The sequence below is a fragment of the Typopeltis vanoorti genome, chromosome 3 (assembly GCF_054136105.1).
Source record: "Typopeltis vanoorti isolate ZY-2024b chromosome 3, IOZ_Tvanoo_1.0, whole genome shotgun sequence".
NCBI classification, from domain to species: domain Eukaryota; kingdom Metazoa; phylum Arthropoda; class Arachnida; order Uropygi; family Thelyphonidae; genus Typopeltis; species Typopeltis vanoorti.
The window spans coordinates 47,491,738-47,563,826 of record NC_143551.1 but is presented as its reverse complement, the minus strand read 5'-3'; the positions used below and the strand labels follow the sequence as shown (position 1 = coordinate 47,563,826).

At 34.7% G+C, this 72,089-nt stretch overlaps 1 protein-coding gene across 1 annotated transcript; it reads right to left on the bottom strand.

The window, feature by feature from the left end:
• Positions 1-26,615: 26,615 nt before the first annotated feature.
• LOC150108104 (3'-5' RNA nuclease TATDN2-like) lies at positions 26,616-63,979 on the bottom strand. Its single transcript, XM_090416240.1, has 4 exons — positions 63,915-63,979; positions 63,661-63,790; positions 63,208-63,513; positions 26,616-26,630 (listed from the first exon to the last, which is right to left on the bottom strand). Exons 1-4 carry the CDS (start codon positions 63,977-63,979, stop codon positions 26,616-26,618), a joined length of 516 nt encoding a protein of 171 aa, XP_090272366.1.
• Positions 63,980-72,089: the final 8,110 nt, after the last annotated feature.

Here is a 72,089-nt window from a genome sequence, read left to right as displayed (position 1 = left end):
CTACCCTCTAGTTCAGTGCTTCCCAAATTCTGGATGTCAGGGCCCCTTTTGGAAAAATTAAAATATTTCACGGTCCCCACCGAAAACAAAATTGTAATACAGACATATATTATTATAACTTTTCTTGTATTTATATTCAATACAAACATACACAACGAATATTGCAAAAATCAAATGCAAATATTGCATTTTTAGCATCTTACATACACATTTGACATGGCACATTATCTCATATTTTTATACAGATAGATATGTTGTTATGGTACATTTGCAGTACAAGCACGTGAAACGTAAAACGATTAGTAATAAAGAAAGAATTGAAAACATAAAAGAAGTTTAATAACGATTTAATGTGATGGATGTGTTTCAATACTGCTACACAAAAAGTTAATATCAGATGAAATATTTGAAACTACAATTCTTAGATTTCTGCTTTGAAATGAAACTTATATGAATAAGCATACTTTTACTAATATTCATTAAGCGCCGAAATACGCAGGAAGCAAAATTTGTGAACCCGCACCAATGTGTCATATTTTTCCATTAAAATATAAAAACTAACCAAAATCAAATAATACAAATTAAATAAGTTCCTTTTAAGATAAAAAAAAAATCTACTTAGTCTTAAAACATTTTAAATTTGTTTGCATTATTTCACGGTCCCCCTCAACAAAACCTACTGCCCCCAAGGGGGTCGCGGCCCACAGTTTGGGAAGCGCTGTTCTAGTTAACAGGTCATGAGTTCCGATCTTACTGAGGGAAAGGATGGTTGTGATTATTTGCGAAAGTCTTTAAGTGGCAGCAGATTTTCATTGTCAAGGGTCAGATCATAACTATGCTAATTGGAGACTTGGAGTGGATATTAAAAAAGTACCATATCTGATCTCTAGAGCAATACTTCAGAATTACTTAACTCTCACTAGCATATTTGTAATCCGCGTTATGAATGCTCAATACTTTACAAATCTTTCATAGGCGGAAATTATATTAAAAGTGAGTTTTGAATCTGAATTTGGAATTAAATTTTGTGCGGAGATTTTGTAGGTTAATTATGTGCTGACCAAAATCCGATTTGTTTTGCTCATTTGTGCAAAATGTTGGGAGAGTATGCACCATAAACTTATGATCATGAATATATTTTCAAAATTAACCAAGTGCTAAAATTACGATTATAACTGACTGCTTAATGCATGTTACAAAGAAGTAATTAATTTGATATAAATGATTTTTTTTTCTTTTCAGCAATGTAATAGATGGGAAACATGCAGTCATTTGAATTAAGTTACCTAATATTTAATAAACCCTCTTGAAGAATTGAAATTCTTTGGACTTGTCATCGTAATCTCAAAGAAATATTAAAATAGCAAACAAAAGAAGTAAAACTGTGCACATTTTACAATGAACTTTGTTAAAGTTAAAATTTGTCATTAAAATAATCAGAGAAAAGAGACGATATTTGTCTGGTACACTAATAAGCGTCACTTGCATCCTTATTCTTAATGTCTGCGTACATGCTAAGTAAGTATTTATTCCCTAGCATAATTCAGATAAATTATGATGACTTGCATTATTCACAAACGTAATTTCCGTTGCTGAGAAATTAGCGAAAGCATTACTGAGGCAAATTATAAAACACACACACTCGGACGACGGAATGAAAGCATTCATTTGGAGTACAACGAAATTAGTACGGGATTAAAATATTAGTGAACATCATTTTCAATAACCAATAAGTTGTAGACAACTGCCAAACACACACACACACACACACACACACACACAAAGGCAAGTTATTAAAGAATTTACCTTTTTGGTTGAAAGCATCTAGGTTCCGAAACCCATCTAACACCTGGGAAGATTTATAATGGCTTTTCAACTGAAACTGAGTTTGATAATCTCATACAAAGCTCATGATGAATCTATGATGAAAAGTAGGAAATAAGAAACATTAGGCTCTCTGGTACGCTACACATATCATAAATGGACAACTTCGTTCCTTGTATGCAGAGGAAAACTAAATGAAACACAAATAAACGGATCTGCCACAAATATATGCAAATCCAAACCCAAAGTTTTTATTTATTTCCGACTTCTACAAACTTCTCATGATACTTCTTATATGGTTCAATGATCAGGATATATATATTAAATAACATAAAATTTCCGAAGCCACCCATATTATCTTGAAAGACTTGAGAAATCTAAAGATTTCCGAAGAAAATACTTTAGTTCCTAGAAATAATTTTTCTACGAACGTAGAAATATGAGATTTTCGAACTGTGTTTAAAACCATTTTTCAATTTTTAGATATTTTACTGTGTAGTAAGGTATACAAAATTTTTATCTAAAAAAATCAGTTTTTTTAAAGAAAATCTGTCTGCTTTATGACATTAGATCATTCTCGATATTATCTCATCAGAAAATATCAAATGTTTCCAAATTCCTGCTCTGCCGTTCTCAAAACATAGTTATTTCTTTTACACCCCGATGTGGTCTAGCGTATTATTAAATCTACTGATAAATTAATATCTACCGATAAATACTGCGCATTTTATTAAATGAAAATTAGAACAGCACGCTTATCTGTGTGAGAGAGTATTATTATTATTATTATTATTATTATTATTATTTCACGCATCATATATTTCATCTATATTTTATTTCTTGCATTTGTTTGTCGTATAAGTGTGAACATCTATAAATACGTTAAGTAATGTGAGTCTTACTGTCGTTTATCTAAATTTACACCAGATGGCGTCTTCTAGAATAACTTTCACGAGATTTTTTTTTTTTTTTATCCAGAAATTTTACAAAGTTGAATCAATAATCGTTCATTTTACTTTAAGCTGAGAAGAGTAAATTAACTCTCTGAATGTTTTATTGGGAGTATAAATTTCTGTCCTCCGAAGCTGTCAAAATACTTTTTCTTTTCCAGCCATTCCCTGTCACTTGTACAGTTGAAGACATTATTGAATTTCAGTGTTGTAATTTTTGCTAGCCAAGTGAACCGATGCGAAAGGTACGAAATAGCAGCCATTTTTCATAGAGTTATTTCGTTTTTAAGGAAGACCGATGTCTGGCAAAACTACGGCATACAATACTAAAAATAGATCACGGAATGGCTGTCTGTCCTAGAAAGAAAGAAAAAAAAAATCAGGAGGAAATGGTAAACTGCCATATTTTCTGGAACCCTACTTCAGTTAGCGTGTTGTGACAAACGATCCTCGATAGCTTAATGACAAATGCTGTTTGTAGTTTGAAATGATAGCAAAATTCAATTAAATTATGTCCGACGTAGCTTATGTTATATTTACAGAATAACAAAATGTTCCTAATGTCAGTTTTTTAAAGAATGTACCGGAAGTTTTCTTTTGGAATATTTTTTATTAGTCTGTTTAAAAAGTTTTCTAAGTTATGGAGAGAGAGAGGAAAGAATATGGAAAAAATAGTGTACTACTTCTTTCGAATAAATAATTCAGGGAAACAAATAAAAAATGACATCGAGTGATACCCGAAATATGGCAAACGCCGCGTATAATAAAACATTCTAAAGGGGTGGAAAGGAGTAAGAAAACAATGAAATATGAGAACTAAACTAAGATATCCTAGTAAAACAAATTAGCTAAGACATGTAATTACGCAAATGGCTTCGTTTAAGTAATTAATTTTCATGCATTGCGGTAAAATACTAATGAAAAGCAAATTCAAATGATACTTATAAAGGCACAGCTGAATGGTAAAAAACTACTTATTTTTTAATTCCAAGCGAAAATTCTAAACAAATAAAAAAAATTAAAGGCAAATTTAAGTAGTTTGTTTCACGTATTCACAAATATATTGACAACTACTGTTGTCAATATATTTTGCAGAAGATTTAAAACTATGTTCTTTTGAAACAATCATAGAAATATTTCCGAAAATACCTAATACTGTGTATGTATCTTGGACGAAATTTTATCACTTCGCGTTGTGGACAACTATAAGTTTAGAACAGTACAAGAACTGAAAATACTGTAAAATTAGAATTCGAATATTTGCATTAGTTGTTTACTTTGCGCATGCAGCGCCACCTCGAGCAAATGACTTCTAGCGAGTTGCTGATTAATAATTGAGCCGCGTGCAATAACCCAAAAGATATTTCTGTTACCATAGGAACTGGACTGCAAGTTGACAAGGGAAAGTAATTCAACTAAAAGAGTGAATTTTAAAAATGAATGAAAAACTTGGTTAGGAATTATAAATTAACTAATTAAAAGAGCAAAATGATGCATTTAATGAAACATGAATTTTTTTACAGTTTTTAAAATATTTATTGTATTAAATTCAATATTTTCTCATTTATACATTCTGTTACGGTATTTTATTATTTCATCTTCTGTTTTTATTTCGATGTAATTAAACTTAAACATAAATAATAGGATTCTCTCCTCTTTTTATTGAGCATTTTATATAAAATATTGCTTTCTTAAATGTATATCATATTGAAAATAAAAAAAAAATTAACATATTGTAACATTACATTTTATTTGTTTTGTGTCACACAAATTATGACTACAGTATATTCTTGTTTATATTCGCAGTATCATCATCATATTACCATTATTATCAACAAATAATAATAAATAAACATAAGAAATCACTAATTAAAAGTTCTACTACTTAAGATATTGGTTTGTCCTGAAATTATAGCAGTAATATTAATTAAGAATTGAATATGACTCCTTTTTAATTATATATATTTTATATAATTAAAAATAAATAAAAATAAATATTATAAATGATTATAAATAAAAATTATATAAATATTATAAATAAATGCTATATACAGTATACTATATATTTTTAAGCACTTTTTCAGCTGGTTTGCAACTTAGTCGATCTTTGGTAAGCAATTAGGTTTTTCTCTCTCGGAAGCTCAGATTTTAATATAGTGCGATTTTGAAACTTTCAAATGACATAGTAATGTGACTAAACAGTTCTTCTTCTTCTTATTATTATTATTTGTAACTCTGAAAACTCGATCATGAACCTCACCTCTGTTTCAAAGAATATTTCCAGTTAGGGTGAATCGTTGGTAGAGGATCACACACACACACACACACACACACACACACACACACACACACACACACACACACACACACACACACACACACACACACACTACTACTACTACTACTACTACTACTAATAATAATAATCTTGATATTGAATTTTACAACTTGATTTTTGAATAGGGAAGATTAATATCGGAAAAAAAAAAAAATGCTCTTAGGATATTGCACTCTTTCCTCTTGGATGAGTGAATTTAGATTATTTTCATGCGACGATGTTTATAACTAACACAGTACTTTGGTAGTTATTTATTGCGATTGTAAAACTTTCAAATGACATCGCGGTTTTTCTAGACAGTTTTGAATTATTATTATTACAGTGTGAAGTGCGCAGGCGCAGTCCGTTTCATAGAAAATCCAAAGCACTTGATTACAGTTATGGAGTGTCCTTTGGCACGCATCTTCAGCATTCGTGACACCAAACTAGTCAGTTTTTCTTCTGTTTATACGCTGAATAAGAAAATATCACGATGATCGCCAAATCCCTGTGATCTACACCATAGAAGATATTTCTTAAAAATGTATCTCAGATTCAGTATGTAGCTTTAGTGGTCCCATTTATACGTAGTCAGTAAGAATATAAAGTTTCCACTTCGGAAGACAGACCAACGTATATATATGTGTGTGTGTGTGTGTGTGTGTACACACACACACACACACATATATAGCAATTTGTAGTATTAACTCGGTACTGGGATATGTTCATATTTATATACATACATTTTGTGTGTGTGTGTGTGTGTGTATATATATATATATATATATACAGGGTGTTCGGGATAAATTTGACAGTTTCGTAAGGAAACAGAAAATCTTCTTTGTATCTATTAAATTTAATGAATTGACAAAAAAACATTACAGGCAGAGTTAATTACAATACTATCAACAAGATTTACTCAAAATAACCACCATTAGCATCGATCACAGCTTCAATTCTGCTTCGGAACCTCGAACAAGCTGATGCTACAGTCTCCCTGGGAAGGGCCGCAAAAACTGTTTTAATTTTATCCATTAACTGGGCTTTTGTATTACTGGAAGTGCGATTGGTGTCTTTTTCAACTGAGCCCCATACAAAATAATCCATGGGGTTAAGGTCTGGGGAGTTTGGAGGCCAAACATTTGGACTGGTGAAGTCGTAGAAATTTTCAGACAACCATTTTTGACTTTTCCCAGAGGTGTGGCAAGGGGCCGAATCCTGCTGCCATACATACGGCCTACCATTGCCTACCCTTGTTATCCAGGGCTTGACTACAGTTAGCAACTCCACGAACAAAGCCCGAATTCCAATGCCAGGGTTCTTCAACACCTGTTCCTGCAGATTTGCGAGGAATTCTGCTGTACGAACGCAATCAGATCGTCTGCTAGGGATCTTTCTTCTTGCTACATCCTCGTAGTCACCATTGCAAGTCTCTAGTTCATGCCTGATTGTTTTACTGTATTCAGGGAGCATTGGGCAGCAGTCGTAATATCCTTATTTTGATGGCGGGCACGAATCATCATGATACAAGTTATTCTCTTCCATGATTCAGGTGGGTTCCAGCTATCCATCCTTTCTGACATCTTGTATATGAATGAAGAAGGGTCCAAACTTTTAAATGAAGAGAAGTGTGTGTTAATATATGTAACTTACGGAAAAATATAATTAATTATAAATATGTCAAATTTATCCCGAACACCCTGTATATGAAAAAAATAGATTTAATGACTCCAAGACCGAGATAACATATAAAGATTTTAATGATAAATACTAATACTAATACTAATACTACTAGTTTCGGCATATAGCAGCCTTCTTCAGGTATTTATAAACATTGAATTATTTAAACAAACTGGAAATTACAGGTACATTATTACAGGTAATTAATAGTCTCTGTTGTGCACTGCTTAGGAGGGTTCAGAAGATATTTCTTAATTGTTTTTTCAGAGTATCCATTTTGTTTAAAAATAAGAGTGAGGTGATTCATTTCTTTTTGTAGTTCATCTTGTTCATTTAAGAGAGAACGTGCTCTGTGTCCTAAGGTAGATATAATTCCAAGTTTTTGTGGTGGAAAATGATGAGAAAGATTATGCAGATATCTATTGGTATGCGTAGGTTTTCTGTACATAGAGATTTTTTAATCTTTCAGAGCATCGTGTAAGCATAACATCCAAAAAAGGTAAAGAGTTATTATTTTCTATATCAGCAGTAAATTTTATATCAGGATGTTAGATGTTTAGATGACGAAGAAAATCTGTGAGAGCTGTGTGCCCGTGATTCCAAATAATGAATATATCATCAACATATCTTTTCCAAACTTTTGGTTTAAATGAGAAGGAAGATATGGCTTTCTTTTCAAAGTCTTCAAGGAAGATGTTAGCTAGCACTGGGGACAAAGGGTTGCCCATTGCCAGGCCTTGTTTTTGTTGGTAAATGGAGTCCTTATAAAAAACAATTAAGAAATTTCTTCTGAACTCTCCTAAGCAGCGCACAACAGAGACTATTAATTTTAAAGGTAGCATCTCCATTCCATACATTAGCACAGTCTCTAAGAAAATAGCTAAAGTCCTTAAAAAATATAATATCAGGACCTTCTTCACCACACTTCCAAAAATCCGCTCTCTAATCAGCCATCCAAAACCTACTCATCACAACCTTAAGTACCCTGGAGTATATAAATTGTGGTGTGATTGCAATATCCCATACTTTGGTCAAACTAACAAATCTATTGAACAACGCATAGAAGAGCATAAGAGAGACATCTCATACAAAAGATCTCATGCAACTGCGTTATCCAGTCATGTTCTTTTTTCAAATAATCCTAATGATGACCAACAAAGCCACTCTGTATGCTGGGATAGATCAGAAAATATTTTTCGCTGTGAAGATGAGTTTGAAAGGAAAATCGTAGAATCAAGGGAAATCCTACTGAACCCGGTCCACTTAAATAATAATTTAAGTTATAACATCCCCGATAGCCATGCTGCAGCTATTCAATATTGGCGTTCACGTGAACTTGCACGCACAATTGCAACAAACAATGGCACGCCAGTTGGAACAACTTGAAAAATACAACGTTTTTATGTATCGATTATGTGAGGCAATTTGTACCTGTAATTTCCAGTTTGTTTAAATAATTCAATGTTTATTAGTATTCCTTTCCTTTATAAATACCTGAAGAAGGCTGCTATATGCCGAAACTAGTAGTATTTATCATTAAAATCTTTATATGTTATCTCGGTCTTGGAGTCATTAAATCTATTTTTTTCAAATGTATAACAACCGAGTAAAAGCTGATCGCCACATATATATATATATATATATATATATATATATATATATATATATATATATAGTCCATACATGAGATTCGTTTTTATTATTATTATTATATGATATAGAAACTAAGAATAGATTGTATATAAGTTGGGTGATCTCAAAATCACGCTTGGACAAAAAAACTTAAAGAAATGATGGCAAATGTAAGAAACAATAAAAGTATAAGATATAATATTAACAAAAAATAGAAAAAAATCTTTAACCAACCCGTGGTACTAACGTACTTATTATTTTACAACTTTTTGCAGTTGAAGTCACCTAAAAATAATTTAGGTGATCATAGACGTTGCTATATCTACACATTAATATGCTAACAAGTAAAAATTATATTTAATAATATAAATGTAAACTATAATTCCTGAGAAACAACATATTTCAGAAAGTACAATCGAAAGTCTTCCAATAGAAGTTTCGGTAATATTCTCCTTCTTGTGTGATCCTATACCCACTGATGCACAATTGGTAATCATTCCTAGTTCGTTATTATTATTATTATTATTATTATTATTATTATTATTATTATTATTATTATTATTATTATTATTCATTATATGAAAGGCTTCAATTCGGCGACGTGAAATTATTTAAGTTAAGGGATATTGCATCCCATATTGTTTCTTAGCCGAATAAGAAACTCAAAGAGTTTCATGCCGAATATAGAAACTATATAAAGTTGCGAGTCCAAGCGTAAGCAAATACCTGGATAGTGCAACACATAACCCATTTGGTAGTGCAACACTGAGGCAACTCACAGCAAGGGTGGAGCAAGATCCGATCACTGTTCTTGGTATTTACCCACAATGTAAAACCCAGCTCCTAGGAGCTGTATTACTGTTCTACATTATGAGAGAAGGTCACTACCCAGAACGGTATTCGGCATGAAACTTTTTGAGTTTCTTATTCGGCTATGAAACAATATGGGATGTAATATCCCTTAACTTAAATTATTATTATTATTATTATTATTTTATGAATTCATCAATTTACAAGTTGGCGTCTTAAATATCTCACGTATACTTTCCGCTAGTCAGTTCGTTTTACACTTGCACGTTGACTCAAACCATACAGTGCAGGCTTTCGAAATTGGATCTAACTTGGTGGTCACTGTGTGTGTGTGTGTGTGTGTGTGTGTGTGTGTGTGTGTGTGTGTGTGTGTGTGTGTGTGTGTGTGTGTGTGTGTGTGTGTGTGTGTGTGTGTGTGTGTGTGTGCGCGCGTGTGCGTGCGTGCGTGCGTGTGTGTGTGTGTGTGTGTGTGTGTGTGTGTGTGTGTGTGTGTGTGTGTGTGTGTGTGTGTGTGTGTGTGTGTGTGTGTGTGTGTGTGTGCGCGCGCGTGCGTGCGTGCGTGCGTGTATTCCTCTGGCCAGTGCGGTGTTTTTCTGGGTTAAAATCCCCACCACTTCCATATAGACCGGCTAACTCACCTTCAGATGAAAAGCCATGACAAAGGTTTTTCTTCCTCTAGACAGAATTCGAACTCATTTATTTCCAGCCCAAAAAAGCATCATCGAAATTATAAGCTTTGAAATAAATGTAAATATAAACTGAAATCTAAAGACTAATTATACAGGGTGTCCCAAAATTCACGCAAGAAGTAATTTTGATAGAAAACACAGGTTTTTAATTAAAAATTGTAATTTCTTATTGATTCATAAAGTAAACAGTATAGGGTTATGCATGGAATAGCATATCGGGTAAATGGCCTCCACGGCTTTGCTGGCACATACGCACTCTTTTGTCGAAATTTTCCATGACCGTTTTGCATAAATGTGGCTGAATTTCGTTGATACAGTGCTCAATTTCCTCCTTCAAGGCGTGGGTGGTCGTGGGCTTGTTGGCATAAACCTTAGACTTTAAAAAACCCAAAAGAAAAGAGTCCAACGGCGTTAAGTCACATGATCTGGGCGGCCAATTCTGATCACCAAAACGGGAAATTACACGACCAGGAAATGACTCATGCAGTAATTGAATTGTTTCTCGGAATGTATGGCATGTGGCACCGTCTTGTTGAAACCACATGTCGTCCACATCCATATCTTTCAATTTAGGCACAAAAAACTGGATTATCATGTCGCGATAGCGGGCACCATTAACTGTTATTGCCTTACCAGCCGCATTTTCGAAGAAGAATGGACCGATGATGTTTCCAGCCCAAAATCCGCACCAAACAGTGACACGTTGTAAATGCATTTGTTTCTCAACAATCACTCGTGGATTTTCTGAACCCCAAATGCGACAATTTTGTCGATTAACGAAGCCATCAAGATGAAAATGAGCCTCATCGCTGAAGATGATTTTGTTCGAAAAATAAGCATCCACTTGTTGTTGTTGTTCCATAATCCATTCAACGAACTCTCTTCGCTCTGTGTGGTCAGTAGGCTTCAACTCTTGAGTCAATTGAACTCTGTAACCATAAAAATGCAAATCTTTCGTGAGAATACGCTGTAGAGAGCTTCTCGAAATGCCCAATTCAAGACCACGGTGCCGAATTGATGTTCCTGGACTCTCAGCAACACTCTCACGAACTGCTTCGATGTTTTCTGTTGAACGACTTGTTGAAGGACGGCCAGAGTGTATAAGGTCACTAATTGATCCAGTTTCCTTGAATTTTTCAATTAATCTTTTCACAGTTGATGAAGTTAAATCACTATTCTGACCATATTTTGTACGAAAATTGTACTTGTAGCGCTCCATTTTTAATAACTCTGAACTGTCGGCTGTCACGCTGTCTTTTTTTTTTCTCGTTGGCAACACTTTACTGAACAAATGGCTCTAAATTTAAATCTTGCGTGAATTTTGAGACACCCTTTAGTAATTACACTGGCCAACAAAAAAAAAAACATTTTCTGCTGATTATGATCTGACACTTGTTTTTTACTAATTTGGGAGCGCTGCTTTCAAATATCAAACCCATTTTTCTCTATCACGTCAGATTTTTCCTTTATGGCATTTTCTTTTTGCTAATTTGTAAGTTTTTGATAGTTTTTAGGAGGCAGTACTATTTAGAGGATCAAAAAAATCGATTTTTTAATATTATTTTCTAAAAGTGTGTACTTTTAAAAATCTGTTCCTAAGTTTTTATCAAGAAATTCAAAAAATTCCCGAAGATATAGCCTATTATTCAAAGCGGTGCGCAGATCAGAATCGGAGCGCTCACCGCTCTCGCTTGTTAGTAAACGAATAAATGCGTAAGAACCTGCAACGGCACGTACTGGCGCTTTGAATGCGAGAGAGGCCGATAACCGACCTAATACATTTAGGTGATGAAAAGTAGGCGATGACAACTGCCTAAAACAAATGAATGCGGACAAAGAACAATCGAAATCAGTCAATCGTTAATCGATTGTGAAAATATGATGAGCGCTTATAACGTTTCAATAAAGTCTCTGGTTTTTTTTGTCTTGTTAATTGCATGTTAGTCGGCAGTGAAGAAAATACATCATGTCTACAAGCGAGAGCGGCGAGCGCTCCGATTCTGATCTGCGCACCGCTTTGAATAATAGGCTATATCTTCGGGAATTTTTCGAATTTCTTGATAAAAAGTTAGGATTTTTAAAAGTACATACTTTCTGAAAATAATATTAAAAAATCGATTTTTTTGAACCTCTAAATAGTACTGATTCCTTAAAAATATCAAAACTTACAAATTAGCAAAAAGAAAATGCCATAGAGGAAAAACCTGACGTGATAGAGAAAAATGGGTTTGATATTTGAAATCAGCGCACCCAAATCAGTAAAAAACAAGTCTCATATAAAAGTCAACAAAAATTGTGTTGGACTGTGTTATCAATGTATGCAACTTCTTAAATAAATTTAAAGTTATAAATTAATTATTTACTGGAATTTAAAAACTTTATTTACTACAGACGTTCATTATGTATCGTGCAGTTTAATAATTATTTTTTAAAACCATATTATTTATGAAATATAATTGAAATATAAATATAATAATATAAGAGCCTGTGTAGCTCAGTGGATGTGGCGTTTGCACACCACCGTGCTTGGCCGCACGAAGGAAGGCTTGGTTTCGAGTCTAGTCGGCGACTAGAGGAAATTTTTCTAAGCCTTTTTTCGACCGGTTCCCGAGTTAGTCAATCTCTGGCACGAGCGAGCAGGTTTTTCCTCCCGGAAACTCGGGTTTTTCGTCCTGTAAACTCAAGAAAATCGACCGTAGAACCCACATTATTTCAGACATTAAATATATTGTGTTAGGGTTAGGGACCACGAGATGGCGGCACATTTGAGCCGTCTCTCTTCACTGCATACCGCTTAATTAGTGATAGCGTTGGGCCATCTGTCTCTGATTGGGTACCAGTGGAGATTGAACTGCCTACTCAGTCTCCAAAAGTTAGATAGGGCTAAATGGCCTCGCCTACTCCCGTATACGGGAATAAAAAGGCGTTAGCTGATTTTTTATTTTTTTTATTTTTTTATATAATTGTAGAGATGAAATAAAAAAAAGAAAGACGTAATTATTCAACATAAAGTTACTCGATGAATAATATTTGAACACTACCTATATACTACTTTATCTGTTTATCAAATTTTTTATCTTTTTACCACTAACAGGTATCGTAATGCTGCAATATGTTGATTTTTGTGACACACACACACACACACACACACACACACACACACACACACACACACACACACACACACACACACACACACACACACACACACACACACACACACACACACACACACACACACACACACACACACACACACACACACACACACACACACACACACACACACACACACACACACACACAGAGAGAGAGAGAGAGAGAGAGAGAGAGAGAGAGAGAGAGAGAGAGAGAGGGTAGAGAGAGAGAGAGAGAGAGAGAGAAAGAGAATTAAAGAGTAGTGTATCCATCTGCCGACCTGGCTGGCCGAGTAGATAACTTTCCTACTCTCCACACTATTGGTTTAGAGCCAGTTGGAACCAATGTCAATGATATGAAATCGTTAGGTTTGAGACCACCACCACGTCTATTGCAGACCTCAAGAGGCTTAAAAATAATCATGTTTGGTCTTGTCATTAGTAAAAATTCTGGATTAGGTAATCCTCTAACCCTGAACAGTATCAATGTACACTTTTATAACCTTTCGTGGAAAAAGAGCTTTCTAAAATCTGGAAGACAACATCATCATCAAATTCCTGACATGTACCCTCACGGGGTGTACAGGATGTGATAATACTACATGAAAAACTTACATCATTACTAAACTTCCTATCTACAATTTTTCACTAAATCAATTTGTTACCTGTCAAGACTCCAACATTACCAGACCTTATATTTCTATCATCTAAGGCACTTTATACCGTGTCAATCCACCTATATCTTGGTCTTCCTCTAGGTCTTTTTCCTGCCAACCTGGCAAAGAACACTTGTTTTGCTAATCTTTCCTCGCCCATTCTGTTTAAGTGGCCATTACCACCTGAGATTAGCTCTGCTAACGCATTCCTGGATGCTGACAATGTCAAGTTGTTTCATAAGTTTCTCGTTTTTAATATGATATTGCCATTGATGCCATCTGTTCACGCCTATAATCTTTCTCAGGACTCTCATATCTGCAGTCTCTAGTCTTTGGGCTAGTGTTTTACTTCTGACCCAGCTCTCAGATCGATTTATACAAGACAGTATACAGCTAATTTAATATTCCAACTAATTTCTCTCTTATTCCATATGAATTTATTCAATTGACTTCCTACCATACCAGCTTTGTTGATTCTGTTGTCTATTTCTATATTGAATTTGCCATCTTCAGTAAAAATCGTGCCTAAGTAGCTGAAATGTTTTACTTGTTCCACAGGTTCTCCATTCACAACACAGTTGACATTTTCAATGATTCTACCTATTTTCATTGTCTTTGGCTTGTTATTGCTGACCTTCATACCATATCTATTACAATAGTTATTCAATTTAGTCAGAGAATCTTGCAGACTTGTAGCGGATTTATTTAGAAGTATAACATCGTCCGCATACAGTAAAGAGCTGAGATTAACATCTCCAATTCTGATATCATGTTTAATACCACTTTTCTTCATAACGTGATCCATATAGATAATGAATAACAGATGGGATAATGCACATCCTTGTGTGACACCAGATTTAACATTAAACCATCTTCCTGTACTTCAGTTCTAACTGCTGACTTACAATTCAAATAAAGACAGAGTATTGCTTGATATAATGCTCCATTAACACCATACAACTGTAGCGTATTGAATAGCTTCTCTCTTGGCACCTTGTCATATGCCTTTTCCAGATCGACAAAACTTAAATACAGATCTCTGTTATATTCCCATGATTTCTCAACTATCTGCCATAAAGTGAAAACAGAGAATTTACATTCTTTGTAGACAAAGTATATAAGATCAGCTATTTGGAGACAGTTAAAGTAAGTATACTGATATGTAAGGTTAATTTTCATCACTAAATGCCATGTATTTCATACAGATTTATTTCTATTATAATTAGCTACATTGCAATTATCTTCCATTAAGAAAGTTTGGTTGTTGAAATTTACATTCTCCACTGATTTTCTAAGTTCTGACCATCATGACTAATTATCTGGCTATTGAAATGTGATCACTGGCGACAACATGTCATGCATAAACAGTAAAGTTAAGTACTACTAATCCTCTCAGGAGACAATCTCTCAAATGAACACACAGTCGAGTAGTGGTGGCAACACCTGCGTCATTTTATTCCCCCCCCTCCCCCCACATCCCCATTCTCCAAAGCAGTGCCATAATTTCCAGCTCTCGGAGACTAAAATCAAATAGTGTGTACGCAATTAATTACACATAAATAGAAGTTAACCGGACAATAAATATCTGTATATAATCAAATTTATAATAATGTAAAAACCAGGTTTTTTAAAAAAATGTTAAGTTATTTATGTTTATATAATCAACATTTATTAATTTTATATGTAATATTTTATTCTTCTTTATCCTCAATTGATTAAAATTAAATAAATATATAATAATTTTTGAAATACACCTTATTTTATTTAACATAATTTTATTATAAAGTTAAAATTTTAAGGGATTATTTCACTTTTTTTTAATTTTAAGATCAGATTTTTAATGCTACGTATTGCATTTTATTCTTCTTTCGTAATATTATTACGTCACACCTCCAAGGAGTCAAAAACTAATCGTGAAAGGATGCCATACAATCCACCGTCAACGCCACATCATCTACAGTCGACTTATCCACACTATAATCCTCCATCCACTGACTAAGCGAACTTCCATCGTTAATCTGTGTTTGTAATATCAGGCCGATTTGCGCGGATTCAGAAGAAAAAAAAACCTCTATGAGATTTAATTCATCTTCGTTTGAAAAGCCATATAACAATTCTTTAATGATGATAAAACCATCAAGAGAACTGAATTCAAATATTTTCCAGTTTATTGCGATAACTTTCATGTAGGTATACAATAATGTGGTTATGAATAATACAGAATTATAGAACGGTGTCAACACAAGCCTATTTCGGTATTATATTATATTTTAACAATAGATGGCAGCACTTGTGTCTCAAAATATATACAGTCTCTTCTTTTTTTAAGACTGCTTTTTTTAGATTTTCATTTTATAAATCATGATTTGTAACATGAAATTTTTGCGTTTAAACCTAATGGTCTCTAATGATTCAAAAATATACATCGTAGTAAAATTCTAAATTAAACTTAGTACAACGTTTCTTGAATCACTTTTCAATGAAATTATTTTGATATTTTCATTTTTCCCCCCTATCTAAACTTAACGTTTAACAAAAGAAGAGACTACGCGCTATTTATTGACCTGCTTAGAGTTTGCTTGAAGAGAATGACTAGTTTATTGATGGCGTCCATAAAAATTTTGGCAAAAATCCACCCTTTACAGTGTCAACAAAGAAATCAATAGAAAGAAACAATAATAGGTTAAAAAGATAGCGCTCATATTTGAAGGGAAAAAAAATGAAAAATAAAAATTCGTCTATAAAATAAACTGACACAAAATAAGACTTTATTTTTAAAATGTGCAAATTAACTCTCTATTTCTAAAGTATATGAAATCAACAACAAAAATATTGCAGAGAGATATTGCAAATAGGTGGCGTTAGGATCGCTGACAGATATAGAGTACCAGAATCGCAAGTATTGGAATAAAATTATCCATATCTATAGTGCATTTTTAGGGGAAAAAATCGATAGGTAATTCATTTATTTTTCATGATATTGCAACACTAAAAACAAAAAAAAAAGTCATAGATAGCTTTTATTTCTGACTTGTACTTCTGCAAACCTTCAGATCACAACTACTAGTTATAATAAAAACGCGACGATGGGTAAATGAAAAAAAAAAATCAAATTGTAAGATCCAAAGTGCTAGTTTGTCGCTCTTCAATGCTGTAGAAGTTTTTATAGTTGTTAGATTGAATTTGATCTTAAGATGTGTCCAAAATTTTTAACACATTAATACAGCCATACTTGTTGAGGTTGAGAATGTTTAGTAACTCTAAAAATAGTGTTACAACTTCTATATAGCACATCGGTTTTCTTTTATCCAATCTCATGTGAAGTGACGTCCAAAACATGATCTGCCAGACCTCACTTACTATAATGATAACAGCAATGTAGTTCTTGTGTTCTTCGATGCGAATGTTAACGGATCTTCCTGTCTACCCGTAGTAGAACATGTTACAATCATACAGCACTTCCTACACTCCAGGTTGTGATAGACTAACCACAACAAATATAGCTACATTAATCTATCATAAATGGGAGTAGGTGCTAGTTTAAGATCAATTTCTCAACTCAACTGCGATATTTCTTTTATTCAACATTAGAGGGAGTCGAATTAGGAATTTAGGTCTCTTCTCCGTTACAATTGGAATTGTTTCTTTTATTCATTGTCGTGATTGTGCTATACCTAGCAGCTGTGCTCTGAAGATAATGGTATGAAACCTAGCGAAATACAAGCCAGTTAATAAATATCTTTATATGTTGTATTATAGTTTTTTTATGTTACAGTAACGTGTGATCAGGAGATGAATAATGTCCAACACATAAATCTATCTACAAAATGAATACGTTCATTTATAGTTGCCTCCAACAGAGAGCATTTATATTTTGTGTATTTTTTTATTATAATCGGAGAGAACTGCCAGGAAATTTACTCGAAAGAGATCACACATGGATTCTCGTGACATTTGAATAAGTGATTGACAGGGTCTTTAAACAGTGTAATATTACGTCTTATAATACTATTTATTCTTCTAGATATCAGCATTCCATGTCTAGCGGAGGGGGAAAAAAGCGTACAAAGAGTGCAAACCATTTTGCCCATACCAACAAGTGAATTCGAAATGTCTTCCCAACAGATGTTTGCAACGCCTCGTTACCTCTCTACGGGAGACACGAGAAAGCGGAAGTCTGGACAAACACTTTCTAAGCAGATTTTTTTTTTTCTTACTCCTAGGCAGCAGTGCACTAATAAAAAAAGGTCGCCATTAGAAACTCGTTAGTTTCTTAGAAGAACGAATTCGGGATTTTTTTCTTACTTTAGTAAGAAAAGATAAAAAAAGAGCATTCGAGAATGTGTAGCTTTGATGTTGCTTGCGTAGGCTTTAATTGATAGAATGCCACTGCAGGGCAGGCAGGTGAACACAATCGCAAACAGAGTTTTAAGGGAATGAAAAGGTCGAGAGCGAGGCCCTTACTTTAAGAGTCACCACTGATTCCTAAAGTGAGGGCGACAAAAAATTGTGGATCAATCAACATCATTTCCTTGAGCATCATTGATCTCGGAGCTTACAATTCTTCTCCCCATTAATATTCATCTTTGATCTTACTTTTTTATTCGCGTTTCTGCTTTATTCATTTTATTCTTGCTCATCGTTTACTCCTTTTATTCATTGTTGCATTAGTATTTCACACTGTCTTCCTTATCTTTTATCCTTGTCCGTTATCCTTCTGATTATCATTTATCTTGACCTGCCTTTATTTTTCTCAATCCTCTAGTTCTTTACTTATTTACGAATATCCTTAACCTTCCATCAACTCGTATTTATGTGTTTTTTATATATTCTTTCTATTCGCATCACTCATATTCTTTCTTTTGTTCCCATTTATTATTCATCGCCCATATTACTATTGTTACCTTCTATTTTAATTTTTCATTTATCTCTTTTATTGTTTATCATATTCATACATTTTCATTATTCTTTCTTCATTCATTCCTTTCATTCTGGTCCTGTTTTCTTTTAACCGTCTTCCTAATCTACAAGATAAACTTCGTTGATAAAAGTATTTGGACACCTAAAAATGTAATTAAAACGAATTTTGGTACCTACTGGGACCACCTTTGGCCTGAATGACAGCAAATGCCCTTCGGGGCATACTTTCAATCAATTTTTGATACCTCGCAACACGAATACTCTTCCATTCGTCGCGCAAAGCTTTCCCTCCACACGCACATCCCCAATGACTGATGCCATGACGGCCGCTGTGGTCTGGAGCGAATTCGGCTGCGTTCTTATTCGTCCCAAAGATGTTCGATGGGGTCGAGGTTTGGATTCTTAACTAGCCAGTCCAGCACTTCAACGTTGTTTTGTGGAAATCAGTCTCGGACACGAATGTTTCAGCATTGTCGTGCTGAAACATACAAAAGTTCCTGCAAAAGTAATTCCAGCGTCGGAAGCATAAAGTTGTTTAGGACATCCAGACGTCATGGTTTCGGGCACCTCCAGCAATGGACCAAGTCCGATCCAACTGAAACACCCCATACCATTACCGAGACTCCACCAAACTTGACAGTTAAAACGATGCAGTCCTTCTGGAACAGTTGCCATGGTAATTTCCAGATTCAAAAACGACCACGGCTTGTTAGCAACAGCTTAACCGTGGTAACCTAAGACATGCAGTTCTCTCCGGACGGTTCTAGTGCTTACAGATGTCCCTGCAGCATTTTCTAGGTTGACTGCAAGATCCGCCACTGATGACGTGCGGGATGCTCGAACATTCCGAGACACAGCTCTTCGATCTCGTTCAGCGAGATCGAGGAGCTGGCCTCTCAGGGGTGTTTTCCTGCTGTTGTAGCACCATCAACTTTCGAACCACATAAGCAACTGTAGAATTCGGTATACAGAGACGGATAACCCACCCAACTACCACCCCACGTTAGAAATCTGTTAGTTCAGCTCAACATGGCATCTTGACATCGAGTATAGTGCAGCACATCCCACCTTGAACAGATGTGATAGAATCCGAAATTTGAATGGCTCGTAAGGCATTCCAATACTTTTGTCAACATGTTGCATTTCAAGATATGAAATAGAAATGTTTTAAAATGTGGACATTTTAAACTTTCTTAAAATTACATGCGAAAACCGTTATTCGACAAAATACGTCTTTACGTTCTATGATTTTGATCAACCACTGAACAAGCAAGTTTAAACCATTTAAGGATATCAGGTTTGGTCAGTGAGAAAAAAAAGTCTGGACTTTCTCCACACTGGGGAAGCATTGCCCTTCAAAGTAAGTCTATAAATTGCTAATTGTCGCCTGGTTTGCTGTGCTAGGTGAAGGAGATGCTCCATCTCCTGTACCTTCATTTTTCTAGTTTCCAAATTGTTCTCATGTACTGTGGAAAGTACCGCTTTCGATTGAGTAGGGTTAGTTATATCGTACAGAAGAGCTGTTATTATTGTCGGAGAGAATAAAAGTTGTCATGCGCAGCTCTAAGTTTTAGAACTAAACCAAAAGTAGGATACAACACCGAAACTTCACCAACAGCATAACACTGTTCATTGCAGGTAGTAATTCGTTTGATGAAGGATGCGTCCTGAAACTCTCAAGCTTTCTTTACAACCATTGGCACAATTCTGGGTTTGTTGTGGTATCAATGCACGAAGAAAAGTTTCCACAATTTCTGTTGGCCTTCCCAAGCCAAGCTAGTGAAGATGATTGCGTACTTTGCTTTCTATCGTGCAGTACCAAATTTTAAAGACAGTAACGAGTTCTTATGTCTGACTCAATTCGGCTTCTTTTGCTTGATATAGTGCCTCAACTCTCAACAACCTCTATTGAGAACGGCCATCACGAACAAAGTTGGATTTCAAGAGTGATGCTACTGATCTTCATCTCTTCGAACCAGGCAATACATTCACTTTGCAAATGATTTCAGCTGCAGTGTAGCCATTTTCGAACTCGTAAAACTTCTCGAATTATGCTAATTTAGTCACGAAACCTCAATTGTTTTTAAAAATTCAAATCGGCAGGAATCCTTCATGCCCCACTTAGAGGCCACTTATAGCTGAGGCTGAGCTTATGACTACTTATGATTTTTGAAGGCATCAGCACGAGAGTTGGACAGACAACTGCTGCCATCTAGTGATTTTGAAGCAAATTATGAAACCGGAAACGTTTTTATTTTCATAATTTGGTGTGTATATATATATATATATATATATATATATAGAGAGAGAGAGAGAGAGAGAGAGAGAGAAAGTTTTTTGCCTTGGGTATATACTATGTTAAAGATACCAAGCAATTTTATAAGCTAGGTTTTAATTCTTTTTTCCCAAGTAAGCAAACAGGCAAGTAAGTCAAGTTTGCGCCTGCACGTAGAGCAAGTCTGAGGCAACTCTTGGTAAAGGTGGAATGAGCTCCGATCACTTTCCTTAGTATTTTCCATTAATGCAAAGCACATCCCCTTGCGGAGATGTACGTTGCTATGCATTAAAGGTAAGGATCACTACCCAGACCAGTTTCGACCTTTATTGAGGTCTCATCAGTGGGAGCCAGACCATAAAATGCCAAGGGTGAAGTAATGCAGAGCTTATAAATTTTACCTAAACAAGGTGCTTTGACCTTATTAATTAAAAATCTCAGGATGAGAGATAGATGTAGAAAGTTTTTTACTGAGACCTCAATAAAAGTCGAAACCGGTCTGGGTAGTGGCCCTTGCCTTTAATGCATAGCATCATACATCTCCGCAAGGGTATGTGCTTTACATTAACGGAAAAATACTAAGGAAAGTGATCAGATCTTAATCCACCTTTACCACGAGTTGCCTCAGATTTACACTACGTGCAGGCGCAAACTTGACTTACTTGTCTGTTTGCTTACTTGGAAAAAAAAAGGATTGAAACCTAGCTTATAAAATTGCTTGGTATCTTTAAAACACACACACACACACACACACACACACACACACACACACACACACACACACACACACACACACACACACACACACGCACACATACATATATATGTGTGTGTGTGTGTGTGTATATATATATATATAATTCCTCGCATCCTTGACGAATTGTGGATTTATATCTTTACGACCAAGAGGATGTTATTCTTCTCATGCTCAATGTCCAAGTTAGAAATAGAAAGAAGAAATATCTAAATATACAAAGAGATATTAGAATAAGATTTAGTGAGGTAAAAGATAGTTTCAAAACGCAAATCGAGTGGTTTCTATTTTCAGTGAAGGGAGTTTGGGATATATTTCCTAAACGGGTTAGAGTATTGTTGAAAAGGAATGTGGAGACCGCTGTGTAGCGGGAGGTCTGGTGATCTATTTTGTTGTGCACTTATGTTAAATGTTACTTATTTATCTAAGAGAAGAGATGCACCATCAGACTGTTCGATTGATTTACAAAAAATCATCATCAAAAACTCGTTATTTCGTAACAGGAACTCTATGAAAGATTTCTCGAAAGAAGAAGAAAAAAAAAGTAAAAGAAAAAAAACAAATAAAAATAGCATCGATTTTTAAGCCCATTTGAAAAGTCATTACCCCCGAGGCTCTCTCGCAAAATATACGAGTAAGTTGGTTAGAAGTAAATTGTTTTTTCTTCACCTTTGTCTGTTTGCACGGGAAAAGATGAAATACGCCGCCAATTTCTTAAAGGACATAGCAAGATTACAAATAAATTACATCATGAAATTAATTTTAAGTTCTACTTAAAAAAAAAAAGAACAAATTTAATGTGAGTAACAAAAATTAGATATTGTCGTTCTGAAAGAAAAAAAAACTTAAAAAAAAAAAAAGAACTATAGCAGACGACCAGATTAAGAATCACCATTGTTACCGAGTCACCATTGATACAAACATCATAAATTTTAACAGTGGGATATATTGTTACTTTGAGTGTTTACGGCTTTTTATTCGTTGATTGTTGCAGCAGTTATAATTGTTGTAGCATCTCGTTTTTCATTGGAGTTAAAAAAAAAAAATCTGTTTCCTCTTTTGCACGTGGTTTCCATAGCAACATCTTAACTTGAGTATTAGCATGTCAGAGAAGCATCATTATTGATTCGGAATCTTCAATACAGAGAAATGAGCCATGAATACATAGGAAAGAATAAGTCATTGCATGTTTCAGTGACTCCATTAACCTCCTTTGTTCCTATATGAAGTCGTTAGCTTTTTCTTCTGACACTAGAGAAGAGAAAACGTTAAGTCACTTTTGTGCTCTTTTGTGCTGTTTGCTCTACTTGAGCAAGTAGCATGGGTCAATAACGGAAACATTACCTCTGGCCCAGGTGATCCTTTCGCACCAACTCTAACAGACTCTTAGTAAGCATGTGGATCCATTTGGGGTTATCGCACATAAGAGCAAGGGCTACCTCATGTTTTCACAGAACTAACGGGAACATTACACGCTTTATTTTATATCCATCTCTTTACCTAGGAGACAGAAAACAGAACAGTAGTTTAGTTTACAACTGTCTGTTCTAAATCCCAAAAGATGAGACCGTCGCTAGCGACATCTGACGGTTAACCATTACACTACTGATATTACTCTTGTAAGAAAACAAGATATGATTCTTTCGATTCCTTTATACCTTTGGATGCGTCTTCATGACCTTTATTCGACCTTCAAGCTAATAAAAGCAGCTGAAGTCATGGAAAAATTGGTAAGAGTCTTCGCGTTAGTTCTTTCTATTGCTAAAAGCGGATAAAGACAATTTGAACTAAACTAAACACTTGGGAAAGTGTTTAAAAGCTGCGACATCCTACTGAGTGGCCCTTATGTACGTATGAACGATGGTGTACTAGTCTTCATCTTTCTTTCTCTCTCTCTCTCTCTCTCTCTCTCTCTCTCTCACACACACACATACACACTCTAGTTCTCAAGAAGTTTCTCTGTAATCTTCCCAACAGGAGAAATGAGGATGCGTCAATCTTCCCCTGTAAGAAGCGTGCTTTATTTCCTTTACGTTTACAGAGTTGCATAACTGATTAAAAGATTTTCCAGAAGTGCTGGTTAATAAGCACGCTAATAGATAATTATGTGAACTTCAATTGCTACCGACCAGAAAACTTAATTGGTAAATGCACAGATGTTCTAGACGAAGCTTCTTAGAGAATATTAAGAAGTATTTTAAGAAAACCGAAGACAAGAATGAAATATAAGTGTAATTGACAATATGGACCATCTGTGGAGGAAATAAATAATTTGACCAAGAATTAAATAATTTGATCAATTTTTCTTCAAGGGCATCGCAAGATTACAAATACATTACAATTATATCATGAAATTAATTTTATATTCTACTTAAAAAAAATAAAAAAAGCAAATTTAACGTATGTAACGAAAATTAGACATGGATTCATCTATAGTTTATAGCCAAATATCGAAAGAAACTTAAAAGGTTTCGAATTTCATTTGTATAATGTCTGCTTAAGAATTCGTTCTGCAGTAAAGTTGTTAATATGTATTTAAGTAATTGATGCAGAGAATGCATTCGTCTTTTGCTTGTGTGTATTTAATTCAATTAGCTGGTTTTGACTAAGTACACGTTCTCACAACTACGTTAATAATAAACTTAGATGAAATAACAAATTTTATACCTGACACGTGCTAGCTGTCAATTTCATGTTCACGAGCGCAACAATACAGAGCAAGAATGTAAAGCCAATCAGGCCTGAAGGAAAAGTTTCACAGAAAGAGTATATTTCGATTTAATAAAGCTGCAATAATTGATTTTCCAAGCCAAATGTTTGTAGTTTTCTTACTTGCAATTTCCAATGTTCATTTTCCTGGATTACACAGTAAACGTAGAAGGATATTGGACGAAATGAATTTGTTAATACAAAATGCTTCATCACAAATGTCTTATTGTGTTATTAACGTTTAAGGGAGAATTTTCGTAGCGCAAATACCCTCAAATTAACCTGTTGCTTGTTTGTGATTATAAGAGGCAACGAAGTGGATCAAAGATCAAGGATGGTTGAACACTGTTGCTATGTCAACATGTATCTTAATTAGCAGCTTTAATTACATTCTGCTGTATCTTTCTACGTTCATAAATCTAGTGATCTTATCGTATATTTTACATCACTCGATCTTCGAGAATGAAACATGGAAGATAAACATCTTACGCCCGATTAGGTACACAAGAGAACATGAGATGAAATTAGAGAAGTTTGTTGTTCGGTGTCGTTAATTGAAGGAGACAAATGGATGCTAAATTTAAGTACAATATCTCTTAACAGTGGTGAGAGGGGAAGGAAGCGACAACAGCGACACCTGTTGACATTCTTACGAACCACCGCGTTTCCTGTTTTGGGCTTGATTTTAATTGAGTTATGAAGCGCCTGCATTGCATTCGTAACCATGACAACCGTATCTATATAAAGAGATATAGAAAAGTCAAACACGTGCGTTTCTTTTAGCCCCTCTGGAGGTAGTTATTTGCACCAAAAAAAGCCAAGAATGGACTCCAAAAACATTTTGATAAAAGAACTGATGTGTAAAGCTAATATAAAGTTTCTGAATTACTTCAATAAGTTTCTTCGAACCAGTTATTTGAAAGCAAGAAGCAGTAAACGGATTTCGAAATTATCTGCGAGTTCCCCGGGGTACTTACGGAGTGTTTTTTTTTTATAGTTTTCTTTAAAGTTCAACCTGTTCCTATTTCTTTTCATCAAATATATATTGCTTCTGGAAGCATATGGTAGTGTACTGATGATTACGTATAGATCTGCAGGGCACTGAGAAACCCCATGAGGATAGAAACGTGATTACTTTCTCATCTTCAACTGTGGTGGGAACTGAAGTAAAGAAAATAAAAGTGTTTGCTAAGTAAGAGAGCTATTCAAAAATGAATGAAAAGGAAAAAGTTGGTTGCCAACAGTTCATGAAATGTTGCTGTAGAAGTACATGTATTTAATAATAATTTGAAAGATGGAGATGGCACGATTGATTTTATTACCACACTATTTGAATTTCACCGTTACCATTAAAGATTGAACTTCATTTGGGAAGAGGAATGAATAAAAGGTCTTAAAGCAGCCAATTCAACTGAAGAGCTCATCGGACGTTAAGTATTATCTTCAATCCTGTTACGTAGATAAAAAGTCCATGCTAGTAATGATATTCAGTTAAGAGCAAAATCTATATTATTTTGCCTTAAATATTAAATAAATGCATAGTCCTTATACTTATAAGGACTGGCTTAAAGGGGCGAAGCAAGAATGCTTTTCATCTTCCCCGTTATCTGTAGAGGACAGTGTATGGATAAGGTGTTATTGAGCTATTAAAGCTTTGATCATGGCAGGAGGGTAACAGCAATAGCCGAGCCTCAGTTAGAACTTCATTGGCTACAGCATTGCAATCCATTACCTTCCAAGGGTGTTGGATTGAATGAATCTGTCATTAATCATAAATGCATAGGTATAGGTATGACAAATCATGTAATATTATGATATAAATTTCTTAAAGGCGTATGAGATTATTTCAATAATTTTAGAAAGAAATTTAAATTATTGAAATAATAAAATTAATTTCTGAAGTAAAATATAACTCACCTTATAATTTTTAAGAAAAATAAAGTATTTTAAAGATAAATTATTTAATACAGCTGAGAAGCCATGTTTTTAAAAACATGGCGACTCAGCGATAGCTTAATATTCAAATGAACTACTCATATTAACAATGCTTTTTTATATATTTAAACCCATACACGAAACGTTTCAAGACCTATAACATATTAGTGCCGTGTGATTAGCAAATCTGTGTGTTTATCTATTTATTTCTTTAGTTTTTTTTTTTTTTCTTACGTTAGAACGCAATTATAAACACCTTACAAATTTCATGATTTTGGTTCGTTACTTGGTTGTGAACTTTTCTATGTATAATTTCCCAAATGTTCTTTAAAATTTTAATACCTAAAAAAAAATTGAAAAAAATTAGTCAGAAAAGTTATTCACATGCATGCAATGCACGCAGTACTGCACTGTAAACTGTGATTCGTTATTTCGACATCATTGCTCACCCCTCTAGTGATCTTGCTTTCCTGCAGTGCTTTTCAGTACGCACAGAAATACATTTCTTCAGGGGTAATTGATGCTTTTCAGTACATATGTTTAGTTGTTTACGAAGTTCGAAACACTCAAATTGAGTAGGATAACGGTACTGATTCCAAGGGTGAAGCTAATGCTTTTATATGCCCCACTATCTGATAGGGATACAGTGAGGGAACAATTTATGAGCTGTTTGGTCACCCTGAAGGGCATGGAGATTATGCATCATTACAGGAAATTATTATGACTTACTGAAAACTATGCGAGTAGACGTCTTTAAGAAGAAATTTGTTGTTAGAGAATATAGGAAAGAGTAGATATAAGGGATATTTGTGTCTCGATGAAGTTGATTGTCTTTGACAAACCATGGAGCGTTTAGAATCCTTCTTAAACATTTGTTTTGCACACGTTGCAGTTTGAGAATATTAGTATTGGAGGTAGGATCCTGGCTGGAGAGACGTAAATGATTATTGGACGAATCATCAGCTGGTATAGAAGTACTTTTATTCTGATGTTTAGCTTGCTGTTCCTGCTAATTAGGGGTAGATCTGGGCGATGGCTTAGATGTATTTGCACACGAAGTCTTGATGTGCTGGTTAAAAGTTAATTTTTTATCCAGCACTACACTAAGGTATTTTGTTTCTGCCTGCCAAGGAATTCTGGTATTAAACAGGAAGACGTCTCCAGCAGGATACATCGATCGTTTAGTGAAGAGTATGGCTGTGCTCTTTGGGGGATTTACTTGTAATCCCCATTTGGAGAACCATTGCTCTAGCTTTAGGAGGTTTTCTTGAAGTTTTTGGATGACAAGGTGTGGTCGAAGAGATCTGGCCAATATTACCTGTATCGTCTGCATAGAGGTCCACGATGGGCGACATTGGGTTGAGTAGTTAAACCAACGGGGCAATAGTAAGTTTCTATAGACAAGTAATAAAATGGTGTTTTAAGGAGTTATTAAATACTCTAAATTAAAGAGAGTTATAGAAAGATTTTTTATTATATTAAAATTATATTTCTTTTCCTAAGAATTATGCTGTTGAAGACGTTCAGTGATTATTACTTGATACTAAGACTCTTAGTTTTTAATTATTATTTTTATACCTTAAAATCCTCTTAATGTCCAATGTACTTAAGAACAAGCCGTATTAAATAAGTAAAAATAAAAAGAGGTAGAAAAATATGCGAAAAAAAGCAAAAAAAAATCATCTAAATAAAGTTTTCAATTACCAGGATGTCTCCGTTATGATGTTGTTGACTTAATAAGCTTCATAAGAAAAGTACAGTTTCATATTTCAAAGATCCAGGTTTTTATGATGGAATAATTATGTTTGAAGTTTCATTTTTTTTATTTGCATTTTTTTATCGTTCTCCATTAAGATCAATGATAAAAATATAGGTAACGATGGAGTCTTTTTTTTTTTTTTTTTGTAAACTCTTGAGCATTTGGAGGAGGCCACAAGTGCACGTAAATTGTGGTGGAATTCTTTTCAGTAGTTTTTTATTATTATTATTTTTCTCTTTTAATTTATAAGAGAAAAAAAAACAAGATAAGTGCATTAGTTAAGATATTTGTTCGTAAGAAGGTAAACTCATTTCTTTTTACTAGAATTAATGGACTTTAATGAAAGACTGAAACCATCGCACATTTCTTTAATTATTTCATCACTCAAATAAATTTTTGTTAACGCATTTCTTTATAAAGATATTTTCTATTTTTCTCTGAGAAATATTTCGAAAGTTTTTTTTTTAAAGTAAAACATAGTCTGTCAGTTATTTCTTGTAAACAAATACAACTAAAAGGAGGAAAGTTTTCGGATGTTCGCGAATGATTCTTTCCGAGTATCCTCTCGCAAGAGCTTTCCATGTCTAACTACGATTAATCTAGCGGCGTTGACGTTTTTTTCCCGCAGTATGACGCAATTTGTTCCTACTGTCGATACTTGAATTTCTTCTCGTCCGAAAGAGGATGAAAAATTTACGGATTTCTAAATATAGTGTTTGTGATGAAGGCGTTGACACGGCACTTTTCTCACCGAGTTTCAGATGCACATCTCTTTACATTCTCAAGACGCGCCGTTCATATGAAAAAAAAAAGCGAAACATCTTTCTGGAAGGATTTCAAGAACGATATTCGAGATGATTCTCGAACAAAACCTGAAGTTGCATGAAAAATAAAAAGGAAATACAAAAGTTGAAATCAAAGTAATTAAAACGAGTTTGTTTTTTCTCCCACTTCCTTTCCTCTATTTTCATTTTTCCGACTTATTTTTCTGTCATCCCTTATTTTCATCTTATTTATTTATTCTTTCTTTCTTCATTATTGATTTTTCCTTTTTATTTTAAATTTGAATCTCGTACAGGGTGTTCGGGATAAATTTGACATATTTATAATTAATTATATTTTTCCGTAAGTTACATGTATTAACACACACTTCTCTTCATTTAAAAGTTTGGACCCTTCTTCATTCATATACAAGATGTCAGAAAGGATGGATAGCTGGAACCCACCTGAATCATGGAAGAGAATAACTTGTATCATGATGATTCGTGCCCGCCATCAAAATAAGGATATTACGACTGCTGCCCAATGCTCCCTGAATACAGTAAAAACAATCAGGCATGAACTAGAGACTTGCAATGGTGACTACGAGGATGTAGCAAGAAGAAAGATCCCTAGCAGACGATCTGATTGCGTTCGTACAGCAGAATTCCTCGCAAATCTGCAGGAACAGGTGTTGAAGAACCCTGGCATTGGAATTCGGGCTTTGTTCGTGGAGTTGCTAACTGTAGTCAAGCCCTGGATAACAAGGGTAGCCAATGGTAGGCCGTATGTATGGCAGCAGGATTCGGCCCCTTGCCACACCTCTGGGAAAAGTCAAAAATGGTTGTCTGAAAATTTCTACGACTTCACCAGTCCAAATGTTTGGCCTCCAAACTCCCCAGACCTTAACCCCATGGATTATTTTGTATGGGGCGCAGTTGAAAAAGACACCAATCGCACTTCCAGTAATACAAAAGCCCAGTTAATGGATAAAATTAAAACAGTTTTTGCGGCCCTTCCCAGGGAGACTGTAGCATCAGCTTGTTCGAGGTTCCGAAGCAGAATTGAAGCTGTGATCGATGCTAATGGTGGTTATTTTGAGTAAATCTTGTTGATAGTATTGTAATTAACTCTGCCTGTAATGTTTTTTTGTCAATTCATTAAATTTAATAGATACAAAGAAGATTTTCTTTTTCCTTACGAAACTGTCAAATTTATCCCGAACACCCTGTAGATGACACGAGATAACATTAATGGAACGCGAGCTACATGGCTTCAGAGAGAGAGAGAGAGAGAGTGGAAGTGGCAGATTTTTTCATCCCATCATCCAGAAAAATAAGTAAACAGACTATCATCGACCCCCTTCTGAAGCAGTAGGCTTTATTGTACAAGAAATTAGTGGACTAGGCGAAGTAAGTGGGATTAAAATTTAGGGGTTGCTCAAAAAGAGTGAAACCTCGGCTAGGATTAATTAAGCAGGAACCTCAAATCTGAAAAAATGCCTGAACAACTTAAGGTGAATCTGGGGAGCAACCCGAGGGTTACACATAAGAATTAGACATTTTCATATCTTTACATTTCAAGATAAATGCACAAAATAAAATTAGAGCGAAATCGGCCATCTTTCCTGGTTAACCGGCTTCCGATATCTCGTATACCTCGTTTTATGACCAGACTGAGAATCTGTTGTCGCTATATGGCGATGTCAATGGACGAACGAAATGAAGCTGTTAAGGGATTACAGTTCTCATAGGATACGGAGACCATCTCATATAGAGGCTTCAGATCATATCGTATTTCAATGTTGTAATAGTGCAAATAAAGTAAAGAAAGATTTATGAAAACTTAACAAATATTGCATTTATGTTGTAGCACCTGATGGGAAAAGAGCTGGAATTGACTATCTCACAAAAAACTCTGTAATTGGATGATTTTCAGTGGTGTGAAGAGTGGTTAAAAATCATCTTACGTACAAATCGACACGATGTTCTTCTAAATGATCCTCTGTAGTCCCTATATTTCTTCTAGCACAATCAAAAAGATGCTCAAAACATTTTTAAAAGACTTTTTTTACCTTTTTCATTGACGAAAATCCGTGACAACCGAGATGAATATTTGCTGTGAAATTTGTATTGAGTCAGGTACGAGAGTACACATGGTTAGAAGATTTGCCCTAAGGTATTCCGGACCAACTAGACGGAATAACGTATCGTAAGTAAGTGGCCAGGCGAGGCACTGGCGTCGAATGACGAATGCGATGTTGTTTTCCGCATGATCGATTGGATTTCCGTGTGATCCACAAATGTTCGATTGGATTCAAATGAGGAGAAGTAGGCTACCAGGGAAGTACACGGAATGCTTGGATGGGCTCTTCGAACAATGTTCGCACAATACGTGCTTGTAACACAGGGCGTTGTCTTGATGGGTGAGTCCAGATCCAGCCGGACCACATTGTCACCATGGAGTAAGAATTAGTGGTCAAGGTGTGTTAATTGTGGATGAGAAACCCAGTGATGTCCATGAGAAAAAGGACAATCCCCATACCAAGATACTGCTCTACCATCAGCTTATTTCCATCCACCCGTGAACTTCAGTTGGTTAGAAAAAGGCTAAATGGTCGCAGTGTATTAACTCATGAGTCTATAAGCAGATTTGTTTGTGGATTATCGAAAATAATTAAACTTATCTGAACCAAAAAAAGCGCCAAAATATGGGTTCCATAATGTTTGCAACTTAGTATACATTTAATACTCAGGTTATTCATCAGTCGATAGATCAATGACTACAGAAATATTAACCTGTGGAGTCTTATGATAAAGAAAACTTTGGTAGAAAGTTTGTAATATCAATGGGCAGAAATACCACAAAGTTATTTTACTTTTTTATATTTCCTCTGACACGTTCGACACGTCATAAATCCCGTTGAAGCAGACACGTGTTACATCTCGAGAGAAGAACAGTTTTGATGAGAGAAGTTTTTCAAGTTTTTTTTTACGAGTCGCCACCAATATTATTTTTCTGAAAATTCATTTTCTCCCAAGGACAATTACGAGAAACTTTCTTTCTTCCATAAATGTTGAAGAAAGTTCAAAAGTTTTTTTTTCTTTTGCTACCATTAAATCGTAAAAATTTTCTCGTTAACTAGTTAAGCTAAAATTCTTTTATTATTATTTTTTTTTTTTGAAATTTCAGGAGGGAGCACTAAACGGACTCTCACTGCATTTATGATCACAACAAAATGGTGCCCACATTGTTTGCATTGATTGCAAGGGTGAAATCTTAATGGTAGGCATCGGAATTTTACAGCAGCAGGGAATGACGGATAAAAAAATTACGATGGAGTGTGCCAAACATTTAAAAGAAATTATTTCTGATCACCTGCGATGCAGAAATTAATAATCATTAATCTATATGCAACCATTACTATTTTGCTTTGATAGATTTATTTTTAAATTACATTTTATGTCTATAGGTATGTGTGTTCAAGGGACCAGTTTGAGGGATAAAAAACGCGAATTTCTTCTTAAAAATTAAGAAAAAAAAAACGCGAATTTCGAATTAAGAATGAAGTCAGCTAACACCTTTTTATTCCCGTATACGGGAGTAGGCGAGGCCATTTAGCCCTATCTAACTTTCGGAGACTGAGTGGGCAGTTCAATCTCCACTGGTATCAATCAGAGATAGATGGCCCAAGGCTATCACTAATTAAGCGGTACTCAGTGAAGAGAGACGGCTCAAATGTGCCGCCATCTCGTGGTCCCTAACCCTGACACAATATATTTAATGTCTGAAATAATGCGGGTTCTACGGTCGATTTTCTTGAGTTTACAGGACGAAAAACCCGAGTTTCTGGGAGGAAAAACCCGCTTGCCCGTGCCAGAGATCGACTAACTCGGGAACCGGTCGAAAAAAGGCTTAGAAAAATTTCCTCTAGTCGCCGACTAGACTCGAAACTAAATCTTCCTTCGTGCGGCCAAGCGCTGTGGTGTGCAAACGCCACATCCACTGAGCTACACCGGATATATTGTTATTAGTATAAGAATATTTTTACAGAACGACTACAACTTCAACGCGCATAGTCTGTTTCTGAAATCTCTTATCATGATATAACTTACTAATTATTGCAAATAAACTTATACGTTGGTTACATATGACTTGAAATTTTTCAGGAAATGACAACGTATACTAAAATATCAATTAAAAAACTTTAATCAATATTTTCCTATAACTTACTAATTATCAGCTTCTAAAGATATTTTCCTAGTTGGAGGAAATGCGATCAGATCTACTGGGTAGTGCATGACCATCATCAGGAACATCTTAATTGGGTGAAGCAAAATTGCTTTTCATATTCCCCTTTGTCTTGTAATGAAAGAACTTTGAATGGAGTGTTTGTGAGCTATGTGCTCGTCCATTGAGGGCAGTGAAGTTAGTTGTGTTCAGCTGAACTTAAGATAGACTTTGGTCTTTTATATTTGTTGATTTCTGCTTCATTACATTCCGAGGCTTCCTTGAATAACTGGTTTGGATGGTTACTTGTCACGGTAAAGAACTTCTCAGCTAGATTTATGAGAAAGGAAGAGATATAAGGGACATTAACTTCTCTATGGATCTGGGTGTTTCTTATAAACCAAGGGGCATCCAGAATCATCCTCATGCATTTATTCTGTAATGAAGTTTTAGAATGTTTGAATTTGCGGTGTGGCTCCGTGCTGGGGATGCGTAAGGGATAAACGGTCGAATTACCATCTTGTAAATTGTTAATTTTGTTTGCGTGTCCAGTTTACTTTGTCTGTTGATCATAGGGTACAGCTGTGCTAAGACGTTGGATGTCTTTGAGGTAATGTCGCTAATATGTTTGCTGAATAGGAGTTTACTATCAAGAATCACCCCAAGATATTTAACTTCAATCTGCCATGGAATCTTTGTTCCCAATAAATAAATATCCTCCATGGTATGGATTTTCTTTCTAGTAAACAATATAGCAGAGCTTTTCTGAGGGTTAATTTGGATCGTCCAGTCTCCCATCCATTTTCTAAAGTGTGTATGCTAGTTTGTAGTATTTTAGTTGCCAGTTTTGGGCTCAGTGATCTTGCCATCAGTGCAGTATTATCTGCATATAATGCAGTGAATGTTGTTCTGGGTTCAGAGGGATGTCTGCTACATAGATTGAAAACAGGAGAGGTGCAGAAAAGATCCCTGAGGTACGCCTGCCGAGATCCTGCGTCTGGTCGAAAACGTTTCGCCAAACCCTGACCTGCATATATCTGTCTTTCAGGTAAGAATGTATTATTTTCATTAACTTGACTGGAAAGTTAAATTTTATCAGTTTGTAGAGAAGGCCTTGATACCATACTTTGTCAAACGCCTTCTCTGTGTCGATGAAGATGGCAGCTGTATTGAGTTTCGAGTTGAAACCTTGAGTAATGATTTCTACCAGCCGGTGCACTTGTTGAGATGTACTATGGGCCCTTCGGAAGCCGAACTGTTCATTAGGCAAAATTTCTAACTTATCTGTTTCTGCTTGGAATCTTGAGAGGATCACTTTCTCTGTCACCTTTCCGAGGCTGGACAATAGGCTTATGGGTCAGTAGCTTTCGGGAAGGTGAGCATTTTTTCCTGGCTTCTTCAATGGTGTGATTGTGGCTGTTTTCCATGTAGTAGGGAAATGCTGGAATCTAAAGATGGCATTTGTAATGTTGACGAGATGGACGATGTCCTTTCTTGGAAGTAGTTTTACTATTCTGTTAGTTATGCCATCCGGTCCTTGAGCATTTTAATTGTTTAGAGAGAGATGATATTTATCATTTCTGCCGGATTTGTAAGAGTGATATGTTCGGAGTTAACAGTGTTCTGTCTTAAGGTTTTCCCAACATGACGATGAATCTTGTAAATAAGGTTGATATTTAGATTTGTATAAGATGGATTGCACTGAGATTCTAGATTATCTACTAGTGCTTCGGCTTTCTCTTCATCTTTGTGAACTGTCCCTTTCTTGGTTTGTAGGGGATATGAGCTGCTTTTTGGTGTGAATTGCTTTTAAGAATTTCCATACAGAATGATCTTCAGTATTGCTGTTAGCTAATTTGGTTTCCCATTGATGGTTTAAATGTTTTTGAAGAGCTTCTCGGACCTGCCTGTTTAGATTGTTCAATACTGTTTTATCTTGTGGGGCTCTGGTATTGTGGTATATCTTCCTGTCTTTATTTTTTGCTCTGATTAGATCCATGATTTCTTCAGGGATATGGTTGTTTGGGTGGAAGACAGTGGATTGTCTGACTGATTCTATTGCTTTTTGAATTTATATGGTTAAGTTATTTATTGCTGTGTCAATCTCTTCATTTTTACTAATACTGGGCAAAGGACCAATATGATCGGGAAGAACCTTGGCTAACTTGTCCCATGGTATGAATGTGTGCAGAGGAGAGAATTGATCTGATGAACCTAGCTTAAGTACTATGGGACTGTGGTCAGAAGATAATTCGTTGACTGATTCCAATTTGAATTGGTATCTTAAATTTTTAAAGATGACAATGTCCAGCACATCCGAGCCACCCGAAGGGCTGAAGTAGGTGGGCTAGGTTGGGCCGGCCACAACAACAACAACAGAGTTGAGCATTGCATAGTTGAAAAGTGTGTGGCCTTTGGTGTTAGTTGATGAGCTGTACCAAGCTGTGTGTTTTGAGTTGCAATCTCCTGCTATTATTATGGAGTCATTTGGACCAAGTATGGAGTCCCGATCTGTTGTCAGCAGAGGAATGCTTGGAGGGTTATAAGCAGCATAGATCTTAAGACTCCCAGTATTGAAGGTACTGTACATAGTGTATCCACGGAATTTTGGGTTATTAGCTGGTCTTAGGTGTGTTTCACCAATCAAGAGGATATCAGCACTGAGACGAGTTGAAAATTCTTGAAGTTCCAAAATCTTGTTCATCAATCCATTTGCATTCCATGTGATTATCTTAATAGCTTTTGGTTTGAATTTATTATTCATGACAGATGGCTGTTATAATGTTTTGAGTGCCTTGCAGGAATATCTTTCTGGAAGATGTTGAGGGGCATGTCTTGTTGAATTCCTGCAGCATAGTGGTACGTGAGGCTGTTAAAACGGATGTTATGTTGGAGCTTTCTAGCTCGAGAGATTTAGGAGGCTTAGTTCTTCCAGCCTCAGCATATGTTTTGGTCATGGCTGTTCCTTCCTGTGAGGTAGAAGGCAAGGTGTTTCGGACTCGAGGACGATTTATTTGGTTGCTTAAAACGTTGTTACGTGGAGGAGCAAGATTGACTTTTGTTGATCCTCGATTTTTTGAATTGGAAAGACATCCCTTGTTGTTGGCGGGGTGAGTTCCTCTGCAGTTCGCACAGCATGCTGGAGTTGTGCGTGGTTTGGTGCATGTGATGGTCTGGTGTCCCTCGCTGCACTTCAAGCACCTGAAGGCTGCCTTACATAATTTTTGGGAATATCCAAACCTTTGGCATCTATGACACTGACCTGCAGATGCTCCTAAGAGGCTCAGTTGAAATTTTGAGACTGTATACTACAGTCAGTTTATAGATCTGCTTTTGTGTGTTGTTTATTTCCACCAGCACCAAAGGCATTGGTCTTTTATCTGATCTGAGCATTCTGCTCACTTTAACTGGGGACAGGCCCTGTCTGGAGAGATCGGTGGTCACATCTTCAGGAGTGATACCTTCAGCTATCCCCCGTAGAACTACCTTCAGGTTCTTTTCGCTGGTTAAAGTGAAGGTGTGATATGGGTCGTTAGCATTGTCCATAAATCTTATCATCCGTCTGTAGTCCGAGACAGTAGCGGGTTGTATTTTAACTCCCTCATATGAGTTTTTAGCCCATGAGAATGAGATAGTTTGTTCTCTGAGGGGTGATGAGACAGGGATCCATTTTTCCTTATCCCTTAATGACTGGTGGTATCTTTTCTTTAGGACCATTGAGTGCTTCTATCGCTGTTGTTTTGGGTTCTTCCACATAGGTGGAGATTTCCCTCTTCTTTTTGACCAATTGAAACACTGTATCTGTTTCCAAGGTATGATAACTGCTGTCTTGGAATGTAGCGTCTTCCATACTTGAGGAGTGTGCAAAATCTGATTGCGTCAGAGTTATGGGCTCTTCACTCATGTCATTCATATTTTCCTCTGTGACTGCTGTGTGTGGGGAGGGGGGGAATGTGTCAAAGAACTTGACTTTTCCTGACCAATTATCACTCAGCAGCTTTCGTAGTCTGAGGAATTCCATGTATACTTCCTAGAATTTGGCCTCATTCAGAAGTTTTGGAATGACAATAATTTAGAAATGTGTTAAGACACAGATAGAGAACGGGTAGAGATTGCTCAGGTGTTCCGAGCAGGTAACGATAATCCTGTGGACTTTTGAGGGTCCACTAGCAAATCCCGTAGACACACTAAGGTGCTACCAGCAATAAGATGTCACGATATAAAATAAAACAATGGCGATACTAGCGGCAGTAGGCCTAGCGTGCGTATCGCCCTTGTAAATTCAATCGACTTACCTGGATAAACCACCATGGAAAAATAAAGTGTCTGTTTATGGCAGCAAGCAATTAACTGCTATTACTAATGAATAAGCATAAATCGCTAAAAATATCAGTCAAATTCACAATTCATCCATCAATAATACACTACACGAATCACTAACACGCGAGCCGCCATACTTTTTATTCTCAACGCCAGCAGCTTATAGTCCTTATAAGGACTGGCTTAAAGGGGTGAAGCAAGAATGTTTTTCATATTCCCCATTATCTGTAGAGGACAGTGTAGGGATAAGGTGCTATTGAGCTATTAATTAAAGCTCTGATCATGGGAGGAGGGTAACAGCAATAGCCGAGCCTCAGTTCAACTCCATTGGCAACAGCATTGCCATATTTAAAGGTAAAGCCGTCTCTAAAAAATTTGGACGATCCCTAGGCCACTCCATAGTGGGCGAAAGACCGTCCCTCTCAGCGTTGGCTCCACTCGGTGATGGCCTTCCACCCACACACCACCACCACCACCGAGCAGAGCCGCTCAATTTCCGAAGAAAGCATTCACCGACAAAGCCCCTCAGCGGGCCGTGCCGGAAAAACACTTTCCCCGGAGACTCATATTGCTCCCTTAAGGCAAAAACCTTAAGAGAGCCAACTGAAACTCCCATGGGGGGTAACAGCAAGAGCCGAACCTCAGTTAAACTCCATTGGCTACAGCATTGCCATATTTAAAAGTAAAGCCTTCTCTAAAAATTCGGACGATCCCTACGCCACTCAATCGTGGGCGAAAGACCGTCCATCTCAGCGTTGGCTCGGTGGTGGTGTGTGGGTGGAAGGCCATCGATGAATGCTTTTCTTCGGAATATGAGCGGTTCTGCTCGGTGGTGGTGTGTGGGTGGAAGGCCATCACTGAGCATTCACCGACAAAGCCCCTCAGCGGGCTGTGCCGGAGAACACTCTCTCTCCGGAGACTCAAATTGCTCCCTTAAAACAAAAACCTTAAGAGAAGGAACTCAAAACTCTTGAATCTCAACGTCCCAGGGGGGGGGTAACAGCAACAGCCGAGCCTCAGTTAAACTTCATTGGTACCGCATTGCCATCCATTACCCTCCAATGGTATTAATCCATCCTCCTAACGCCAGCATCCTTATAAGGACTGGCTTAAAGTAAGAATGCTTTTCATCTTCCCCGTTATCTGTATCTGTAGAGGACAGCGTAAGGATGAAGTGTTATTGAGCTATACGTAAGTTTGAAGTGTTATTGTTGAGCTATATATAAAGCTCTGATCATGGCAAGATAGTAACAGCGACCTTTGGAGGGTAATGGATGGCAATGCTGTAGCCCGTGAAGCTCTAACTGAGGCTCGGCTATTGCTGTTACCCTCCTGCCATGATCAGAGCTTTAATTGCTAAATAACACCTTATCCCTACACTGTCCTCTACAGATAACGGGGAAGATGAAAAGCATTCTTGCTTCGCCCCTTTAAGCCAGTCCTTATAAGGACTATAAGATAGTAACAGCAATATAATAAAGCTCTGATCATTGCAGGATTGCAGGAGGGTAACAGCAATAGCCGAGCCTCAGTTAGAACTTCATTGGCTACAGCATTGCCATCCATTATCCATTACCCTCCAAGGGTATTCTAACGGTATCAGTTCTTAAAAGAACTGGGCGATGGACTGAGTCCGTGACTCTTTATCCCGTCATCTGAATGAAGATAATCTGTGTGGATGGAGTGTTACTGAGCTAAAAAGCTGTAGTCATGGCTGGGTAACGGCAATAGCCGAGCCTCAGATAAAACTTCATTGGCTACAGCATTGCCATTTGTTACCCTGGAAGTCCTGAAAAGGACCTTTTGGGAAATCACCAGACATTTCTAACGGTAGCAGTCCTTATAGTCCTTATAAGGACTGGCTTAAAGGGGCGAAGCAAGAATGCTTTTCATCTTCCCCGTTATCTGTAGAGGACAGTGTAGGGATAAGGTATTGAGCTATTAAAGCTCTGATCACGGCAGGAGGGTAACAGCAATAGCCGAGCCTCAGTTAGAACTTCATTGGCTACAGCATTGCCATCCATTACCCTCCAAGGGTATTGGATTTGACCTCTAACGGTAGCAGCTAACCCCAAGTGTATTATTATATATAGTTTATCCAAATAATTAATTACAATATAAACTCAACTAATTTTTAACTTAAAAAAATACAAAGATTTCTCTATTTTAATATTAAAGTTTATGATATATTTATATATTCTACATTTTATTATATCTTTTATACAAATATTCTGCATTTAAATTACTGTGGATCCCTATTTTAATGTTCAACTGGTTTTACTTAAGCCACATTATGAAATTAATAGGGTTTAACATCAGCATGTTATTTGAATTTCGTTATTTTAATTGTATTTGATAATTCTAAATTACTGACTGGAGTCTTAAAAAAATGAAATTATGTTGAGTTAATTCGGTTCGTCTACAAATATTTCGAAATATTTCCCTCATTGTGAACATAAATCATGGAATTGGCTTTTATTATTTTTTATATCAGAGAAGGGTATTTGATTTTAAATATTAATAAACAAAATCTGTCAACAAAATTAGCAATTATGTGTACGTATTTTTATTATTGACGTGTGATTTTTTAAATGTGAATAAATAGTAAGATATCTACAAACTCGTAAGAGTTATTTTGAAAAAAATTATAAAATCACTAAAACCTAGAAAAGTATTTATATTTTATTGATTTTGAATAAAAATATATTAATATATCGAATATACCAAACAGAAAAAATGATAATCATAATATATTAATTTCTCCTCTTAGGTTCAGTATGTATTAGGAATAATTTCCTAATTCGTAATTTTAAATGTAATAGGAATAATTCCCTTATTATTATTATTATTATTATTATAAAATCCTCCATGGAGTCAAAGACTCATCGTGGGAGGTCCATTGTTATACACACAGTTTATCATACTGTGCCTTAAATATATTCACTGTCTCTGCACACACCGCACTCTCGGGCAAAGCATTCCAATCACTCACCACTCTCCATGCAAAAAACCTGCTCCTCACTCCCTTGCTCACAACCTCCTTATACAGCTTCCAGGAATGACCTCTTGTTCTCCTGCTATCCTCACTCATTCTGTGCAAAACTTCCCCGACGTTAATCTGGTAATAACCTCTTAACAGCTTATATGTCTCAATCATATCCCCCCTCCTCCTTCTATCCACCAATTTCTGCAAATTGCATTTTGTCAATCTGTTTTCATACTCTACATTCCAGAGACCACCTTAGTCAATCGCCTCTGAACTTTTTCCAACGCAATTTCATCTTTTTGAAAACCAGGTGACCAGATCTGTGCACAGGAATCCATATGTGGCCTGATCAAAGCCTTATACAAAGGAACCATAACATCCTTACTTATACAAGTCAATGTCCTCCGCATCATTCCCATTATCCGCTGTGTTGTCTTCACTATTTTAGTAACATGTCCCCGAAATTTTAAGTCCTTGTCTACAATCACTCCCAGATCTCCCATTTCCTCTTCATCTTCCAAGATATTCGCACCGATTGTGTACTTTACATCCCATCTCTGCTTCCCAAATTTCAACACCGTACACTTTGAAACCTTGAATTGACATCCCCACTTATTTACCCATTCAGACAGTGTATCCAAGTTCTCTTGCAAAGCTACAGCATCCACACTACTCCTGATAGCTCTGCCCAACTTTGCATCATCTGCAAACAACTGTACATCACCATTCAGACCTCTCCAGATATCATTTACATACAAATTAAACAGCAATGGAACCAAAACAGACCCTTGAGGTACACCACTAGTAACTTTCCTCTTCTGGGATATCGCTCCTCCATAGACAACTCGCTGATACCTATCAGTCAACCAATCTCCAATCCAGTGAACCAATCTACTGTTCAGCCCCATCAGTTCTAATTTAATTACCAGCTTGTCATGTGGCAATTTATCAAACGCCTTTGCAAAATCTAAATATACCACTGTATATGCAATACCCTTATCCAATGCATTTGTCACTTTATTATAAAAAGTAAGCAGGTTGCTAAAGCACGATTTTCCTTTAGTAAATCCATGCTGGCCACCAAAGAGTATTTTTCTGTTGTCAACCCAATTGTGAACTTTATTCCTAACTAACTTCTCTAATACCTTGACCACAACTCCAGACACACAGACTGGTCTATAATCAAAGCCTTACTTTTATCACCTCCCTTATGAATTGGAACAGTTTTACCCTCTTTCCACTCTTTTGGAACTTGACCCAGTGAGAGACTCATGTTGAAAAGATATACAAAAGCTGTTGTTAACTCTCTGGCACATTCCCTCAAGACACGTGGTAAAATAGCATCAAGTCCCACAGCCTTATTTACATCAAGTCTATTCAATTCCTCATATACCTCCTGTTCACTTACTAACAGTTCCTCCTCCTCCTCCTTTCCCACTGCTTTCAAGTTCTGCATGATGCCACATTCACAAGAATGAAATACCTTTAGAAATTTCTCACTAAATATCTCAACTATATCCTCCGCAGTGGTTATCATTCCTCCGTTTTCACCAATCAATCCCATTCTATCATAATCATTCTTTCTTCTACTGGTGACATATCGAAAAAACTCCTTAGGATTTTTTTGGCAGCTTTAGCTAACTGCTGCTCATACTGCATTTTTGCTATCCTTATCAAGCTAGTCACCTTCCTCGCCTGCTCTTTGTACTTCTCATGCAACTGGTTGTTACAAATACTCATTTTGTGTTTCTTCCATAATACCTTCTTCTTCCTTATTGCATACCTTATCTCTTGATTCATCCATTTTACACCCACTCTGTTTACTTTCTTGACCCTTGGAATACACTCTGATATTGCCTCCACCAAATAGTTCTTGAGTATGGTCCAAGCAGCATTGATATCCTTTCCATCCAGCTCCTCTTTCCAATTTATTATCGCAAGCTGTTTCCTGAGCTTTTCGTAATTACCAGTCTTATAATTCCACATATATCCCTTTCTAACAGACGTCCTCGAATGACTGGTCACCCTGCACGTGATCACTCTCACCAATTGGCAGAAGATTTGACACCCCATTTATAATAACATCATCTGATGAGATGATCAAATCCAATACTCTTGATCCTCGTGTACCCTCCGTTACGTGCTGCCTAAGGTAATTATCTTTCAAAAACTCCAAAAATTCATTTTCTTTACCCCCAGATGCAGTCTCTTGCTTCCAGTCTATATTACCATAATTAAAGTCGCCCATAATGATAACTCGTTTCTTGCTAGCTGCTAGCTAGGCCAATTTGTCTATACATTTCCTTCTCATTACCCTCCATATTACCATGTCTATAGCAACACCCAACTAAATATTTCATCCTGTTAACTTCTACCTCACACCATACGGCCTCAAAACCGTGACCACTATTTGCACCTTGCAATTCCACCTTAGATGGGCACAACTCATCTGCTACCATTAACAGTACTCCTCCTCCCTTTCTTCCCTGTCTATCTTCACGAAAAATATCCTATCCGTTCATCTCTATTCCTGTCAGGATGTCATCGTCATCAAACCACGTCTCACTTATACCAACAATTTTGGGACGAACAGACTCGAGCAAAGCAACAATTTCGTTCCCCTTATTTCGAATACTTCTAGCATTAGTGAATAAACATAATAAATCATTACTGCTTCTACAAGTCCTAAGAACATCACTCCTGCGATGTGACTCTTCAATACCTTCCCCTGTCACTTCCTCTATATTACCACCAATTCTACAACTTTCTTTACATCTAAACTCTTTCCACCCATCCCAGGCCATCTCAACTTGTGTTTGTCCGCTTACACATTCACTTCTGAATTCAATACCCGCATGTTTCATAAAGTTTCCCCCCATTTCCCTGTCCGTGTTGTACCTCCACTCTCTCATTTACTTCATTCATAATACTCACTTCCCCATTTGCAACTGAACAAATACCTCTCCCTACCTTACTTTTTTGCTCTTTCATATCACTTCGCACCACCTCAGATCTATTCATTACAGTCATTACCTCTCCTGCCAGTAACAATCTCTCCAGCAGGCTCACACCAAAACCATTTAAATGCAGCCCATCTTCTTTATACAATTCCATCCATCCCTCAAATTCCTCCCACACATTCACAAAATGCACTCCATTCTCCTCACATAACTGCTCTAACATATCATTCATAATCTTTGCCCGCCTCCTCAATTCGTAATTTTAAAACACTTATACACACCGAAATACCTATACAGTATTTAACAGATGAATGCGGTACTTTATTCAATGTTTCAGTGGTTTCTATCATAGGTTGGCCTATATTAATTGAATAATAAACATTTAATATACTACACACTGTTTAATAATATTTAATGCAGTATGTACGGTATGTAATAATATTTGGTACTCCATTTTACGAGGGTGGTCTGAAACGTTCTCAGCCTATTTAACAATGAAAAAACGAATTTATAATTTCAAAATTATTTTTATTTTTCAACATAATCTCTCGTAAGACTAATACATTTATTCCAGCGATGCTCCAGCGCCATTATCCCGTCCCTGTAGTGGTTGTCAGTAAGATCTGCAAAATACTCCTCTACAGCTGCAATCACCTCTTGATTTGAAGGAAAAGCGAGGAAGAATTTTAGTTTTGGGAAGAGACAGAAGTCAGAGGGAGCCAAATGTGGGGAATAGGGTGGATGTTCCAACAATTCATAGTGCAGATCCCTTAATTTTCCATTGCCAAAACACCTTTGTGGGCAGGTGCATTGTCCTGATGAAAGATGAATTTTTTCTTCTGCAAACCAGGCCTTCCCTCAAGAATTTTTTCGTCTAGTCTAGTTAAATAAGTCTCGGAATAATATTCCGAGGTTATTGTTTTACCATTTTCAAGATAATTAATAAACAAAATGCCTTTAACATCCCAAAACACCGATGCCATGACCTTTCCTAATGATGGAACCGAAGTTGTCTTCTTTGGCGAAAAAACCGGCTTCTGTCCATTGTTTTGACTGTTGTTTGGATTCTGGCGTGTAATGGTGAATCCAAGCCTCATCCATAGTAATAAATCAACGCAAAAAATCAGTTTTATTCTTGTTAAAACGGTCTAAGCACTGTTCAGAGGTTTTCATGCGAGTGCGTTGTTGATCTGACGTGAGCAAGCCCGTCACCCATCTTGCACAAAGCTTTTTCATTTGCCATTCTTCATGCAAAATATATCCTACACGTTCTTTTGAAATGCCTATAATCTCAGCAATTTTACTTATTTACCAATACCATATCGTTCATTTGATCAATGATTTCTGGTTTTGTTATACTCTTTGGACGTCCTTCATGTGGTTCATCTTCGAGGCTGGTACTGCCATGTTTATACATACTCGCCAGCGCATTTTCTTAATTGTCGAAAACGAAAGAGAAGAGTGGCCATAGACTTTTGTGAACTTCAAATGAATTTCTTTTGGCGTTAACCCTTCTTTTACAAAGAATTTTATAACCGCACGATACTCAATTTTATCGATTGCAAGGGATACAGACAACACTTTTGCTCCAGACAGCTGTATAAAACAAACTGCTTGATAGAATGACTTGTAATTTCCCATGGATGCTTATGACAGATGTACCGACGTACAAAAAAATCCTCTTGATAGTGTTGTCAACTATGTTCGAGAAGAGAACTTTTCAGACCACCCTAGTACAGTAAATCGTTGTTGATATGACCTAATTGATTCCTGAACTGAAGTCATAATACGAATCCTAATTTGGCTTTGTATTTAAGAATTTAGATTTTGTTCGTGCAAATACCGTTTGAACTATAAAATACTCCACCGAAATGGCCACTAAACTGAAATACCACACTTAAATAATCAAATGATAATGAAACACTTTTTTAATTATGTAAAAGCGAAAATGATGAAAAGTTACAGTGTTTTATGTTTTAGAGCATCTTAAAATAATACAAAAGTTTCTTTTGAGCATGATGGTGTTCCCCAATCACGAAAAAATCACGTAAAAATTAACAAGAAATAATTTTAGATGTCCAATAGAATATTTATTATAATTTCCATGAACATTATAAACTTAATCGACATTAGAATATCGATCCATATACATTATTAATGAGAACACCTGGTATTATTATTCCTGATACCTCCAAGGAGTCCGAAGACTCATCGCGGGAGGACACCTACAACTGTCTCTACACCTAACCTCTACTACGAATCATCTTCATCAACGCCATCTACCGCCCACCTCCAACACCACCACAACTAGTAATTTTTGTCTGTAAATTGCGTGTGTTCTGAAGGGCCGATTTGTATGTATGCGGGATGAAAAACCCGAGTTTCCGGGAGAAAAAACCCTGCTATGTTTGGTTCCAATCCGATTTGAACCAATTAATTTAATTCGGTGCCACAGGAGATGATATTCATCTTCCGAAGTCAATCATGAGTATGTTTTGTTTGTGGTAGAATTTTAAACCAAAACGAGTATGTTTATGTGTGCTGATACTGGCCAGTAGGATACCCAGTTTTCCAAAAAAAAAAAAAAATTGAAAGTACTTTTTGTTTCATTACTCAAGCAGAGTAAATGGGGATGTTTATCCATAACTGTCTAAGATATGCAAGAGATAAGAAGGGAGAAATCTATCACAGAAAGATTTGGTGCTAATGAAAGCGAACATTAGAAAATTTTGACAGGAATAAAAGAAATTCACAGGTTTCATCTGTAACACAACAGAAAAATAAAGGTGGACGAATTTTAAAAAGTCTAGTCTTCCTACATGTATTCAATCGGTTTAGATCCAGTTATCATTCAAAATAAAACTGTTCATCCATCAACAAATGAAAGATTTTACTAAATATGTTACTAATACTACTACGTGACATGTCAAATCATTTAAAGGATGTACTCCACAAATTCCTAAAATTTAATTCAGAGATGCTCTTGTTCGAAGACCATTAACTTCAGTTTAATCCACAGTGATATTTTATCAGTTTAAAAACATTCTAATCGTCGGATATTTATCAACGAGTAGTTCCTTGAAGATTATGATACAAAATAAAATAAACAGGGAATTTGTAAAGGCTCATTGCTAGTAAAATTAAAACTGCTGACAAGATGAGAAAAGTACCGTTAAAGGCGCATAACAACTAGCAACAAAGCAAAAAAAAAATTAAATATACTGTATACACGTTTAGTACATTTTAATAGCACACTACTGGGAATTCTGTCCATTTCTATTCATTTAAGAAACTAGTTGTCAGGTCGCAAAAATATACCCCATCATCTGAAAATGTTTTAAAGTTTTGTGATACTTCTAAAGGGTGGTTCATAATCCCACATACAAACTTTGAGGGGAGGTAGAGAATATAAAAATCAACCATATTCACATAGGAAATCTCACACGACAGTGAAAGCCAGCGCTCCAGGTGAGCAATTGGGGCTTCCTCATTCAAGCTTTCGACGTCATACGAAGAACATACGTCGTTTTACGAACGCTGAGATGGCAGACATGCACCTCGTTTACCATGTTATGTATCCAACTACAATTGAACTGTTCAGTTACGCCTAATAAAGTTTTTTACACTACTTACTGCCTGTGTTATTTCTGTATCTTTGTGTCCCTGCTAGTACCTTCCGGTGATGATTCCCTATGTGAATATGGTTGATTTCGATGTTATCTACCTCCCCTCAAAGTTTGTACGTGGAATTTTGAACCACCCTGTACAATAATGTATAGTATTTCAAATAGGGATCAGAACATTCATGTGATTTTAAGAACATAATATGTTTCCACAATAAGTAAGTAAAATCCTCTCTACTGGAGAACTTTGTCTTATTAGGACGTGTTTGGTGAACGACCCAGAAATTGATGAACACATTTCAAGAATGAGTAGATGTTTTTGTAGACTATTAGTAGTCGTAGAAATGAGATTTAACTTCTTCAAGCTTTTTTGTGGAGGTTGCAGAAGCTCTCGACGTGATGCAATTACATTAATTTGTTACTAGAGACATACGTCTGTACGCATATTTTCAAAAGTAAGGTGAATGAAAGGGGAATGTAAGAGTTATCGTAAGATTTAAGGTTTTGGCAAACATTGACATTCGCAAGGTTATCGTTGATCACTGACGAAAAGGAGTTTGGGGTTTACTTTATTGGTTATAGAAATTCAAAGCTTCGAATATTGTTAAAGAAACTTAAAATGCTAATATTTTCCAAGATATTCTATACTTAACGTTAATGCTCACTGATTGAAGATCAGTAATGAATAAAAGGAAGGTAAGTGAAAGGAAAGGACTATGGAATATCCCAGCAATAGGGGGAAAGGGTAAGATATCGATCATTAGAGAATGATTTTATGAGAACGGAGGTTTGTGCTGTATTCAACAGAAGACAGTGGAAATAAAAAAGGGGCAACAAACGATTCTTCAAATCTTTTCAGAGTTAGCACACACAGAACGATGCTGATAGCTAAAAATATACTGTGAACTGTGCTGCTATAAACCATAAAGATGATCGTAATTTTATAAAGTAAAAGAATTGGGGAAAAACTGAAAAGAGATGTTTTAGTACGAAGATTTAGAATAGAATGATGATCGAATTCGAATATTTGTCAGCAACAAATCGCAATTCGTCAGATTTATCTTTAACAAAACGGAGGTTTTTTTTGTGTGTGTGTGTGTGTGTGTGTGTGCGAAAGAAAAAGAATAACTTTGTTAAACAGGTACGCATTCTGGAAAATTAGACAGTTATAACGTTATATCATTAACATTCAAACTTACTTCGCTCTCTCTTTGAATCTTATATTTATATGTTTCCATCCATAATTATACTGAAACATGTAATTAGTCCAACAGGGCCAAATTATATAAGCATTACACATTTTAATTAACCATCCTAGAGCCATAAAATCTTGAATTTTTCTTCTTAATTCATTATCTTCTATAACGTGCTAAACGCTGACGTAATTTCTTCTCTAACACATACACGAACTTCGCACGTTCGTTCTCTTTCTCTCTTCTGATTATGTCCTGTAATAGAACCTGGTTGAGAGTGCAGCAAACTCATGTTCATATGATACCGAACAACGAGAAAAGATCTATTTTTGTAGGGTGAAATGAATTCAAATTACTTTTAAACAACCAATTTTATAACTATCACGATGTGATCTTGATAGTTACATCCAACTTTTCTGAACTCAATCATTAAAATTACCGATTAACTACAATTCCGAAAGCATTGTGTTTATTCACCTTTCGCAAGAAGGTTGTCATTCAACTTATATCTAATGTTATAACCTAATTTATAACCATACTTATATGATCCTTAAAAGAATTTAGTAATTTCTCCACTCACTTTACTCTCTTGCTCAATTACAAATCTTCCACCTTAGACACTCCGCATTACACTGCAGAGTTCAAACGGGTCTCATCTGCACAATGTTCCAGACGATTTAAAGAAAGAAACTACAGAAAAAACATGGTAACACTACTATTTGAAGCCTAGAGACAAAGTAGCAACAGTTATTTCTCCAGTAAGCAAGGTGGAAGTATTTCACCATCGTTCGCCAGAGCCCGGCTTGTGGAAACATGCCACACCGCAAGAAGGTGGGGATGACTTGGCTGGTAGAGGCTTTATGTTTCGCATCTACAGCCCTTTAGTGACTCACACGAGGAAGGAACCACAAAATAGAACGACGACTATTAGAAAAGACACCAAACTACTATAAAAGTGTAGCTCTAATGTTACGTAATTCAAAAATCCTGCTTGAGACAAATGGAAAATTTTAAACGGAGTATAATGGCTCCAGAGGGTTCATAATCTCTTTCAAAAGGAGCTAATTCGTCTCAAAAGTAAACACACTGAATATTTAAATGAGCAGTAAGACTTACATCCTTGGTCTATAGATGGAAAAATAGAAATTCGTCCCTCCTGGTAGACCAGGTCTATTCTTAGATTCAGTACAAATCAAACAGCAACATAATAACTAAATGAGTACTCTTAATTTAGAAAACCATACAATGATCTCAAAAAAAAATCCAAGATAAAAACAAAGAACCTATGTTAAAATATGAATACATTCACAGTGAGAGAAGATGCTAGAAGTAAGTCTTGTTGAATTAGTGTTCATTTTCTTATTGAAAAGAATGTTTAAAAATGTATAAATTTAATCAGTGCTGGACAGCTTTCAGAGGCGAACTGTAGACTGAACATAATGTAGGCGAACATTCAAAACAGAGATGAAAATATGCGTAAAAGAAGTAAACCTTGCACATTCAGTTTCAACCGAATGTGAGAATTACAAAACTATTTCGCTACCGTATGTTTCTGGTGAGATTTATACAAGTATACTTAAGAAAAACGTTAAAGAAAATTATGGAATGGAATCCTAGAAAAGAACAAGCTGGGTTTAGGCAGGATATCAGAAGGAGGTTTTCACTTTAAGACAAATAGTTATAAATCGTTAGAATACAACGAAATTCGGCAATTTAGTTTTGTAGATCTGGAAAAGGCACAAGATAAGAAAAGCTTTTCAAAATGCTACAAGTTCATGTGGTAAACGTTAATAAGAGCAATATAGTTTAAATTTCATTTTTTATAATATCAGCAGTTAGAATTGAATAAAATGCAGAAAGAGTAAATTAAAACAAGGATTATCTCTACTCTTTTTAATCATGTATATGGAGTACATTACAGAATATAATGTGGCATTAAACTTGATGTCACAATTATTATAGATGTAAATCTGGCTCTTTACTTTATGCACATAATGTGGTACTTATTAAATGCATTATAAGTCTGCTGGATTCCTTGACTAAAATAAATAATAGTTGTAATAAATTTGGAAGGAAATTATCAATAAAACGAAAATAGTAATGAAAGTAGGCAGAAACATTGGAAACAACAACTGCATTCTAAATAGAAAACTTGTAGACTAATTGAAAACCTTTCAGCGCAGTCTTTCGTGAAGAATGGAAATATATCACAGATAAATAAAGCTGATGAAAGTCAAATTATGGAATAAGAGAGAAATTAGTCAAAACGCTAAATTAGCTGTGTGCAAAACAGTTCAAACCAAATTTAACTTACGAATCTGAGAGCTGGATTAGCAGTAATACTCAATCAAAGAGTGGAAACAACTGGCAGTTCTGAGAAGCTTAGGGGAGTCAACAACAACTGGCATCAATGGCAGTAACATATTAAAATAAAGATCTTTGACAGATGTCAGGAAAAAATCCAGAGGAAGACAAGATATAGGTGGATTATTACACTAAAATGTGCCGTAAAATACAGAAATACGTGTAAGATATGATAATATTGGAATCTTACATATAATTGATTGCTTTAGAGGAAAATTAGATACGCAGTTAGTAATGATGTAACTTTTTTCATGTATTACTATCATGATATACTGTATAATCTCCTAAGGGTACATGCCAGGAATTTGATGATCATGAAAATTGTGTAAACAGGCATTAATCGTCTGAAAATAAAACAAAACAAGAAATCAATAGCTCTACAAGCAACAGTAATCCAGTAGAATATTAATCCTAATCGTGTACGAAAAATCCCATAATAGAAATCTCTAAACGTACTATATGCTATTAAAGAATGTTAATCTAGGAACACTACAGATTAATAAAAATGCATCCTTCCCTCGATAGAATCCACACCTCGATTAAACAGTGGGGCGATCTCACAGCATATGAAATTAATAAAAAAAACGAATGCTCATTGTGGGATTTTATACCACAATGAGTTCACTTTTTAGAATATTTAGGTTGCCAAAGTTATCTTGATAAAATTGCCGAAGATATCAAAGAAAAAACAATAAAGAGAACAAATTTGTTTTCTGAAAATTCTCCCAAAATTTTATGAAGTTTTAAAGTTTGTTCTTCGTATCAAAACCCGAAGAAAAAAATAAAATTCAAAACTCTCAGTCAATCATCATTATGTATTAAGATAAATGACGTGTAACAAGTGAAGCGAAGCACTTTTTTTATTAGCAAAAAGAAATGCTTCTTGTAGCACTTTTCTGAATTAAAAAATATAAAAATTAAATGATATGCAATTGGAAATACTTACCATACATAAAATGATAAAAACACAATAAAACCACTAAACGTTATTTGTCCAAAAAGACAAACCTGTCCCTTTAAAATAACTATCATAAATCAAAGAAAACATTTCAAAGCAATATCCTAAAATGCAAGATAGAATTTATCTTTTGTCATAAACATGTAAACGAATTGGATAATACGACACTGAAACCTATAATTGCTTCAAGTGTGCATTGAGTTTTAGTTTTTATTCACGAAAATGAATTCTAAGAGTCACTGTATACTACAAAATATCTTAGAATTCATTCAACGAGAAATTCAGAACTATATATCAGTGATGTACAATCTCTTTGTCATTGTTTCTTTCATTAAAATGTCAATATTCTGAATAGTACTTGAAACTACTCTAATTTTTAAAGATTTTTAAAAGGAGAAAGAGTTGCATGCGTTCAGTGAGTTGCACACTGCTGATATATAAATATTACTTACAGTCTTTCCAGAATGGCTCTTCTAAAGGCGAATATTCCAAAATCGTTGAATTTTATATCCACGGCACAACACAAACGCTTGTACAGAACAATATTTCTGTAAATAACCAGAAAATATAGTTGACAACATTGCTTAGATTTTTACCCGTTTGGTTCTGTTCGTTTTCTTGGAGATGACTCACTAATTTCTTGTCTTAGTTTTCAGAATATGGAACTATAGTTAGTCATTTTGTACACAAGTAATCACATCTGTATTAGATGACTTGCAGTATTGTTGAAAAGGTATAATTTCCCATGTTTTTTTTCCTGCGCTTCTGGAGCTTCTCTGATTACTGACATCATGGAAGAAAAGTAAACTCAGTGCTTGTCTTTCTGTTAATCTCGTTTATTTCTGGTTTTAGTTTTCAATCTGTATCATACTATGGAACTGTAGTTTAGTCTGTTTGTTTAATCACATCCAGTAATATATGAGTTGTGGTATTGTTCAAAATGTATCATTTTCCCACGGTTGGATATCTCTCAAACACTTACATATGACTAAGTGACTAGCATTCACATGATTGTGATGACACATCCTAAATTTATTCATTCCTGATGAAGGATTTTATACACTTATTGTTTTCAAGTAGATGCTTGTTTGTTTGTTTACATTTTGTGTAGCTAGGAAACTGGAATTTATTTGAAATGAATATTAGCTCTGTAATATATACTTTGTTAATTTCTATATTGCCTTTTATTTGACTGTAATATTATTAACAAATTGTCTTTATTGAATCTAACATACAGAAATTAAATAAAGTGAAAAAGACAGTATTTGTTTTTTCTTATTCTTCTGATTTAACATTTGTGCTGATGTTCAAAGTGTATGATTTGCCACTGCTGCTTACGTGTAATTCATGTGACTTTTCTCCATGTGACATTTCAAAACAAGTTAAACTATGGTTTTTACATATTTCAACTATGCAAAACTCATTTCCATTAGTCCCAATTGAATGTTGTCCTCTCAGCCCAACATTTATTTCACAGTAGGGATAATTATATATATATATATTTTAACACAATTTATATTAGATATTCTTTCCAATACAAATAAATCATTATTGATTCTAATTTCAAATGAAAATTAGATCAGAAAGAAAGAAAGAAAAAAATGTATAGGCGTTTTTGTTTTTTCCTCCAAAGTTATCAGTATCAGTTGGAGGTGACATCACTAAAAGATATCCACAAAGGATGAGCTCACTCATCTCCACTAGTCTGAGCAGACATCTTCTGGAGGAGATGAGGATGAGGGGATTGGGTGGGGGAGCAATGCAGGGAAGACAGCTGTCTACCCTTTCACTTCCACCACCTAATGTTATTTTTTTCCCATCCCAACAGTTTCAGACTTATGAGTTAGACAACTAGTCACATGGTCTAACATCAAAAACGCTGTTTTAGAATAAAATACTTAACATAATAAGGACAAATAATATAGAATACCCTTTGACCCACAGAGATAAGGGTTTCCCTGTGTATCACAAAGTAAGATAATCTCACATCATCATCATATCCAATACCATGTAGAAACATGTCCGTGAATCATCTGCACGAAAGTTTCATTTTGGAAGGAACGGTCAGGGTAAGGGTCAGATAAACAGTACTATGAGGAAAAACAAACGACTCAAGTGTCATTGCAGTTACGGCAATTCATTCATCCAGTGCAGCTATCATATTGCGTTGTGATGTTTTGTGTCCAGTAAAGTAAAATAAAATAATGGGTGAGTCACAAAAGTCATTGAAATTTTCTTTCTTCAGAAAAATAGCACGAGACAAAACTCTTCACCTAGCTCTAAAAGGATGGGAACTGATTATTATTTTAGAAGACACATACATTGTGATGTATTTATCCAGGACCACTTGGAAAAAGTTACGCAGGAAATGGTCTGATTTTCTCGGCTACTTGCAAAGAAGAGTTGACTACAAAACGGACCTCGGTGTGTTATATTCTGAAATGCCAAGATGGCGAATTAATGCTCAATGATTCAGGAGCTGGTGGATGTAAAGTTTTCTTTATTAGTTGTGAAGAAGCTGAGAGATTTTCATCAAAAATGTACGACATTTATAATCATTTATTATTTTTGAAAACTGAATTACCAACAATTCGTATCATGAGGAAAATTATCGCTGATCATCTAAATTCATCAATGGTAAAATTAGACCTTCAAAATTTTATTTAATTCAATAAAAAGTATTTATTTTGGGACATTTACGAACATTTTACAAAAACTGCTTGTGTATATCTCGTGATAAAAGAATACACACAAACCTTAACGGGGCATGGTGTCATTTCCTGACTGATGCAATATCAAATGTATGGAGCAGAAGTAACTATGGTATCTGATCTAAAAACTCTTTTGTGTGACAACTATTTTGATGTAATGTAACCAAGAAACAGTGAGTAAGGAACATTTCTTTATTGAAATCTTTGGAAAATGTGAAGAGTGTAAACTAAATATTGTGAAATATTTTTAGGTAATTACAACTTTCGAATTTTTCTTTGTAAATAATAATAATAATATTTCAGCAAAATAAAATATGCATTTGTAAAACTTAAATGAACAAAGATGTGTGTTGTTGTTGCGTTTTCCACAGTGAAATTTTTACTGTTATTCATTTTAGAAAATATTTAGAATATACTTTTCACCTCATTGAAGTTCTGTTTAATTATTGTAAAAAATCACTACTGCGAAATTAATGCCAGGATTGGGGGGGGGAAAGTGGTGAAAACTGATATCCATGTATTTGATTATTTTAGAAATTGTCTAATGCTACTATTGCCATTGTTTGAGTTATATGAAAACATTTCGTTCACATAATCGAAAATCCGAACTGTTAGAATTTGGTTATTTTACAGAGAAAAAGCAGATAATTAACCCAAAAACATAACTTAAACTCTTAAAGTTTGATATAGAAAAATGTTTATACTCTCCAGATAACACAAATACAAATTTAACTTTCCCCACACAAAGTAAGATAAAAACACAACAACAGTATGCGAAGAAATGTCGTTGAGTCATCTGCACAAAGGTTCATTTTTGAAGGAATGGTCAGGGTAGGGCATGGTATGGGTAAACAATACTATAAGAAAAAACCATAGAAACACCAAGTGACATTGGACTTAATGTAATCGTTCATCCACTGAAGCTGCTGTTTTGTGTTGTGGTGTTTTGTGTTTGGTAATGTAAAAATAATGGGTGAGCCACAAAATACTTTGAAAGTTCCTTTGTGAAAAGTTCTAATTGTTTAGAATTTTTAATAGAAAGTTAACATAAAATATAAGATCAGAGCTAATAATCAGTGAAATAATAATAATAATAATAATAATACTAATAATAAATAACTATTTATTTGTGGTGCCATATGAAGTAATCTAAGAAGAATGAAGGAAAACGAATATGAAAAATCGACAATGGGTGAAAAATACGAATTTTCGGTTATCATTGCTATAATCGATGGACAATTTCTTTTGAATAAGACTTCAAATTTATTTCCTAAAGAAATTTGTATTTCTGATGGAATTATTGTAAGATATGCATTGACAAAATCACCTTGCAGTTGGAAAGAATTACCTAAAGAGTTAAAAAACAGAATGCTTGGTTAATAAAATATAACCATCAGCTGAAGTGGGAAATTGGTTCACTCTCTCTGGATAAACTAAGAAATTGGATGATAGAATCAACATGCAAATATCAAATATTCTTGCCAAAGGAAGAGAAAAATCTAAAACATTAACAAAGTTAATAGGGAGGCCTGTTCTTGATTTAAATGAAATTGGATGCCCAAAACGTGAAAACATAACGCGTAATTTTAAATGCTTTTGAAAACATAGCAAACGTTTCTGTGCTTTTAATAATGCTCAAAAATACATGTATTGGTTTCAAAATAATAAAAATGTGACCCGTAATTTTACTTCAGTAAGAAATTCCCAACGATCACAAATGAAGACACTTTCAGATGAGAGTCAAATTGTCAAAAACCGCATGATGACAATTCCTCAACCATGGGAAGAACCTTTGAACAACAGCGAAAATTAACAATAAGCAGATTAAGGACCAAAAAGTAAGATTGTATTTTTCACTTTATTTATTTTCTGCATGTTAGATTCAGTAAATACAATTGTAAGTAATATTTCACTCAAATAGAATGTGTAAATCAGAATTAACAAATTGGGTGTTGTTGATGTGTTATACAAATTTAAGTAAGACCTTTTTTTTTTGAAAATCCACTCAGTGCATAAAAAGTCTTATTTATTCATATAAGCCCTCAAATATTTTCAGAAACTGTTCAACTCTTGGAAGCAAAAGGAATTGGATATTTAATTAATAGCCAGAATTTTAGTGGAGAAGATTTCACCTGAAAAGTCACAATTTTGTTATTATATCTGTAGATACCTCCAACAAACTAGAAAAAAACAGTCGTACTGAAGTACAACTGTTAGAATTTGGTTATTTTACAGAGACATTAGATATTTTAACCCAACACATTACTAAAACTCTTAAAAAGATTGCTGTTGAAAAAAGGTATCACAGTGTGCAGATAAAATTAAGTCAATCAACATGCATATATCAAATAATACTCTTCATTGGAAGAGAAAACTCAAGAAAAACATTAACGACTTAATAGCAAGACCAGTTCTTCATTTAAATGATACCAAATGATGAAAACAATATGTGCATGAATTTCAAAACTTTGAAGAGTTGATGAATTTCTTGTTTGCTGTGATCATAAATATTTATTTCAGGGTAAACATTTTTTTTCTTTACAATTTTTCTTTATTTCTTTCTGAGCTAATTTTCATTTGATAATAAGAATAAATAATTATTTATTTGTATTGGAAAGAATGTCTAATACAATAATTGTGTTAAAATATATATATAATTATCCTTACTGTGAAATAAATGTTGGACTGAAACGACAAAAGTCAATTGGTACTAATGGAAATGAGTTTTGCATAGTTGAAATATGTAAAAAGCATAGTTCAACTTGTTTTGAAATGTCACATGGAGAAAAATCACATGAATTACATATTAAACACCAGTGGCAAATCATACACTATGAACATCAGCACAAATGTTAAGTCAGAAAAATAAGAAAAAAAATACTGTCTTCTTCACTTTGTTTAATTTCTGTATGTTAGATTCAGTAAAGACAATTTGTTAATAATATTACAGTCAAATAAAAGGTAATATAGAAATTAACAAAGTATATATTACAGTGCTAATATTCATTTAAAATAAATTACAGTTTCCTAGCTACACAAAATGTAAACAAACAAACACACCATCTACTTGAAAACAATAAGAGTACAAAATCCTTAATCAGGAGTGAATAAGTTTAGGATGTGTCATCACAAACATGTGAATGCTAATCACTTAGTCATATATAAATGTTTGAGGAACATCCAACCATGGGAAAATGATACTTTATGAAAAATACCACAACTCATATATTACTGGATGTGATTAAACAAACAGACTAAACTACAGTTCCATAGTGTGATACAGATCGAAAACTTAAACCGGAAATAAATGAGATTAACAGAAAGGCAAGCATCGAGTTTACTTTTCTTCCACAATGTCGGTAATCAGAGAAGCTCCAGAAGCATGGGGAATTATACTTCTTCAGCAATACTGCATCTAATACAGGATGTGATTAGTTGTATACAAAATGACTAACTATAGTTTCGTATTCTGAAAAGACGACCGAAAACTAGTGAGTCATCTCCAAGAAAACGAACAGAACCAAACGGGTGGAAACGTAAACAATGTAGTCTACTATTTCTGGTTATTTACAGAAATATTGTTCTGTGTGAGTGATTGTGTTGTGCTGTGGATATAAAATTCAACTATTTTGGAATATCTTTTTTTTGAATATTTGCAATTAGAAAAGCCATTCTAGAAAGACTGTAGGTAATTTAAATTATCATTAGAATTTCTAGAAAGAATTCCCATAGCCTTTAGAATATGAATATAGAATAAAATGTGTGTGAGCTATGTAAAAAATAAGTGTGTGTTTGAGGGACATCAGCATATAATTAAATTATTCACAAAATCCTAATCACTGCCACCATCACGACTCTACTCTAAGAATTCCCACCTTTAAAAGGAAAGAAATACCCAAACTGTATCAGGAAATTAGTACTGCCACCTATAGACAAAACCTGATGATAATGACGGATGTATGTCACCCCTGAAAAATTCCAAGATATCATATCTCAAAATCATCACCCATAATTCCATTTGCAAACCATTTACTTATCTACAACTGATAACAATACACAAACATGGTTTTCCCCATTGACTCTACCCCTATTTTGTTCATAGTATCCCACCAATCACGACACGAATCCTTATCCACTAATAATATCTTCCTTTTCCATTCAAAACAATTCAAAGCCATTTATTTACAACTAATAATTACGTCACTTATTTGCAACAAACAAATTACGTCACATATCTACATCTGAAAACAACACACAACCAAGTCACAATTTGTTATCTTAATAAGTGAAGTTATTGTTTTGAATGGAAGAGGAAGATATTAGTGGATAAGGATTCGTGGCATGATTGGTGGGATACTATGAACAAAATAGGGGAAGGTGAAAGTGACATCACTGTCTTGGATATGTATTCTTATGAGTTGTAAATGAGTACATGGTTTGCATATTGCGTTATGGATGATGGATAGTGATAAGATAAATTTTGGAATGTTTGGAATTTTGCTTGGGCTCCTTTTCTGTCAGGGACATCCTGTAGTGTGTTGGGTTCATGTATAGTATTATGGGTGATATTTAGAGAAAATAATCATGATGTTATGTGTTTTGGTTTGCCTATGGAATTGTGGGCAATGTTTTTGAGATAAGATATCATGGAATTTTCCCAGGGTGACACAAATCCATCATTATCGTCAAGTTTTGTCTTTGGATGTCTATACATGGCAGTACTAATTTCTAGTATAGTTTGAGTATAACTAACACATGCTTTTTTTACTTAGCTCATACATATTTTATTCTATATTCATATTTTAAAGACTGTGGGAATTCTTTCTAAAAATTCTAATGATAATTTAAATTACTTACAGTTTTTACAGAATGGCTCTTCAAAATGCAAATATTCCAACACTTTTTTTTCCATAGCTCATACATATTTTATACTATATTCATATCTAAAGACTATGGGAATTCTTTCTAGAAATTCTAATGATAATTTAAATTACTTACAGTCTTTCCAGAATGGCTCTTCTAAATGCGAATATTCCAACACTTTTTTTTCCATAGCTCATACATATTTTATTCTATATTCATATTCTAAAGACTATGGGAATTCTTTCAAGAAATTCTAATGATTATTTAAATTACTTACAGTCTTTCCAGAAGAATGGCTCTTCTAAATGCGAATATTCCAAAAAGATATTTGAAAATAGTTGAATATTATATCTACAGCACAACACAAATGCTCATAAAGAACAATATTTCTGTAATTAACACGAAAATATAGTTGACTACATCGTTTAGATTTCAATCTGTTTGGCTCTGTTCGTTTTCTTGGAGATGACTCATTAATTTCCGGTCATCTTTTCAGAATACGGAACTATAGTTAGTCATTTTGCATACAACTAATCATATCCAGTATTAGATGGGTTGCAGTATTGTTCAAAAGATATAATTTGCCACGTGTTTTTTCCCGTGCTTCTTGAGCTTGTCTGATTACTGACATCGTGGAAGAAAAGTAAACTCAGTGCTTGCCTTTCTGTTAATCTTATTTAATTTCTTTCTCTTTTAATGCTGTTGGAAACACTTTTCTCGATTTTGTATTTTGGTAGCTCTTTATTTGCATTCTTTTCTACGAGAAGAGGAAGCAACTGCAAGCAGAGTATTCCCTATCATGGAATATTCTCTAGAGATTCCTTTTTCTCTCTTTTTTGGCCGTTTCCTTTCTCCATTAACGCTGCTGGAAATTATGCTGAAAGTCCAGTGATTTTTATCAATTTTCTTTTTTTCGACTGAGCTTCTTCCATATAACTTGGACGATGCTGAAAAGCACACCCTCACTCTAAAAGATCCGACTTGAAAATGGATGCATTTCAGAGTTACCTCAGCAGTTCCTACTGTTAGTCAATCAGACAGTCTGGTTTAGGCAGGAAAATGAGGAACCAATCAGAAAGTGGTTTCAAGAATTACTCATAAAATGATGACTCACTTGCAACATTATTCCAGACACTTTGTGTGCTGTTGAATTGGAAACTGTCTTAGGTGCTTTATTAAACTCGACAAGAGTTATACGCTAGTGAAATTTAATGTTCAAAAGAAATTGCTATATTTCAGTGAAAACAAATAATTTGTTAAATGGGCATTTGAAATCTAGTGCATTTATTTTTTGTATATACACAAAAGCCAAAACAGTTAACATCATTACACACAAGGAAATTCGTTGCATTAAAGTTTTTCTATAATTATATATCTTCGAATTTCCTGAATATCCTCAACGAAAATTAAGGTACAGCAGAAGACATAACATGGAGCACAAAATGAAATCAGAACCCATTATTTATTGAACATAAAACCTTTAACCGTATATAATAAAGTACTAATTTTCTCACATCCCGAAAATATGCAAATATTTTTCAGCTCATTTAACGTAATATAGATAAAATGATATGACAATTATTGGCATAAATCTTGGCTCAGAATGCAGTAGAAGTCTGGAGGATTCCCTAATAAAATTTACCGACTACAATAATTAATTTGTTTCGAAAATCAACAATAAAACGACAATAAAAATAGCTATGATATTAATAATTACACTGCACCCGATTCGTAAAAAAATTATTTCTATTTAACAATAATTTTTAAATAAAATCCTAACATTTTATCAACTACTAACATAATATCTACTGAAGAATTAAGATATTCACCTTACAAAAACGATGCTTTATCAATTAGTGATAATTTCACATTATTTACAGCCGATTTATGGGTTGCGTCAATCTGTTGGTGTCTACATTTTTCAGACTTGTTAATTTAGATTTTGTACGTTAAATCTTTCTTATATTAAAAATTCGGGTCTTATTTTTAAGCGAAACGAGAAAACGTTCACTAGGAATGAAGCTGACGAATTTCTAGCTTCACATCCTTCACCAATTCGCTTATGCCTTTCTTCGTCAATAAACCCAATGATGTACATCAACTGGAAAACTAAACAAACCACAAAGAATTTTTATGCATTCTATCCAACACTTTCGAAATGAACGAACGGTTTCACCAGAAATTAATATGTATTTACTCTCTTGACATGAGAATAGTCGATTTATTTAAAGCGTGTAAGAGTTTAACGTGTGAATGTATTTCAAGGGTTGATATGAAATCATTACAATCATCGTAAACCAAAGTTTTCCGTGATAGGAATAATCAAAGAATATTTATTTAATTTTAATTCACGTCAAAATTTAGTGTCTCTTGGATATTAAAGGAAGATTAGTCTCTTATAGATAAATATAATCTCTAGAGCAAGAGTGTAGAAATTCACTTTGCATTGGGAAATAATTTTCCCACAGATGGGAAAATTATCGGCAAATTGGGGGAGGCAATTTGGATATTTTTGTGGGTCCTAATTTCAGTTTTGGGAATGCATGTTATTTAACTATATTATGATTATACTTTTACGGAAAACAAACGTTTTTTCAGCGAAATCTACGGAATTTTATGAAGTTTTAAATTTTGTTCTTCGAGACCAACCTAATTAGTTTTAGGTCGGTGCTTGCAAGAACAAACCTAACACTTTCTTAAACTTCTAGTCAGTCCTCTCACTCACCATGTATTAATCTATGTTTATGGAATTTGTGTGAATTGTTTGAAAAAGCTAAATGACATGTGAAGTGAAGCGTAATTTTTTTTTTTTTTTAGAAAAAATGAAAATTCTTGAGGCACAACTTCTTAGATTTGTAAGTGAAATCGTACTTATCATATCGTAATCGTATAAAAAGAGAATACCGTGGTTATTAATTACACTTTGTGAACCTATGATATTTACTTGTACGTAAATGAATGTTCAAATTAAAACTTTGATTCTGCAAGACAAAGCAAAGGAGATCCATGTCGCGATTCTTCCATAGCACCGAAATTAAATAAAAAAAAAATAAAACTAGCTTGAATGTTTCTTTTTATTACAATAAAAGAATATTTTAAAATAATATTAAAAAAATATTGAACTTAATTATAAAATGGCGTTTTAGAAAATAAAATAAAATTGCATTCTACACGTAATTGCGTTTCTTTCTTCGCATTTTTGTAGTTGATTACTGAAGCAGCCAGTCTTTGTACTAGACAGTATTATTTCTTGAGGAAGAAACTCTGAATTTCAGTCAGGTAACACCAAAGCCATCCTAGTCTGCAAGTGAACAAATACAAATCAGGAAATTTGAAACGTTCATTATCTGTAGGACCACAAAATCACAGTATGTTAAGAGCTGATGATCGACTATCTAACACCAAATAGATAAATGTAAGAAAACGAAAGACCACTCTCGTGTACCCATCACCAATGAAACTACAACAACAGTTTAAGAATAAAAGTGCGACTTTGTTAATCAATTCCAACCATGAAGTTCGCCTTTCAGAGATGGATGAGAGCGAAGCAAAAATACAAAAATGAAATGATGGAATCACCAAAAGGTATTCGTATAAAAAGACAAACCTGTCAGTCTAAAATAACTATCACACACAAGAAAAATTGTAAAAGCAATATCTTAAAATGCAAGATAGAATATATGTCTTGTCATAAATATGTAATAGAAATGGATAACGTGACACCAAAACCGAAACTCACTTCAGTCAGTGTGACTTAAGGTTTAATTTTCATTAACAAGAATGAATTCTAAAAGTCACTGAATACTTTATACCATCTTAGAATACATTCCAAGAGAAATTCAATGCTACATATCAGTGATGTACAACCTCTTTGTTGCTTCGGCATAGAATTAAAAATTGTCACTATTCTGATTACATCTTATATATCAGTGATACGCAAATCACAGAATGCCTGCAACTCTTTCTTGTTTTGATCTTTAAAAAATTAGATTACTTTAATGTAGTCAGAATAGTGACAATTTTTAATTGTATGCGAAAGCGACAGAGGTTGTACATCACTGATATGTAGCTTTTGAATTTCTCTTGTAATGTATTCTAAGATATGATAAAATATTCAGTGACTTATATATATATATATAAAATGAAAATTAAAAACCATACATGTTGAAAGTATTTTTCCTTGTTATCCTTACCACATCCTCAAACCTCATTCCTTTTAATGCAGCAATTTGGGCAGCGAGATGATTGATCATTCCAGGATGAGAAAATCTTCTTCCATGAGCCAACTGTCTTGGAACAATATAAGGAGCGTCGGTTTCCAGAAGGATCCTTTCGATGGGAATTTTTCTCACTACATCGTGGACTTCTGTTGCTGATGGAAATGTCACCTCTGCAGTAAATCCCATGTAGAGAGAGGGACACGCATCGAGCCACAATTCTGCTTCCTCCCAAGTTTCAGTGAAACAGTGTCGGTGGATGCGGTGATTCTTTGGGACCAGCTGAAAATACGGAATAGGAGGGGGATTGTTAGCATTTCTGCATATAAAAAACCATTGAAATCTATTATTTGATATTCAGCTATTTAAGTCTACTTTACAATAATCAGTCATTTTCTCCTTCTGATACGTAATAACTCTCCACCTTACCTCTTTTAAAATGCGAAGACAGTCCGTATCAGCATTACGACAATGAATCACAAGGGACAAATTGTATTCCAAGGTAATCGCTATTTGGGCTCGAAGTACTCTTTGTTGCACTGATTTCGGACATCCGTTTCTGTAGAAATAGGAGCAAAACATTGCTTAGTAATATTTCAAAGAGAGGCATTTACACTACATATGAATTATGTACTATATTACTTGTAGGTTAAATGTATTGCATTATGGACTTAAATACTTACTTGTGAGAATAATCCAAGCCAATCTCTCCAAGGGCCACAACTCCACGATGCTTCAAAGCCAACATCAAGTGCTTTTCTGCCTCCGATGTTATTTGTCAGTGAAGTGAGGGTGACATCCAAAAGCCCCACGAATCTGATGATCCCTTAAAATATTCTTCCAAAATTTCGCTTTACCAAAGGAATTCGGTTGACAAAATACTGCGACACACCCATCAAAATACTTGGGGTAACTGTCGGCATTAGCTTTCTTATACATTTGGTAACTTCCCTGAAATTTCTCTTTCTGCAGAAGAAAATCGATGTGACAGTGCGTGTCTATGATGTCGTACTCCATCCTTTCACACATGGCTTTCTCCATTTCGTATTTTGGTAGCTCGTTATGACATTCTTTTCTGGCAGAATTGGAGACAGTTGCAAGTGGCTGTTTCTCCTTCGCTTCAATGGAATTGTCGTTTGGCTTTTCTTTTTTCTCTCTTTTTGGCCATTTTCTTTCTCTTTTAATACTGCTGGAAACAGTTTTCTCGATTTTGTATTTTCGTAGCTCTTTATTGCATTCTGTTCTACCAGAAGAGGAAGCAACTGCAAGTGGTATTCCCTACCATGGAATATTCTCTAGAGGTTTCCTTTTTCTCTCTTTTTGGCCGTTTCTTTTTTCTCCATTAACGCTGCTGGAAATTATGCTGAAAGTCCAGTGATTTGTATCTAATTTTCTTTTTTTCGACTGAGCTTCTTCCCCGTTCATTTCTTGCATTCGTTTAGGTACGCTGATAATATCTTGCGAGGCCATCTTCTTTACAATAACTTGGACGATGCTGAAAAGCACATCCTCACTCTAAAAGATCCGACTTGAAAATGGACCCATTTCGGAGCTACCTCAGCAGTTCCTACTGTTAGTCAATCAGACAGTCTGGTTTAGGCAGGAAAATGAGGAACCAATCCGAAAGCGGTTTCAAGAATTACTCATAAAATGATGACTCACTTGCAACATTATTCCAGACACTTTGTGTGTTGTTGAATTGGAACCTGTCTTAGGTGCTTTATTAAACTTGACAAGAGTTATACGCTAGTGAAATTTTATGTTCAAAAGAAATTGCTATATTTCACTGAAAACAAAAATGATGCTTTAGCAATTAGTGATAATTTCGTGTATTCTTTTAAGTTGATATTCAAAGTCGATTTAAGGGTTGCGCAATCTGTAGGTGTCAACATTTTTCAAACTTGTTAAATTAGATTTTGTACGTTAAATGTTTCTTATATTAAAAATTCGGGTCTTATTTTTAAGCGAAACGAGAAAATGTTCATTCACTAGGAATGAAACTGACGAATTTCTAGCTTCACATCCTTCACCAATTCGCTTATGCCTTTCTTCGTCAATTAACCCAATGATGTACATCAACTGGAAAACTAAACAAGCCACAAAGAATTTTGACGCATTCTCTCCATCACGCTCCAAATGAACCAACAGTTTCACCAAAAATTAATATGTATTTACTCTCTGGACAAGAGAATAGTCGATTTATTTAAATCATGCAAAAGTTTAACGTGTGAACGTATTTCAGGGGTTGATATGAAATCATTACAATCATCGTAAACTTATATAAATTTCATAAGTGAAAAACGGTGGAATATATTTTTTATTACAAATCAATAATGATTAAAATAATACTGTGGTGCTTTATAAATCGTTCGTAATTTTTTGTTTTGTTTGATGAAGACGGAATTTACTAAAGCGTAACCGAAATTTCATGAGAATAAGAACCATTTCTTTTATTTCAAGTGATGGCGACTAAACTACATCCAAAATATTTCTGTAGATTCTACGTGTTTCTAACAAATAGCTTTCAGTCTTTCGTGTGCGGTAATCTTATTAATGTTTTGTATTTTCGAACGGACTGCACTATATGACTTGAAAGCAACATCCCTTTAATGTCCTGCATCATTTCAGCAGTGATTTTAAATGTCTTTGATGACAGCCCTGAAAGGTACTTTGGCTGTGCGCCGGTAATAACCCAGGTTGTCCATTCTCATTAAGATCTGCAGCTTCAGCTACAGATCCCTTTTTAACACCACAACATACAAGATTTAGAGATGGAGCAATGGAAAACTTGGGCGATATTCTCACTTTTTAGGATTTACTTTTAAAAGATATAAGTGGTTCCCGTTACCAATAACTTGGGCGTCATTTCGGTGATGTACTAAAATGACCCTTGGGGATACCCCGGGGGAAATGTTGTTAAGAAGTTTTCACAGATCACATCCGTACTCAGCTCCGTGTTCAGTTGTCAAATAGAAGAACATTAGAAGGAGAGAAAGATTCGCTACTGCTCATGCTATTTCATATATTTATGACATGTACGTTCGTCGAATAGCTGTATACAGAGGGTCATAACTGATAATTTAAAGAGACATAAAACATCGGTGTAATAAAGGACGACAAATAATTTCTTTTTTTATTTTTTCTTTATGTATCCATTGCAATGTGAGTTTATTATAATAATAAATATTATTTTAACAAATAAATAAATTTATTTAGCTGTTTGTTAATATAAGACAGTACTAAATATAGCAGCAAATGAAAGACTAGGAAATATCAAGAAAATATTCAAAGAAGAGAACTAAGCAAAAACTACTTAATAGAATTTCTAAGTTTTCATTATAGGCTGACAATAATTAAGAGACATCTCGATAAAGGAGATGAGATAAATGATAAAAATTAATGAAATAAAATTAAATGACAACAACCAAAGACAGAAATTAGTTTGAAAGAAAAAAAGTCATCAGCAGAAAATAATTAAAATTTAGAATTATATCAATTCGAAGGAATAACATTGAGAGAAAGTGTAATCATTTTTGAATCAAGTATATTCAACAAGAATGAATCGAAAAAAGAAATTGAAATCATCCCTACTTATAAAACATAACAAAGTTGATCCATGTAGAAGTTGAAGCATTATAAATTTCCGATACAAAATACATAGTAGACTGATAAATAATGAAAAAAAAATCCTAATAAAAAAAGAGGGTACAATCTAGAAACACATAATTACATTTATAGATTAAAAAAGCATTTGAAAAATTAAAGTGAATATTTTATTTAATATATTACATGCAAGATAAATGCCAAATAACTTTCTAAGTACTTAAAAAGGAAAAAAAAAAACAAAGGCTCATCAACTGAAAATCTATGAGCTTGTCTAGATCAGGTTTTACGAGTACAAACATTGATGCACATTTTTGAGAGGGTAGCTGTCTATTCGGCCACCAGTCCGTTCTGTTATACATCTGAAGATAATGAAAAAGCAGATGATAGTAACACAATTATTTTGGATAGAAATAAACAAAAGATAACATAGAGTGGTATCCCTGTCTATATCTCTGGTTTAATTAATCTGCTTCACTATTATATATAAGGGCTTTTGTCAAATCTGCCAGATCTACGAAGTCTTCAGAAATTCCTATATTTATAAAATATATGAATATAATATAATATACATAAATGAAATAATAATAAGAATGAGTAGAATGAACCATCAAGGAATTGTTGAGCAGGTAATAATTACTGATAATTAATGTTGATATCTTCTGAGACAAGAACAGGCTATAATAAGCTAAATCCATGAAACATATATAATTAAATTTATTAAACCCTAGGTGGGTGATATAGATTTAATTACTTTTCCAGTCAAGCCGGGCTATATTACACTATATTGCTAGAGGAACGTAGAATATTGAATTCTTAAACTAATATTGGCTCACCAGTACATTTTCAAGTATTTGACTAAACCCAGTATATAGTGTATAACAGCGTAGGACAGTGAAAGGTGCCTATCTTTTCAGCAGTTTTTTTTTTCTTTTATCTGTATCGTTTATTTATATTGTCATTGTCGTCAGCATTCACAACCGGTCTCTAAGCTTTCCAGTTTGGGTAAATTGTGTTTCTTTCATTCTTACAAATTGAATATCTACTTTATAAATACAAAACACTGCAGCGAACGGTAAAATATCAGATATTATATCACGTTTATAACAAGAGGATAGGATGTATCGTCGTCATTTAATTAATCCCAGTTATGGTGACTACATTACAGTCACCAAAAGAGAGATAGATCGCAATTCTATTTTTAATCTAAATTTATAGCGTGTAAATTTTCAATATTTCTTAGGTAACGCTGACGATTAAAATATACCACCATCCACATTCTACATCTATAACAAAACGTATTTTATTATGTTTGATGGAAATGACTAGGAAGATAGGATGGATGTCGTAACCAAACGCTTTCATGTTTCCATGGTAACAGTAAGTCCTGTTTATGGAAGATGCTGACAATGTGCTCGTTCGTGTGCAACTTATACGACAAATAGGGAGAACCGGCTTTTAATGGATTAGAACGTTATAAGAGTGACTGGGTGAAATCAAAATTGAAAATATTCAGGGTGCCTGCAAAATTGAAAGCCTCGTTTGTGAATTGAGAGAGATGAGAAAGAGAATACTATGTGAATATTTTAAAATGATACGAGTATAGAAGCTTTATTTAATAACTAAATGAATTATATCAGCACATAATCTCACAATACTATTCTTTTTTTTCTTTTTTTTTTTTGAAAAAGTGACTCGACACATTATATAATAAATGTATGAACAAATTGATAAACAACTTTTATGATCGATCGAAAATGTAACCTACTTATTTTTATAATCGTAACGAAATGAAACTTACAATTTTTGTAATCGCAACGTGATGAAATTTACATTTTTATAAGCAAAATTATGAAATTTGCAATAATTATCTAATTTCTAAATTAAAAGCAGTTGCAAACGATACAATTCTAAAGGAAATTTGTAAAAGTTTTCGTTACAATGAAACAAAATTATGACTTTGTAATTTTATCATTAAAAGATTTCCTGTCTTATTCATTAGTCGTAATCTTTGTTTCCGTCACGCCCACCGAACTCGAAAGAACGTTCATTAAATTTACGATTCCGTTTTCTTTTTTAGTTGGCGATCCACTTGTTATTCACAGACGCATTCTTTGAACTTACACCCTAATTTGACGTTGAAAGTATTCGTTATTCATACGACGACCCTTAGAACTTGAATAAATCTAATTGTGTGTAATTTTATCCTCTAACAAGAGCACAAATTGCGCAATATCTTTCATTGTCTCCTCCTTTATTTATTTTCTTTTTTGTCGTTCCCGTTTAAACTTAAGAAATGATTCTTAAAAGACTCGATATCACTTTTGACTATTTCACACAACTAGGAAATCCGGTCGTACAAAGTTTAGAGAGACAGGAAATTAACTTAAGAGAGTTATCTTTTGTTCCAAAATAATTAATTTTTCACCTGCAAATTCGTTTGATAATTCCTTCACACATGCATAATATTAAATAAAAGCCAAAGATCATTCTCGTATTCACCAAAGAAACGACTTTCAACGAAACTTCCTCTTTCTTAATGAATACATTGTAAGGAAAGAGTTCTTTGCAAGAATTCTGTTTGTTTAGGATTTCTGCCAATCAGTGTAATATTTGCACATGAAAAGTAAATTACAAACTCTTTAAGCTTTCTTTTGGATACCTCCGGCTTTGTTTAATGCTAATAAAAGAGCTCTTCGTTGCCCATTTATTAGATCATTAAGAGTGGCTTGTGTGATCTGACACAGAAGAAAGGAACTGTTGCATTTTTTTCGAGTGCTAGGAAATATAAGTTAGATTAATTGCAATAGGATTTGACTTTGTAACGAGCAACGTAATTTTTTTTTGTTTATAATTAATTCTAAGTGTCCGTTCATAAAAGCTTCTCCTCCATCTTATCTTGTAGTGTGCTTGCGTATTATTGTGAGATATTAGGGACTCCTTCTTCTCCCCGTTTTATGTCAATTCCCTCCAGGAAGGGGATCCACTTCTTCACATATGAGGGACAATAAAATGGGGGAAATGTTAGGTTTGTTTTCATTTTTATTTCATTAAATAAAGAGCTTCGTTGTAATGAATGTATTTCTCTCTCTCTCTCTCTCTCTCTCTCTCTCTATTTTTATCACTGATTCCGTTGTTTGAACTTTAACATTTCAGAGACAAAATTAAGCTTTTACATTCACAAATTCTCATGATTTCATTCCAAGTGGTTAGAAAAATACTCAAGATCGGAGTGGCTATTGTTTTATTTTATTTTATTTATTTTTAACAAGTAATTTTACATTCAGTTTTTTTTACCTTTAGTCAGTTATTTTATTCTGTCAATTTTCTAATTTTACAAAAAATTCTTAGAATAAAAATTTTAATCCGACATACTAAACAAAATTTTTAAAGCTCGATGTATCCTCTGTTTATTTAAGAATAAATAAAGTTGATCAAAATTATCATAAGGAACCACCAGATTCAAAAATATTAGAACACACAATAACATTCATTATGATACCAATGTGGAAAACAACGTTCGCATCCGTATTATAATTGTGTCTATACATGAACAATATTTTTAAATTTTTCTTTTTGTTCCAAGCACAGGTAAAGAACCTGATATTTTAATCCTTTAAGTCGTTACATGTATCTGACAATTACCGCATCAATCAAAACTGAAGTCCATACCAGAAACATAGAATGTTTATCCTTTCTCCTTATTGATTGAAAATAATTGATTTTTCAACGTAGTAAGTTGAAGTTCAGAAGTCATATAGAAAAAATTCCGAATAACAACTCATAGGATAATTGCAATGTTAAACGAAACACTGACATGTAAGAATAAGGAAGTCATTTTGCCTCTTTATAAGGCGTTGAAACAACCTCATCTGACTACTGTGCACAGATCTGGTCCCCTGGCTTCTGATGTGATGCAGATACAGTGGAGAGGAAGCAAAGGTCCTTGTTAAAGATGATATCGGGAGTGTAGAATGTAGAAGAGATTGAGAATTTGTGCGCCGGCAAACAGGAGAAAGAGGGGGGGGGTGTATGATACAGACCTACAAACTTCTGAAAGGGACAAACAGGATATCAGTAGATGAAATGTTTCATTTTATGGATGATGGGGAGAGGGCATTCATGGAAGTTGAGAATTAATGCAGTCAGTAAGAGGGGGATGAGAGTTAGATTTTATTCTCATAGTGTGGTGGGTGATTGGAATGGATTGCCTCTGGAAGCTGTGAATCATAGCGTGAATGAATTCAAGAGAGAGTATGACATGTGGGTGTAAGTGATATGTGACTTCCCTCGATGAGTCCCCTGATTACCTGGCGGTTTCTTATAATAATAATAAAAAAAAAAATAATAATAATAATAATACACAAAATATTGGACAAACAGAAAATTGCAATCTTTTGAAGTGGAAAGACCCAAATGATATCAGTACGTAATCTGTGTATGAGTCACTCGTCCTTCCGAAGGACCTCCTGGTCCATCTTCTGCTGGACAGAACCTGTGAGACTCTCTACATCTGACGTAGTTTTGGTGCTCACTAATTCTCCTCCACAGAAGGGCCGGTTTGTCCAAAATAAGAAAGTCTGTAGTTACATAACACCCGATAAGTAACAAATGAAGACAAAGGACTGAGCAGTTTTATGTTGATAGTTGGCAAAAACTAGAAAGTGTGTTAATAGGTACAAACTTAGCCTATACATAAACAATTTCATCTGAAGAAAGTTGCTCAATATCTTTACGAGTGACCTTGGCAGAAATGCCAGATACATAAGGGATGTAGGAACTCGTCTCTCCACAGTCGTATTTCGGGGATTGTGCTATAAGTATCGATCCTATGGATGTTGGATCATCTCGTATCCCCAATTTAGTTGCGTTGAGAATTTGATCGTAATGTTTTAAGGACGCCATCCTCCGATCGATGATAGAGTGCGAAGTCATATCGTATGCACCTGACAGTGAAGGTATCCTGTAAACACAGCTGAGAAGAGTGTCAGAGCAAATTAGAGAATAGCGTCATGTCCAAAAAAGGCAAACTAACGTCAATCTCTTTTACCAAAGTAAACTTGATCTCAGGATGAAGGTTATTGATTTTCTGTAAGAAGATCAAGACATTTTAGGATGCAACTAGATGGCGAAAAACATCATATAGAGAACTTAAAAATGACAGTAGTAAACAATTTTTATTACAAATTTTACTGTTGTGTTAAATCACTTGATGTCTATGTCACAATCATTTTTTAAAGAAATGGAGAAATTTG

Excerpts from the sequence above, each read along its gene's own strand:
- LOC150108104 (XM_090416240.1), bottom strand. The coding sequence starts at position 63,979 with ATGTTGGCTTTGAAGCATCGTGGAGTTGTGGCCCTTGGAGAGATTGGC. Across the intron at positions 63,791-63,914 it reads GGCTTGGATTATTCTCACAA|AAACGGATGTCCGAAATCAG; the intron begins GTAAGTATTTAA and ends CTATTTCTACAG. Across the intron at positions 63,514-63,660 it reads GTCTTCGCATTTTAAAAGAG|CTGGTCCCAAAGAATCACCG; the intron begins GTAAGGTGGAGA and ends CCGTATTTTCAG.